General features: G+C 45.8%; 2 protein-coding genes across 2 annotated transcripts; both read left to right on the forward strand.

Annotated features, from left to right (window-relative positions):
- Positions 1-1,006: 1,006 nt before the first annotated feature.
- CFL1 (cofilin 1) lies at positions 1,007-17,765 on the forward strand. The gene is made up of 4 exons (XM_058160534.1): positions 1,007-1,171; positions 11,733-12,040; positions 13,926-14,002; positions 16,734-17,765. The coding sequence occupies exons 1-4, from the start codon at positions 1,169-1,171 to the stop codon at positions 16,844-16,846; spliced, it is 501 nt and encodes a 166-aa protein (XP_058016517.1). The 5' UTR covers positions 1,007-1,168; the 3' UTR covers positions 16,847-17,765.
- A 23,590-nt stretch (positions 17,766-41,355) lies between these two features.
- Positions 41,356-43,662, forward strand: CD248 (CD248 molecule). Its single transcript, XM_058160701.1, has one exon. It carries the CDS (start codon positions 41,521-41,523, stop codon positions 43,567-43,569), a length of 2,049 nt encoding a protein of 682 aa, XP_058016684.1. The 5' UTR covers positions 41,356-41,520; the 3' UTR covers positions 43,570-43,662.
- The last annotated feature ends 27,402 nt before the right edge of the window (positions 43,663-71,064 follow it).

A 71,064-nucleotide genomic window follows, 5' to 3' on the forward strand; every position in this document is an offset into this window, starting at 1 on the left:
GGAAATGATTTTCAGGTGAAAATAAAGAAAAGAATAAGCAACTTTCTTAGGTAAAAAAACCCTGCACTCTGCAGAAGCTCAACCCAGTTAGAAAATTGTTTTATGATTTTCGAAACTGCCTCTCCCCTTTTTGGTGTGTTCTTTTTCCTAAATAAAAGATCGTTCTTCCGTGATAAATGTTTTTCCCATGGCTTTTTTTAAATAAGGCATCAGATAATTTTGAAATAAAAGGTTGGACTGCAAAATCAAGTTGGGAGGAAAAGGTGAGCAAAGATCTGGGAGAAAAATAAAAGATTTCCCTCCTTCGTTTCTCCATTAAGATTCTGTAAGGTGGGATTTGCATCAGACCCAAGCATTATTGAGCAAGGAAAAAGCAGTTAAAATGTTCTGCACAGTCTTAGCTGTGCCTCTTGCATGAAGATTTGGGAATTAAACCAGCAGATAATCCGGAAAGCCTTTAATTTCAATAATAAGCCTGGAATGACATCTTTCCCCCCCCCTCAAAAAAATAAAATAAAAATAAATCTCATTAATTCACTTTTGCCCCCAGTTTCTCTTCTTCCTCCCTTTTCAGTGCCTTTTTAAAAAAAACTACATTTCCCATGTAACCCCGGGATTTCCCATGAGCCTTTTCCAGCGCCCACGAGGAGGCAGGCCCGGGACAAAAAAAAAAGACATTTAATTTTCAACTCATAAGAATTATTGATTTTTTAAAAAAAGAATAATAATAATAATTGGCCTTTTTTTAAAAAAATGGCTGGAATGAAGGAATGGAGAAGCCCCGGGGAAAATGGCTTCCCGTTCCTATGGCAACGAGGCCCACCACCATGCTCTGCCTTCTCGCCCCGCCCAAAACTTCATTCAAGAAGAAAGCGGCCGAAGAGAAGGAAGGAGGGGAGGAGGGAGGATGGTTGGACTTGCCTTCCCGACAGGCTTCGCGCCGCCGGACCGGAAGCGGCTCCTCCTCGGGCGGTGCCTTAAAGCGGAAGGGCCAAGGCGGGGCGGGGCTGTAGTTCCTTTCGGGCCTCGCCAGTCGCGCAGCGCCAGTCGAAGCCGCCGCGGAGCCTGACGAGGCCACCGAGCCGCGCCTCTGCCGCCTCAGCCCGGACCGCCGAAAAGCACCGCCGCCTCTTCTTCTTTCTCTTCGCCGCCTCAACCGCCCGGCGCCATGGTAAGACCCGCCGCTTCGCCGCCCCCCCACTCTCCTCACACATTCCCCCCCCCTCACGTTAGGCCGCCATCTTGTCTCCCGGCCGCCATTTTGTGGGGGCTTCCTCAGGGAGGCGGCGGGGGGGGGAGGCCGTCGTAACACCCCCTCTGAGGTGGCTTCTCTGAGGTATTTCAAACTCGGGTTTTTTTTTCCTTCAAGACCCCCCAATATTCCCTTTATCTTCCCTTTTTCTCTCCTTTTCCCCCAGAGCTGCTTCCCCCAATATTCCTTTATCTTCCTTTTTCTCTCCTTTCACCCCCCAGAGCTGCTTCTCCTCCCCAATATTCCCTTTATTTTCCCTTTTTCTCTTCTTTCACCCCTTCCGCCTTAGAACTATTTCTCCCAATTTCTGGGGGAGGGTTTCCTCCTTTCTCCCCCCCCCCTTGCAAATCAGGGGGCTGAAGGGTCTCTGCGCCCCCCCATCTTCTTCCCTCAGTGCCTTTTCTCTCCTGAAGGGGGCTGAAGGGTTTTCTGCCCCCAAATATGAGGAGATATGAAATATCCTCCTGTCGCCCCATTATCTTCCTCAGTGCCTTTTCACTCCCAGTTTTGCCCCCATATGAGGACATGAAGTATCCTCTCTGCCCCCCATTTTAGAAAGAAGGATTCATTCTTCCCTCCTCATTGATGACTCCTCCCAGTTTCTGGGAGGTTGCGGGGTCTCCTTTTCCCCTCTCTGCAGATCGGGGTGGGGTGTTATAGGAGTATCCCCATAGCCTTGCGCCCCCATCCTCTCTCCCACCTGTTTCTCCCAATTTGGGGTGGGGGTCTCCTTCCTCCCCCCAAATGCAAGGAGACGTGAAGCATGGCTTCCTCTGTGCCCCCACCTTAGAAGAAACGATTCCTTCTCCCCCCAAATGCCTGTCCTAGCAATGGGTGAGAAGCCAAAAATGCAACCCCATGGCCCCATCTTCCTTTCCTTATCCTCATCTTTCCTCTCCTCCCTTGGGGGGGGCGCTTCCCACTTAAATCTGAATGCCCCCCCATCATATTTCTTGGCCCAAAGTTGCTCTCTCTTTACCTCTTTTTTTTTTTTGCCTCTCCCCCAAATTAGGAACTCATTAATGGCTTCATTTCCCCCACTCCCCCTTGGTCTTTTCAAATGGGGAGGAAAGGGTCTACTACTCCCCCCCCTCCCAAATTTTTCTCCCTCTTTTTTTTTTTTTTGCCTGGTTTTGTCGCCTCAGCTAGTTACGCTAGTCAGCTTTTGGGTGATCTGGTGGCTTTTGGGGGGTGCATACACACACACACACACCAAAAAAAAATATCCTGTGCTCATTTCATCACTCCCATCCCTGGGATTCCTTGGCTTCCCCAAGATGGCTGGAAGACAATTATCCCCGGCCACACATGGCTGAGAAAGGATGGCCCTTGTGTGTCTTTTGGCACGCCTGCGTCGCTAAAGGGCCATGTGCGCGGCACAATGGAGGCCAGGAGAGGAACATGGGCCGCCACACAATTGGGGATGGGGCTCCTTTCTGGTCAGGGGATGATGGGAACTGTAGGCTGGGTCACCAATTGAGGGGGAGGACATTATCCCTCCCGCTGAGTGATGGCAGAGTTTTAACAGTGGGAGTCCCTCCCCAGTTCTCAAGTTCCAACGCCCATATATGGGAAGAGACAAGAAATACAGACTATTCCTCTGTTTGTAAGTGTATTTAGGAGAACAAAGGGTATGGAATTGCCATGTACCTGTACTATTGTTTCAGTAAATCCCCCTCCTCCTAAATTTTGTGCTGGCAGCCCGCATTCTCCTCGCCATCTCATTCTACACCTTCTCCCCTGCCTCAGCCTGCCAAAAGACCCTTTGCTCAACCTCCCCCCCATTTCCTCTGGCCTTTTCAATGCTGCTGTCACCTCCCTTTTGGGTTGAGTAAGGGGTTGGACTAGAAGACCTCCAAAGTCCCTTCCAACCCATATAATTCTACAGTCGAATTCCTTCCCCCAGGTTTCCAACTCTGCAATCCTGAATTCTTTTCCTCCATCTCGAACATTTCTCTTTGCAGCCTCCCCCCCTCCCCCCTCTCTGCGGCAGGGCGCCACTTCCCTTTCTGCAGCCCAAGCACCATCTGGCAGCTTCGGGCCACCTGCTCTTTTCGGCCTGTATTTTTTCCCCCCTCCCCAGTAAGCTATGATAGCAAGCTACCATTCCTCCCAGCAAAATCTGGAAGAGGGGATTGCCAAAGGCAGTCCTTGGTGTTCCCTTCTTTTCTCTCTCTCTCTCTCTCTCTCTGGGCTGGTGCCACGCCTAGCTCTCCTGCCTAGCTCTCCTGCCTTTCGGTGGGAACGGATGGCTCCTCTTGCGAGGGTGGGAGCTTCCTCTTCAGCCGGCGTCCTTCTGAAAGACTTGCTTTTAATGAAAAGCTTGATGCAGCCAGCTGGAGGAAGGTGTCTCTTTCATCCTGCTTGGTTTTTCCCAACAGACTCTTCAAACTTTCCTTGGCCTCTATAATCATGGTTTTATGGCCCTCAGGGGTGGAGAGCTGCCATGACATGCAATGCAATGCCCGAACACACAAACCCTATTCTGGCTTCTTGGTTGCCACAAGAAGGTTGCTCCTGCCCCGAACAATCCGATCCCACGTTAGCCCAGCCCTACCTAACATGTTGTGCGAACCCTGAAATGGGTTTTCTACAGAGTGGTCAGTCAATCAGTTCCCTTTTCCGCAGCCAGAGTTTGCACTCGGGTGGGAAGGAAGTTGCAGAGATGGGGCGGTGCAGTCTTTTGTGGCAATCCGTTCCTTGTCTTGGTATAACAGAATCGGAAGGGACCTTGGAGGTCTTCTAGTCCAACCCCTTGCTCTAGCAGGAGACCCTACACCATTCTGGACAAATGGCTTTCCAGTCTTTTGGTAAAAACCTCCAGCGATGGAGCACCTTCACAACTTCGGGAGACAAACCTGATTGTTCTCACTGTTAGGAAATTTCTTCTTAGTCTTAAATTGCTTCTCTGCCTTGGTTTCCATCCTTTGCTTCTTTTCCTGCCTTCAGGTGCTTTGGAGAATAGGTTGACCCCCCTCTTCTTTGTGGCAACACCCCAAATATTGGAATATTGTGCAAAAATAGGATAGAGCATTTGAAGAGCATCCCGGTTACTAGTTTGTTAGCTGTGCTTTCTAGTTTAGCATATGATGTGAATCTCGTGATGGATAAACCTGATTTAACAAACGGTGACTGATAAACTTAGCATGTGCCTGGAATTTCCCACGCCTGCCTTACCTGTTGTAATCTTGTACAGGGGGCATCGATTTGGGAACACAAGGCTAGAATTTTCATTGTTTTTTTTTTTTTTTTTTTTTTTTATTGAAAGAGTTTTAAAAAAAACAAAAACATTTTCCCCCTTTTTTCCCCCTCCCTCCCAAAAAAAAAAAAAAAACAAAACATCCCCCTCCCTCCCCCACCCCCGGCTTCCCGGGTCAATCACAAGGTAAAGTCCAATCCAAATAACCACATCCAAAGCTTTTCGTCTCCCAACCCCCTCCCCATTACATAAAATAACTTTCTAATTATTCAAAGGCAATCTGATATTTCTTAATCTGATATCTGTTTTGTAGATAATCAATCCATTTTTTCCATTCAATTAAATATCTTTCCTGCGTATTGTCTTTTAAAACGCTGAGATTTTAGCCATCTCAGCCAAGTTAATAACTTTCAATATCCATTCTTCTATTGTAGGTATCTCTTCTTCTTCCAGTATTGTCCAATCAACAGTCTTGCTGCTGTTATTAAGTTCAAAATCAGTTTAGTCTCAATCCCTGTACAATCCATTATAATTCCCAAAAGGAAAAATTGTGGCAGGAACTTTATCTTCTTCTTCAGTACATTTTGAATAATCCACCAAATTCTTATCCAAAAGACCTTAATTTTCTTGCAAGTCCACCAAATATGAAAATATGTAGCATCATCACAATCACACCTCCAACATTTCGCTTGGATATTAGGATACATACATGATAATTTTTTGGGATCTAAATGCCATCTATAAAACATCTTATAAAAATTTTCCTTAAATTCTGTGCTTGTGTAAACTTAACATTTCTAACCCAAATTTTCTCCCATGTTTCCAACATTATTGGTTCCTGAATATTCTGTGCCCATTTTATCATACAATCCTTTACCAAATCCTTTTCCGAATCTATTTCAAGCAACACATTATACAATCTCTTTATATGCTCCTGGGTCTGATTTCTAATTTGCTTTATTAAATTTTCCTCCCTTTGCATTATACCAATTTTCTGATCTTCTTTCCATCTAGCACTTATTTGCCCGTATTGAAACCAAGTAATTCCTCCCTTCTTCATTTAATACCTGTAATGATTTTAATTGCAATCTACCTCCTTCAGCATACAAAAGTTCTTTATAAGTAATCATTTCCTGTTTCTGTTCTATATTTATATTCTCTATTGCATGTCTGGGGCTCGCCCATATAGGAATCTTGTAATCTAATTTATAAGAATATTTTTTCCAGACCAAAAGAGCACTTCTCAACACATGATTCTTAAAAGCCCTATCCACTTTTTCCATAAAATAAGTACGCATGCCATCCATATAACAAGTCATAACCTTCTATATTCAAAATTCTTTCCTCTGTTAAGTTAAACCAGTCACTTATTACTGAAAGGGTTACTGCTTCATAATATAGTTTAAAGTTAGGCATTCTTAAACCACCTCTTTCCCGTGAATCCTGTATTATTTTCATTTTAACGCTCGCCTTTTTACCCTGCCATATAAATTTATTAATCCCACTCTGCCAATCTTCCAAATTTTTATCCTTTTTAATTATAGGTATCATCTGGAACAGAAACAAAAATCTAGGTAACACATTCATTTTAATAGCCGCAATCCTTCCCAATAGGGATAACTGCAATTTCTTCCAGCCATTCATATCATTCTGAACTTTTTGCCATAGCAAGTCATAATTATTCTTATAAAGTTTCTTGTTCGATGAGCTAATATAGACCCCTAAATATTTAACCTTTTTTACTACCTCAAATCCTGTCATTTCCTCTAGTTTTTGTTTCTGTTGTATAGACATATTTTTAATTATCACTTTTGTTTTTTTCTGATTTATTTTAAATCCTGATACCTTTCCATATTTATCAATTACTTCCAACAAAAATCTACTTGAATTTATAGGATTCATTAACGTAACCACTACATCATCTGCAAAAGCTCTAACTTTGTACTCATATTGTCTAATCTTAATTCCTCTATTTTCATTAATTCTCGTATTTTATCTAATAATGGTTCCAGAGTCAAAACAAACAATAATGGTGATAAGGGACATCCCTGTCTTGTTCCTTTCGCAATCTTAATAACTTCTGTCAAACTACCATTTACTATAATCTGTGCTGTTTGCTCTCCATAAATCGCTTTAATTATTCTAATAAAACAGTCTCCAAATTGCATTTTCTCTATTAATTTAAATAAAAAATCCCAATGCAATCGATCAAAGGCTTTCTCTGCATCCAAAAAAATAAGTGCCGCTGAAGTATTCTTCTTTTCCAAATATTCCAATATATTAATAATCTGTCTAACATTATTCCTCATCTGCCTCCCTTTTATAAAACCAGATTGATCAGTATGAATTCTTTGTTGTAAAACTAACATTAATCTATTTGCTATTATTTTTACAAAAATCTTATAATCATTATTTAAAAGTGAAATCGGCCTATAGTTACCAGGTTTAGAGCAGTCTTGCTCCTCTTCGGTATCAGTGAAATAAAAGATGTTTTCCATGACGGGGTATTCCCACCCTAATTGTATCTGATTAAATAATTCTTTAAGTGGGCCTAATATTTCATCCTGTGTTTTTTATAATAAGTTGCTGTAAGACCATCTGTACCAGGGTTTTCCCATTTTAATTGTTTAATTGCCTCCACTATTTCTCCAGTAGCTATCGGCCGGTTCAGCTCCTCCTCTGTTCTAATGTTAGAATATTCACCTTATAATCTTTCAAATAATCATAAATGTCCCTATCCAATATTTTGTCTTTTTGCATATAGTGCAGTATAAAATTCTGAGAATGCCTTTTAATTTTATCCTGTTGATATGTCTCTTTACCTTTATATTCTATTTTTGTATGACACGTGCTTTCTGTTTCTTCCTTAAATTATATGCCAACCATCTCCCAGGTTTATTTGCATTACAAAAGGTATTATGTTTAGCATATTGTATATTCGTTGCCACCTGGTCTGCCATTAACATATTAAATTGACTCTGTAATATTTTTATAGCCTCTTTAAGTTTATGATCTTGTGGGTTTTGAATTAATAACTGTTGCTTCCTTTGAATTTCTTCTTCCAAATATCTACGCTGCCTTTGTTTATTATTCCTTTGCCTGTTGTCCAAATAAATCAATATCACTCTAATAAACGCTTTGCTCGCTTCCCACACAGTTCCTATAGGTGTCCCTTTGTACATATTAAAATCAAAAAATTCTTTTAACTGTTTCTTACAATAAGTTACATTATCCTCATATCTAAACAGATTTTCATTCAACCTCCATGTTCTACCACCTTTTTTCCCTTGTAATAATTCCATCCATACTGGGCTATGGTCAGTTAAACACCTCGAAAATATCTTCGTTTTCTTCACCCTAGAAAGCAAGTCATTAGAAATTAAAATAAAATCAATGCGTGAAAAAGATTGATGCCTATCAGAAAAAAAAGTAAAATCTCTCTCATCTGGATTCCGTAACCTCCATATATCTCTAAACTCAAAGTCTTCCATCATTTCAAAAAAAGATTTTGGTAATTTTGCATGTATAGGTATCTTCTTGGAGGAAGTTCTCTTATCCTTCTTGTATCAATTACTCCATTCCAGTCTCCTAATAAAATAAACGAACTATAATCCCAGAGGGTCAACCTCTCATGTAACATTTTGTAAAACTTTTCTTGTTGCTGATTAGGTGCATAAATACCTATCAACAAAGTCTTTTTTGCATCTATCACCAGTTCAATAGCAATAAATCTTCCTTGAATATCTGCCTCAATTAGCTTAGCTGGTATATCCTTCCTGATATATACAACAATTCCATGCTTCTTTTCCAAAGCTGATGCAACAAAATGGTTACCCAATTTTGAATTAACTAAATATTTTTGGTCTGATAATTTTATATGTGTCTCTTGCAAACAAATCACATCATTTTTAAATTGTTTCAAGTAGTGAAATATTTTCCTTCTTTTCTGAGCTGAATTCAAGCCATTAACATTCCATGACAAGATTCTATTTGCCATTACTGGCCTCCTGAAGCTTTGAAGCAGACAACGGAAGCTCCTCCTCCGGTATCTTCCGTCTAGCTCCTCCCACAGCTTCCATAATGGGATCCTGACTTTTACTTTGAGACTGTTGCTCTTCTTTACGCTTAAGGGCTCCTCTTGTCACCCTTTGCTCTTGTGGTTCCTCTAATACTGGCAGCAATAAAGGCTCTTGGGTCACCACGCCTTCTTGAGTCTCTTGAAGTTTTTCTATCACTTCTATTTCGACTTTCAAAACTGTAGAAAGAAAATCCTTTGCCTTTAAAACCGTGTCAATTCTATATCTCCTTCCTTGATAGAATAGTGTCAGTCCAACTGGCACCTCCCATCTGAATTGAATCTGATGTTTTTTAAGTTCTTGTGTAAAAAAAGCAAATTGCTTCCTGTCTCTTAACATCTTTGAAGGAATCTCTTTCAACACCTTCAACTCCTGTTCTCCAATTTTTAAAGTTGTCTGATATGAAACTTGCAGAATTTGATTTCTCATAGTCCTTTTCACAAAATAAACCACAATGTCCCGAGGAAGCTTTCTCTGTCTTGCAATCCAAGAATTAACTCTATATATTTTATCAATTTGGTAAGCTACCTCTTGGGGGTCCGCTTCAATAAATTCAGCCAATGCTTCTGATATAATTTTTCTTAAGTCTTCTCCACGCTCTTCTCGCATACCACGAATTCTAAGAGCTCCTTCCATAAGTTTATATTGTAATATCACAACCTGATCTTCATTTTGATCCACTTTTTTCTGAACACCTTTCATTTCATCTTCTAAATACTTATTTGACTGAGAGATCTGTTGCATTTCCACTTCCAATCCTTCAATTTTTTTACTCAGTCCTTGAACTGCCATAAGAATATCTTCTCTTATTTTTGCATTAAAATTCTCCATCATCTCTTTTTGCCTATCTTCAGAAAGTTTTAATTGTTCTTTCAATATTTCCTCAAGACTTGGTTCAGATCCTTCTTCCAGAAGGCTTTAAAGGTTTAGCTGCCATTCTGTCTTCAAAAGAATCAGGAATTCAAACTTAATAACTCTCCTTCCTCCTTTCAGTATAAAAACTCCGTTTGTAACAATCCACAAGTAACGCTGCTTCATCGTACTAAAAATTTTACTTTCACTTTTAGACGCCATTTTAAAAGTCAATTAATCAAAGACAAAGAAAGGTTTCAAATTTCAAAAGGGAGTCGGTACTTGCCGTGCTGATTCTACATCAAAGTTCGAACGCTTGTGAAATTCCGTCTGCTTGGAATATCAATCAATTTAATAAGTTCTCTAGAGCAGAAGCAACATTCCTCTCCTTTTCCCTGATAAAAACAGGGGCGTGCTGAAGTTGGAAGGAGTGGAATTCGGTGGGGTCATAAATCCAGGAAAATTCGCTCTTAAGAGCAAACCCCCTGTCAGACCTGCCACTCTTCCACAATTCTGATAATCTCTTTCACCCAGAGATTATGCTAAGCTCAGTGAACAGTGATTTATTTTCTGTTTCACTGACTTTTACAATCTTCTAACACGGAGTGCTCTGTTTGAGCACCCAGCAGGAGGGTGACGTCACTGGAGCCTCTCCTAGAATTTTCATTGTTAAACACCTGCAGTGATTCACTTAACAGATGTGGCGAGGAAAGTTGTAAATGGGGCAAAGCTCACTTAATGACCATGTTTAAGAATTTTCATTGTTAAACATGGTCATTAAGCGGGTCACGTCTGATTTTATAACCTTTTTCTGCTGTGGTGGTTAAGTGAATCACTGCAGGTGTTTAAGGGGACGCGGCTTCCCCTATTGCTTGTCAGAAACCGCCTGGGAAGGGCACAAATGGTGATCAGGTGACACCACACCACCCCCGGGATGGCGCAGCCATCATAAGTACACTTCGGTTGCCAATGGCCTGAGTTTTGATCCCATGGCTGTGGGGATGCTGCTGCGGTCAGCAGAAAACCAATCATAAGTCACTTTTCAGTACCGTTGTAACTTAAAACGGTCACTAAATACTTATAAGTCAAGGGCTACCTAGCTGAGGAATTCTGGGAGTTGAAGTCCCCCATTGCCCAGGTTGAGAAGCAGCACTGGTACATTCAGTACAGGTTGTCCTCGACTTACAACAGTTTGTTTAGTGACTGTAGTTAGAACGGCACTGGAAAAGTGACTTCAGACCGTTTTTTCACACTAATGACATGTGATTAGTGATCAGGGTCATGTGATTTACATTGGGATGCTTGACACCTGATTCACATTTATTGGTTGCAGTGTCTTCGGGATCACGTGATCCCCTTTTTCCAACCTTCTGACAAACAAAGTGGGAGGGAGCAGAAGCTGGATTCACTAATTTAACACATGCAGTGATTCACTTAACAGATGTGGCGAGGAAAGTTGTAAATGGGGCAAAGCTCACTTAATGACCATGTTTAAGAATTTTCATTGTTAAACATGGTCATTAAGCGGGTCACGTCTGATTTTATAACCTTTTTCTGCTGTGGTGGTTAAGTGAATCACTGCAGGTGTTTAAGGGGACGCGGCTTCCCCTATTGCTTGTCAGAAACCGCCTGGGAAGGGCACAAATGGTGATCAGGTGACACCACACCACCCCCGGGATGGCGCAGCCATCATAAGTACACTTCGGTTGCCAATGGCCTGAGTTTTGATCCCATGGCTGTGGGGATGCTGCTGCGGTCAGCAGAAAACCAATCATAAGTCACTTTTCAGTACCGTTGTAACTTAAAACGGTCACTAAATACTTATAAGTCAAGGGCTACCTAGCTGAGGAATTCTGGGAGTTGAAGTCCCCCATTGCCCAGGTTGAGAAGCAGCACTGGTACATTCAGTACAGGTTGTCCTCGACTTACAACAGTTTGTTTAGTGACTGTAGTTAGAACGGCACTGGAAAAAGTGACTTCAGACCGTTTTTTCACACTAATGACATGTGATTAGTGATCAGGGTCATGTGATTTACATTGGGATGCTTGACACCTGATTCACATTTATTGGTTGCAGTGTCTTCGGGATCACGTGATCCCCTTTTTCCAACCTTCTGACAAACAAAGTGGGAGGGAGCAGAAGCTGGATTCACTAATTTAACACATGCAGTGATTCACTTAACAGATGTGGCGAGGAAAGTTGTAAATGGGGCAAAGCTCACTTAATAGACGCATCCCTTAACAGCATACATTTTGGGTTCAGTTGTGGTCGCAAGTCGAGGACTTCCAGTATTGTGACAACCTCATTGGGGGGCCGTTGCTGAGCATTTCTCCCCTTGGTCCCCCTGCCCAGGCCTCTGGGGTCACCGTCTGTGACAAAGTCATCCAGGTGTTCAACGACATGAAGGTGCGCAAACACGCCTCCCAGGAGGAGCAGAAGAAGCGCAAGAAGGCCGTCATCTTCTGCCTGAGCGAGGACAAGAAGAAGATCATCCTGGAGGCCGGCAAGGAGATCCTGGTGGGCGACCTGGGAGACACCGTTGATGACCCCTACCTGCACTTTGTCGCCATGCTGCCCCCCGGCGACTGCCGCTACGCCCTCTATGACGCCACCTACGAAACCAAGGAGAGCAAAAAGGAAGATCTGGTCTTCCTCTTCTGGTGAGGCTTCCTTCCTTCCTCCTTCCTTGTCTCTCCCTTCCTCCTCTTCTTTCTCACTCTCTTCCTCCTCCCTCCCTCCTTCCTGTCTCCTTTGCTTTCCCCTCCCTCCCTCGCTCTTTGTCCTCTTTTCCTCCCTCTTTCTCCTTCCTTCTCCCTTCCTTGCTCTCTTCCTCCCTCCCTCCTTCTCTTTCCTTGTCTCTTCCTCCTCCCTTCCTCTTTCTTCTTCCTTCCTTGCTCTCTCTCCTCCTTCCCTCCCTTGCTCTTTGTCCTCCTTCCCTCCCTCTTTCTCTTTCCTTCCTTGCTCTCTTTGTCCTTCCTTCCTTCCTTCCTACCTATGTAGTCATACCCCCCCCCTCTTCAAAGACCCTTTTCCCAGTGACTAAAGGCTGAATACTCTGAGCAGGCAAGCTTCTTTCTGCCCTATTCTGGGAGCTTTTCCGATGGCCATTAAACCAAGTCTGCTTTCAGAGGCATGAGTTGGACTAGACGACCTCCAAGGTCCCTTCCAACTCTGTTGCTCTTGTTATTCTGAGTTGCCTAGGTTGCCCCCTTGCTGGGTATGTATGTGAGTGTGAAGACTGGCACCTTATCACCAGCCTCTTGTCTGAATTTGGCGGCTTCTTCCTTAACCAAAGCTGCTTGGCTGTGTGCCATTAAGGAGGTGATTTTCCTCCATCAGCATGTGAGGTGGGATACCATGACTGACCCCTCCCAGATTGGTGCAAAGAGCTGTGTGTGAGAGCTCTCCTCCACACCTTTAAAATTAAAGCACTGTAGGAAGACTGCCACTTATCCTGCCTGGTCTCCTCTCCCTCCCAGCCTCCGTACCAGGGGAATAGGCTTCTAGACGGCTGCTTCACTCCCAGTGTGTTAAGCTGGGGCGAGAAAACAATAATTAACTTGGGATGATCTGTATAATTGAGGACCTGGAGACAGGAGGTGTCTGGGGCTGGCCTGGCTTGCAGCTTCCCGGCCATCCACAGTTGGGGCCTCCCTGAAAAAGAGTGCACAGGGGAGGGTCTCAACCACATCCTGCTGTCCTCCAGTCTTCCCATAAGCGATTTAATTTTAAAGGTGCACCTCCCATCACCTCTTGACGGGCAGGTATGAGGCCCAGTCTGAAGGTGGGAAAGCTTCTTGGCTCCCCCCGCGTTAACATCTCCCAAGCAGCAAGGCTTATGCTGGGCTAGGTAGTGGGTGATGTAGGGTTCCCGTGAAGTGCTCCTCCTGAGAATGCCCCCATTTGAGCCATGGTGGCACAGTGGTTAGAGTGCAGCATTGATCCTCTAATGGATCCTCAGCGGCTTGAAGTTGAGCTTTCCATCCTTCCAAGGTCTGTCAAATGAGGACCCAGATTGCTGGGGGCAAGAGGCTGACACGTAAAACATTGTGAAGCGGTATATTAAATCTACGTGCTTATTGCCTTTCCTTCCTTCCCTCCCTCCCAGTAGTTAGAATGCAGTATTGGCAAGCAAACTCTGCCCACTGCCAGGAGTTCGATCCTGATCGGTTCAAGGTTGACTCAGCCTTCTGTCCTTCCGAGGTCTGTCAAATGAGGACCCAGATTGCTGGGGGCAAGAGGCTGACTCTTTAAACCGCTTAGAGAAGGCCGCAAAGCACTGTGAAGTGGCATAATAAGTCTTGATTGCTGTTGCTATTTGGGGGGTTTGTTAATGAATGACCTCTTCCACATTTGCTTCCTTTTGGAAACCCTGCTCCTTCCATAGCATCAACGCAGGAACTAGAGTCGCCTCGTAGGGAGATACGGGTAGCATAAAACACTTAATAAATGAAAACAAAATGGCAAGACTGGCAGGCAAAAACAGTGGTGGGAAGGAGGCCAGTAACATACCCGGTGTGTGAAAGCTTTTGTCTCTCCCTGCAGGGCGCCAGAGTGTGCTACTATGAAGAGCAAGATGATCTACGCCAGCTCCAAGGATGCCCTCAAGAAGAAATTTCCAGGTGAGAGCCAGCAGGTGTGAGCATAGGTAGAGAGGCAGGGCTTGTACCACCGGGGTTCTGGCTGGCTGCCCATTGGAGCTCAGGGATGATAGGTGACCCAGCTGAATGCCCGTAGCCGTGGCTCGCCCTCAAATTGATCTCTTCCCTGGACATGTTGGCATCTTACTTGATGGATGCCCAGCGTGAGAGAGTTCTCGGCGGCTCCCCATTGGCTGGAGGGAGGCCCAACGCCTGCGGTTAGAAACAGGAAGTGAGTTGAATTGAAATACAGGCAGTCCCTGACTTCGAAGTTGCAACAGCACTGACGCTGTCTGGACTGTTTTTCACACTTAACGTTTGCAGCCGCCTCTTGGTCACCTGATCAGAATTCGGACCTTTGCCAACGGAGTCATATTTTATCCCAGGGTCGCGTGATCCCCATTTGTGACCTTTGGGGGAAGCCAGGTTCACTTAACAACCGGTGGTTAGTCACAAATGCAACGATTCCCCTAACAATGAAATAAAACGGGGCAGAGCTCGCTTAAACGTTTCACGTCAGTGATGTAAATTTGGGGGGGTGGGTCTGTCGTCATAAGTCAAGGACTACCTGTAATATCCCAATTTGGGCTGATTCCTCTGGACTTTTTAAATCCTCTAATTTTAGAAAAGGCTTTGGGATGTTGTGACTTGATTCTGAATCGGGTGTCTTCCCAAAACTTCAGGGATCTTTTAGCATCCCAAGTCATCCCAGTCTTCTTACTTTCCTCCCCCCATGTTGAACTGCTACTGCAAGTAGTCCTCGACTTATAACCATTCACTTAGTGACGGTCCGAAATGACACCGGCCCTTGAAAGGAAGTCACTTAAGTGCTAGTCCTCTCGTCTCACCCCCCCCGCGGTCGTGCGATCGCCCAATTCGAGTGCTTGGCACAACCGGCGTGTATTTATTGACAATCGTCAATGAGGGTTCCAAGGCTATGGTGATCGCCGTCTGCGGCTTCCGACAAAAGTCAGTGGGTGGAAGCCGGGTCCGCTTAACGACCCCGCGATTCACTTTTGCAATCGCAGGGGTTCACCACCGTGGCAAGCATCATAAAATGGGGGCACAGCTCGCTTAGCAGCGGCCTTGCTTAATGATGGAAATTCCTGGTCCCAATTGTCATAAGTGGAGGACTAGCTGTACAGCCAATTTGGGTCTTTCCGACACACGCACCTCTTTTCAGCTGTCTCAAAGGAGGACTTCCCCTTTTTCCAGCATCAAGGAAGTGCTGGGGATTTCAAAAGTTGGAAATGAGTTATGATTGGCTCCTCCACTTCTGGTTGGGGATTCTTTCCCCCAGCAGTTTAATCTCCCAGTGCAAGTATCGGGGTGTGTGACTTGAAGGGGGCGCTTCAAAATATTTTGTTTTTCCAGCATTAAAATTACTTTTCTGCAGCCAGGATTCTGTTCTCTGGGCTCTGCTATTGGGGGGGGGGGGCGCAGAGGGAAGGGGTCAACAGCCAGTGAGGGAGATAATGATACAAGGTGGATCTGGGTATTTCCCCCCCCCCCCCCCGGGGTTCAAATCCAGCCCTTTGGCTTGTCTCCATCCGGCCCTGACTGACTTGTGTGGTTCACAGGTAGTCCTCGACTTAAATGACCACAATCGAGTCCAAAGTTTCTGTTGCTAAGTGGGACATTTGTTAAATGAATTTGGCCCCCTTTCCCCGACCTCTTCTTGCTCCAGGTGTTAAGTGAAATCACTGCCATTGTTCAGTTAGCAACTCGGTTGTTAAATGAATCGGGCTTCCTCATTGACTCTGCTTTGTCAGAAGGTTGCAAAAGGGGATCGCGTGACCCCAGGACACTGCAGCTGTCATAAGTACAAGTCGGATGCCAAGCGTCTGCATTTTGATCATGGGGATGCTACAAAAATGGTCCCTGCTCACTTTTTTTAACTCCCGTTCTAACTTTGAAACGGTCACTCGATGAACTATTGTAAGTTTGGCTACCTGTACTTTTAGCTTTTAATAAAAGTACTTTTAGGTGGGTTTTTTTTTAAAGGCATTTTTATGGCCCCAGGCTACCTGTTGCCCTATGGCTGTCCCTATCTGTTCTGCATGGGTTACTTTTATTATGAAGGACACTGCAAATTGTTTTTTTTTTATAATTTAATATACGTGCATGCCTACATATCTTCTAAGCCCTATCGGTGTGGCGCTTTGCCACAGTCCCAGTTTCCCATGCAGCCCCTTGGGGAAAATAAATTGCCTGTCCCTGATATCCTGCCTTGAGCGGGAGGGTTGGACTAGAACAGGGGTCCCCAACCTTGGCAACTTTAAGCCTGGAGGACTTCAACTCCCAGAATACCCCAGCCAGCTTTGCTGGCTGGGGTATTCTGGGAGTTGAAGTCCACCAGGCTTAAAGTTGCCAAGGTTGGGGACCCCTGGACTAGAAGACCACCGAGGTCCCTTTCAGCTGTATCATCATCTAACAACCCCTTGTGGGGTGGAGTCTGGGCAACTGAATGGAACTGAGTGTTTTACTGGCCGGATGCCCTTCCTGTCGCTGATGAGGAGTTTTGTTCGGCAGATCTGTTCTCATTGTGCCCAGAGGGAGAAATAACTTGCCTCTACCTAGGATCGAACTCCCTTTCCGGCTGTATGAGTCCCAACAAATCTGAAGAACCCAGCCTTAGGTGCCAGAGTGGGGACAACCCCCATACACTCCCCACCCTCAAATCTCACCCCTCCTTCCTCTTTCCCCCCCACAGGGATCAAGCACGAATGGCAAGCAAACGGCCTAGAAGACATTAAAGACCGCCAGAGTCTAGCGGAAAAGCTGGGAGGCAGCTGCGTCATCAGCTTGGAGGGCAAGCCCGTGTGAGACCCCATCCTCCTTTTTCCCGGGTCCCCTGTCGTGCCAGTGACTCTGGAGCTTCCATGTTAATGGCCCCATGCTACTGGTGGGGGTGGGGTTGGGGGGGGGGGTTCCTTCCTTTTCTCAGTTCCATTCCAATTATTATTATTTTTTTTCTGCCTTCTCATCTTCCCTGGCCTGGTGCTTTCTCTCTCTCTCTCTCTCCTCCTGTCTCAGCAGCTGGCTTGCAGCCTGCTGTTCAAATTTGCCAAACGTGCTACAGCTTATTTCTTTTTTTTTTCCCTCCTCCACTCCTCTCCAGCTCCTTTCCCTCCTTCCTTCCTTCCTTCCTTCCTTCTCTTTCTCTCTCTTTCCCCCCCCCCCCCTTCAAACTCTAGAGGTGACATTCCTAAAGGAGGGGCGGCGGGAGGGGGTGTTTCTCCATTCCTCAGCCTCTTCCTTGGTTTTCTTTGGTCCACCTGCTTCCTCCAGTTCTCCTCCTCTTCCTCTCGAGGGTTGTGGGGAGGGCGGCGGTAAGCAGCCAATGGTTAGGATCGATGGGGACCTGAATTTCCAGAATTAAGTCCGTTTTCCAGTGTGTACAAAAAAGAAAAAGGGTGTTTTTTTTAAAAAACAAAACGAAATGGGTCTCTGTATGTGTGTGTGTTCTTTTTTTTTTTTTCTTTTTCACCAGAAAGTGTGGAATGGCAACTGCGTTCCCCGGGCCCCCTTCCCTGTGATCAACTTCCTCTCCCCTTCCTCTTAACTCTCCCTCCCCTTAACTACTGCCATAGTAGCTCTGTGCTTGTCTGTAGTACCGTGTACAAATAAAATATTGTGGAAAAAAACAGTTGCGCCCATCTCTACGTTGGGGGTGGAATTAACAAACTATGGAAGCAGCACCACCAAGAACCTGAATTCAGTAATAAAAAAATAATAATTCTAACTTTGGCGCTTCGCCTGGTTTTATTTGCTCGGGCTTTGGGGTGGGGGAAGAGGCTGACCTCACAATCCAGGGTGGGTTAATCTCTTTGCCGACGGAGAGAAATAACTTGGCAGCTTGGTTTGAACGGTGGCGTAGTTTGGGCTCTCTGAGCTTGGTTGGCTTCCTTGCAGACGTTTCGTGACCCGTCTAGGTAATGTCATCAATGCTAGAAGAGAGAGTTGTGCAGGGAGGAGGAGGAGAATGAGGAAGAATATTGGTTTCTTGATGGTCTCTGAATTCAGTTTTCTTGCAGACATTTCAGGACCCAACTAGGGAACATCATCAGCGCTGGAAGGGAGTTGGGTTTGCTGCAAATGCCCCATTTTTTGCACTGATGATGTTACCTAGTTGGGTCATGAAACGTCTGCAAGGGAACCAAGCTCAGAGCACTGAGGATCTCATAGTCTTCCTCTTCCTCCTCCATTCTGGAAACCACTCCCTTCTAGCACTGATTATTTTACTTAGTTGTGTCATGAAACAACTGCAACAAAACCACCCAAGTTTTCAGAAAGCATCAAAGGCCCCACAGTTAATCTCTTGCATTGAGTTGGTAGGATTGGTCAAATCCTACTTTTGGGTGTGAGCAGGGACCTACGCAAAATTTCCTTTTTCCTCCCCAATCTCTCTAGGGTTTTATCTCCCAGCTCTGGATTCCTCCAGAAACTAAACAATTCAATTTTGAAATTTTGTGCATTTTAAGGTTAGAGTTACACACCCACCCACACATAAACACCCACACCAATGGGTTCTTCTTTCTCCTCTTTAAATTCTACATTTGGTGAACCATGTGTTTGATGAAGTGAGCAAACGATGTCACCTTCTAATAAAATTTGAAAAAAAGCGCCCCACCTGTTTTTAGAGCGGATTTTTCCTCTTAAATCTTAAATTCTCAACTCTGCATGTATGGACCCCCTGGGAGTTTGAAGTCCACCCATCTTCACGGTTGAGAAACACCGCTCTTTAAGTTTCAGGCATGCAGGGGCAAATTCAATTTACAAGCTTCTTTGAACATAGTTAATATCTAACCAGGTTGCCTTCAGGGTTGGGAGCAAATCTCCAGCAATAGCTAATCTAGGTTTCTCTCGTCCAATTTCACCGAAACTGATTTTCCATGCAGGCTGAATACAAGTCTCACATCCTTCTCTCAAACCATCCAGGTTCTAAATCTCAGGAAAAAGTTGTGTGTTTTTTAAAAATAATCTATTGTGAGGAAACTCCGATTGGGTGCAGTTTTACAGAAGGCAAAATGGCTTTTTAAGCCAGTTTGTGAGATGATCATGGTTCCCCCAAGGCTTGACACAGATAGTCTTAACAATGATTAATTTAGCGACTCTTGAAAGTTACAAAAAAAAACAAACACCAACCCTGAAAAAAGTCCACTTACAATCCTTTTTCGCACAACCATTGCAGCATCCCGCAAGGTCATGTGATCGAAATTGGCCACCGACTCCTATTTATGACCCCTTTTGTGACAAGTCAATGTGGGAAGCCCGATTCGCTTAACCAACCGCGTTAACTAACTAAACACGGTTTAAGGGGCGCGAAATGGCGCCAAACTCAAACCTGTCTCGCTTAAGCCACAGAAACGTCGGGCTCCCCTTTTGTGGTCGTTAAGTCGAGGCCTGTAAAACGGGACGGCCGCGAGTCGAGGACTGCAAAGGAGACCAAATGTTGCAAAGAAGTCATGGTCGGTCAAGAGTCGCCCTTCCGATTTGCCAAAGGTGGGTTCCGTTAGCCTGGCGTCGTGACTCACACGGCACAGTCTCCCAGGGACGGGCCCTCATTAGAACTCCGGTTCTAATGAAATAATCTTCACGTTTTATTTCTGGGAATGCCGTCAAAAGCTCAGCCCTATCTGCTTTTCGGCTCCTTGGGTGCGGCTAATCCGGTTCCTGCAGCCCCACCAAAGGTGAGACCAAAGTCCTATCTGGGTGGAGTCCTGAAATCTGGGATCATTCACGCTGCCTCGGGCACCCTGGAGGTGAATCACCTTGGCGCAGCCCGGCTGTTCCACCTGGCTGGTACGGCAAGGGAGGCACCAGGCGGAAGAGGAGAAGCCGGGTCTGGTTGTCATCATGATGATGATGATGATGGTGATGCCCTTGGTATAAAACACCCCCCCCCCGCCGGCTAATCCTTGGAGGAAGAAATCCCACCTCTTGAGGCACATGCTTCAGTTAGTCCAGAATGCAGCTGCGCGGGTGATAGAGGGAGCTTCGCGTAGCTCTCCCACGTAACACCGCTCCTGCGCAGCTTGCACTGGCTTCCTGTGGTCTTTCGGGTGCGCTTCAAGATTTTGGTTACCACCTTTAAAGCGCTCCATGGCTTAGGACCCGGGTACTTACGGGACCGCCTGTTGTTACCTTATGCCTCCCACCGACCCGTACGCTCTCACAGAGAGGGACTTCTCAGGGTGCCGTCCGCCAAGCAATGTCGGCTGGCGGCCCCCAGGGGAAGGTCCTTCTCTGTGGGGGCTCCTACACTTTGGAACGAACTTCCCCCGGGCTTACGCCAAATACCTGACCTTCGGACCTTCCGCCGCGAACTGAAGACACATCTTTTCATTCGCGCGGGGCTGGCTTAAATTTTAAATTTTAAATTACATAAATTTTATCGATTTTAAATTTTTTACTAATTTTAAATGGGGTTTTGGTTTTTATAAATTTTTAAAGTTCTAGGCTAATTATAATAAGTTTTTTAACTTGCATTTTAAATTATATACTGTAGTGTCTGTATTTTATTGTTGCCTGTACACCGCCCTGAGTCCTTCGGGAGAAGGCGTATAAAATCATATAAATAATAATAATAATAATAATAATAATAATAATAATAATAATAATAATAATAATAATAATAATAATAATAATAATAATCTGGACATTTGTCTCTTCAGAAGGAAATATGTTTTAGCAGCTCAAGGTTGTACTGGGAGGTTCTTGGTGCTCTCCTGCAGACGTTTCATGACCAAACTAGGTAACATCATCAGTGCTCGAATATGCAAACTCATACTCTTTTTTTTTTTTAGCAGTGATGATGTTACCTAGTTTGGTCATGAAATGTCTGCAAGAAAACCCCGGAGCTCAGAGGCCATTAAGGATCCTGTAGTCCTTGTCTTTGTCCTTTTCCTCCTCTTCTTCCTCCTCTTCCAGAACCCCTCCCCAAATATCTCTGGGCCTGCCCCGTTCACGCTCGTACCCTAAACTATTCCAAAACGTTCTCGTTTGCCTCCGCTCTGTCTTCCCAACCAATCGTGCGAGGGGTAGGTCTTAGAAGTTCACCGGTCCTTTGGCATAGTCCTGAAGGATAGTTGCATTTAAACGAGGTGGAATAATTCCTACGGGAAAATAATCCCATTTAAATAATGACTCTTGGACCGTTTGGAAGCGCTTAGCAATTATAGCTCGGCTATTTCATTATAGGCTTTTACAAATTGCAAAAGCCCGTGTGTGTTTGATGGGAAGAAGTTAGAAGAATTATTCAAATTCAACTGAAAACAAGCGAATTCTATTAGTTTGGACAGCACAAAACTTGACTTTAAAGGGAAGATAAGAATATTTATTCTCCAACCTATTCTCCAACCTATGAAGGCAGGACAAGAAACAATGGATGGAAACTAACCAAGGAGAGAAACAACCTGGAACGAAGGAGAAATTTCCTGACAGTGAGAACAATTAACCCGTGGAACTGCTTGCCACCAGAAGTTGTGGGTGCTCCAACACTGGTGGTTTTTAAGAAGAGTCCGGATAGCCGTTTTATCTGGAATAGAATAAGGTGCCCTGCTTGAGCAAGGGGTTAAACTAGAAGACCTCCAAGCTCCCTTCCAACACTTTATTATTCTGCATTCTATTATTCTGTCCCTTCAATATATCGACCAACTCTTACCCCACAACCCTGCAGGGTAGGCTACATGACCTCACTGTTTCCTCTTTAGTTGAATCAATTTGCTCAAGGGGCTCTAGCAAACCTCCAGGACAGGGCTTAGTTAGCTTAGTCTCATTCGTCATCTTCAGGCTTCAGCTTCGTGCTTCTGGGAGCAATATATATATATATATATATATGTATGTATGTATGTATGTATGTATATGTATATGTATATGAAGATGACGAATGAGACTTTGTCGGAAATGACGCCAAGACACTTCCAATTTTACGCGGGAGAAAACCCGAATAACCAAAGACAGACAGATATAAGGTTATTTTCCCGCCGCTCCGTTGCCAGCCAGGAAATTCCTGCTGGAATTTAGGTTTGCAAATATATATATATCATATATATATATATATATCATATATCCTAACTGCCGGAATTCCTATAAGTCCTTCATGTGATGGCTTGCTCAGGAAACCAGGGTTAAGCAGACCCTGGTGCAGTAGAGGGGATCAGCAACCTATTCTCCAAAGCACCTGAAGGCAGGTCAAGAAGCAATGGATGGAAACTAATCAAGGAGAGAAGCAACTTAGAACGAAAGAGAAACTTCCTGAAAGTGAGAACTACTAACCGGTGGAACTGCTTGCCACTGGAAGTTGTGGGTGCTTCGTCACTGGATGTTTTTTAAGAAGAGACTGGACAGCCACTTGTCTGAGATGGTATCGGCCGGTCTCCTGCTTGAGCAGAGGGGTTGGACTACATGACCTCCAAGGTCCCTTCCAGCTCTATTTTGACTGATCTGATTGATTGATTGATTTAGAGTGAAAACAATTAACCAGTGGAACAGCTTGCCACCAGAAGTTGTGGGTGTTTTGTTGCGGGAGATTTTTAAAAAGAGACTGAACAGCCATTTGTCTGAGATGGTATAGGCCAGTCTCTTGCTTGAGCAGGGGGTTGGACTAGATGACCTTCAAGGTCCCTTCCAGCTCTATTCTGATTGATCTGATTGATTGATTGATTGATTGATTGATTGAGAGTGAGAACAATTAACCAATGGAACAGCTTGCCACCAAAAGTTGTGGGGTGCTTCATCACTGGCTGACAGGCGGTTTTTTAAGAAGTGATTGGGCAGCCATTTTTCTGGCATGGCGCAGGGTCTCCTGCTTGAGCAGGGAGTTGGACTAGATGACCTCCCAGACCCCTTCCAAGTCTTTTTTTTATTCTGTTATAACGGACAGGCATCGTGTGTCCTTCCCATGCTAAATCCTTCGCTAAACTCACGAGAAAACGGGTGTATCGGCTTTCGCCTAAACCAAATCTCCATTTTAGGGCATCTCGCCCCGCTCAAGGGTAAACTCGTTTCCTGAGCATGTGCTTCTTGTCCGGAGCTCGTGGTCAAAAGCCTCCACAGTCTAAATTGGTTTCTCTCTTGATGATGCATGCCAGATTCTATTCTCCTGAGTTTCTCAAATGAGTCATGCGCTGCATTGGGCCCACGGAAAAAACCCAGGGGTGTACCTTAAAAAAAGGAAAAAAAAAATTAGAAGGTGCACCAGAGCATGCACAGAGTTTTCACACCCACACCCACACACACACCCCGAAGGGAGACCCGAGATATCTGTAGCTTTTGGATGCAAAATATATTTATAGAAGAGACGACTAGCAGGAGCGTGCAAGCATGCTGGAGGTCTCCGGTTTGAAAAATGTTAGGAATTATGTGCAATTTCCTTAAGAGGAAGGAAGTGAGGTCATCCATTGCCCCAAAAATTGTGTTCTGCTGCCCTCTGCGGGATATGCAAAATAGCAGCAGAAACCAAATTCAACCACTAAATTTGCTTTTTTTTAATCGACTCAAATCACGACTCCTTTGTCGTCCAATCGCGGAGGACAGCAGACTAACTACCAGCTAGCAGTATCTGAACACGCTTGTAAGTGGATCATATGCTTCCTAACAGACAGGAAGCAGCAGGTGAAGCTAAGCAGAATCACATCAGACACCTGTACAATTAGCACTGGGGCCCCCCAAGGCTGTGTGCTCTCCCCACTTCCCTCTGTATACCAACGACTGCATCTCCAACGATCCATCTGTTAAACTACTGACGTTCGCAGATGACACAACAATGATCGGTCTCGTTTGAGACAATGATGAATCCGCATACAGACGGGAGGTCGAACGATTAGCCTCGTGGTGCGACTGGAACAATCTGGAACTGAACACACTCAAAACCGTAGAAATGGTGGTAGACTTTAGGAGAAACCCTCCCATAATACCACCTCTTACAATACTAGACTACACAGTACCAACAGTAGAGACCTTCAAACTTCTAGGTTCTACCATATCTCACGACCTAAAATGGACACCCAACATCAAAAACGTCATCAAAAAAGCACAACAAAGAATGTTCTTTCTGCGCCAACTCAGAAAGCTCAACCTGCCCAAGGAGCTGCTGATCCAGTTCTACAGAGGAATTATGGAGTCTGTCATCTACACCTCTAGAATTGTCCGGTTCTGCAACCCAACAAGACAGACACAGACTTCAGAGGATCATTAGAATTGCAGAAAAAACAATTGCTACCAACCTGCCTTCCATGGAGGACCTGTATACTGCAGGAGTCAAAAAGGGCTGGGAAAATATTTACAGACCCCTCGCATCCTGGACATAAACTGTTTCAACTCCTACCCTCAAAAATGACGCTATAGAGCACTGCACACCAGAACAACTAGACACAAGAACAGTTTTTTCCCGAACGCCATCACTCTGCTAAACAAATAATTCCCTCAACACTGTCAAACTATTTACTAAATCTGCACTACTATTAATCTTCTCATTGTTCCCATCACCCATCTCCTCCCACTTTTGATTGTATGACTGTAACCTTATTGCTTGCATCCTTACGATTTATATTGACTGTTTCCTAATATGATTTGATTGCTTATTTGTTCCCTATGACTATCATTAAGTGTTGTACCTTATGATTCTTGACAAATGTATTTATGTACACTGAGAGTATCTGCACCAAGACAAATTCCTTGTGTATCCAATCACACTTGGCCAATAAAAAATTCTATTCTATTCTATTCTATTCTATTCTATTCTATTCTATTCTATTCTATTCTATTCTATTCTATTCTATGACTGGCAGGCTTATAAATCAGATCGGGCGGTGTATGTCAAGTTCATCCTATATCTGCTGAACAAAACTCCATATTGGCGACATTAAGGGCATCCGGCCAGTAAACACTCTGCTCCATTCATTTGCCCAGACTCCACTCCGCAAGGGATTATGGGGTCGTTAAAAGATGATGATGATTTATTCCATTTTTAAGTTGTCCATCTTCCTTACAAGGTGACCCTGGGCAGCTTAACATGTTATCAATTAATTTTTAAAAACCCAACAATAAATGGGGAGAAAATTAAGTGGGCAGTTTTCGTGTTGGTTGTTTGGTTGTTGTTTTTTTAAAAAAAGTCCATTTTTCTAGAGGTACCTTTTTTTGCAAAACTGGACAATTGGATCACCCCCAGATGTTTCTGCTGCAAATAGGGGCAACGCCTAGCTGATGAAGGAAGGTTGTGCGATTGCAGACCGAACAAGTGTGACACCGTTTGTCAAGGATATCCAGCCGGCTTGGCAAAGCCGAGAAAACGGAATTATTTTTGTTTTTCTACCCGTACAAAGCTGATCGAGCAGTTCTCGTTATCAGCAGGAAAGAGATGGGATCGCACAATTCCCCCGAGCTCCTTCTGTTCTTCACCGCCTCCGGCTGTTTCTAAGGGAAAAGTTTGCATGGTGTGCTTAACCAGGTTAAGACAAACCATGGCAGTTCTGCTCAACCACAATCCATTGCTTGGTTAGGCTAGCCGGGTTCTGTAAATCCTGTAGGTTTGGTTAGTATAGGGCGGTTTCCAAACCTTTGGGGCTTGGAGATGGGTGGACTTCAACTCCCAGAATTCCCCAGCCCAGCATGGGTACCTGGGGAATTCTGGGAGTTGAAGTCCACCTGTCTTAAAGCATGCTGGCTAGGGAATTCTGGGAGTTGAAGTTCACCCATCTTAAATCAAGCTGGCTGGGGGATTCTGGGAGCTGAAGTCCATTCATCTTAAAGCATGCTGGCTAGGGAATTCTGGGAGTTGAAGTCTGCCCATCTTAAATCAAGCTGGCTAGGGAATTCTGGGAGTTGAAGTCTGCCCATCTTAAAGCATGCTGGCTGCGGGATTCTGGGAATTGAAGTCCATCCACCTTAAAGCATGCTGGCTAGGTAATTCTGGGAGTTGAAGTTCGCCCATCTTAAATCAAGCTGGCTGGGGAATTCTGGGAGTTGAAGTCCATCCATCTTAAAGCATGCTGGATGGGGAATTCTGGGAGTTGAAGCCAGAGGTGGGTTTCAGCAGGTTCTGACCAGTTCTGGAGAACCGGTAGCGGAAATTTTGAGTAGTTCAGAGAAAATTCCAGTAAAAATTCTGACCGGCCCTGCCCCTCATCTATTCTCTGCCTCCCAAGTCCCAGCTGATTGGGAGGAAATGGGGATTTTGCAGTAACCTTTCCCTGGATTGGGGTGGGAATGGAGATTTTACAGTATCCTTCCCCTGCTATGCCCACCAAGCCACACCCATAGAACTGGTAGTAAAAAAATTTTGAAACCCATCATTGGTTGAAGTCCCACGTTAGAATTGCCAAGACAGAGAAACACATGTGGGCTTCAACTCCCAGAATTCCCCAGCCAGCTTGATTTAAGATGGGTGGACTTCAACTCCCAGAATTCCCCAACCAGCATGTTTTAAGATGGCTGGAATTTTGATCACGTGACTATGGGAATGCTGCAATCAACGGTCGTGTGAAAAATGGCTAAGTCCCCTTTTTTTCAGTGCTGCTGTTATCTCTGAATGGTCACTAAATGAACCGTTGTAAGTCGAGGACTACCTCTATTTACGATGGTGACAACGTCCCGGTGTGTGTGTGTGTGTGTGTGTGTGTCATGTGATCGTCATTTGCCACCTTCCCAGCCAATGGGGGAAGCTGAATTTGCTTAACGACCATGCGATTCACTTAACAGACTTCAGCGGTTCACTTAAAAACCCCTGGCAAAAAGAGTAGCAAATGGGCTGCGAGTTACTGAACGACCGGCTTGCTTAGTAACGGAAATTCTGGTCCCGACTGTCGTCACAAGTCGAGGACTATCTGTATAAGGATTTAATAAGTTATTAGTTATAAGTTATAGAGGTCATTTGCACCTCTATAACTGTCTGGTTCGGTTCTGCAACCCAACAAGAAAAACACAGACTTCAGAGGATAATTAGAACTGGAGAAAAAATAATTGCTACCAACCTGCCTTCCATTGAGGACCTGTATACTGCACGAATCAAGAAGAGGGCCGTGAAAATATTTGCAGATCCCTCGCATCCTGGACATAAACTGTTTCAACTCCTACCCTCAAAACGACGCTATAGAGCACTGCACACCAGAACAACTAGACACAAGAACAGTTTTTCCCCCAAGGCCATCATTCTGCTAAACAAATAATTCCCTCAACACTGTCAGACTATTTACTGAATCTGCACTACTATTAATCTTCTCATAGTTCCCATCACCCATCTCCTCCCCACTTATGACTGTATGACTGTAACTTTGTTGCTGGCAATCCTTATGATTTATATTGATATATTGATCATCAATTGTGTTGTAAATGTTGTACCTTGATGAACGTATCTTTTCTTTTATGTACATTGAGAGCATATGCACCAAGACAAATTCCTTGTGTGTCCAATCACACTTGGCCAATAAAAATTCTATTCTATTCTATTCTATTCTAATGGCAGCTGAAAGCGAATAGCTTAGTTGTCCCCGTCATGAACTGACCCAGGAAAAGAAGGCGGAATTGTATTTTGTGTGGGATGAGCTCACTTCGTTACAGGTCACATAGCTGAGATAAGGATCAGTTCCTACAAAAGTTATCATTATTTATTGCCATTTGAAACAATAAATTTCATGATAAAACTCAGCTGCCCACCCACCCACATAGATATTGCTTTGATTATTCTTGTATTTCTTCTAGGCATACAGTTGTGGCCGAAATTGTGGCAACCTTTTGGGAAAAGTGTATTTTCTAAAACTTAGCTAATGACACCACTTTTTTTGGGGGGTGGGGGTGGGAGTAGTTCCATAAAATGATATATTGATGGAAAGATAATTGAGAATGTAATGCGATAATTTTTATGAAGGATTTGCTATTAGAATAGCAGTTACAGTATAAAGAAGAAAAGGGGAAGAGGTAGAAAAAAACGAGATAGGCAAAAATGATCACCATAGGAAAAAAAAAGAGATATATAAAAATGATCCCCATGTCTGTTAATCCTTAGCTGGGTAACCTTTAGCATGAATTACAACCTTACAACGTCTTCCCATGGAGGGAACCAAGTCTTTGAGTTCTGCAGCTGTTATCATGTGAAACCAAGATTGAATGATGGCTTCTATTAACTGGGTTTGATTGCTGGGTCGCTTCTGACTAACAAGTTTCTTGAGTCGGCTCCATAGATTTTTCAATTGGGTGAAGGTCTGGGCTATTCCCAGGCCATTCCAGCAGTGGAATAGAATTATTTTGAAATTCCCCAAAAAAGTGGTGCTGTTAGCCATCAAACCTCAAAAATACACTTTTCCCAAAAGGTTTCCACAATTTTAGCCACAACTGTACAGCGACACTCTCTTTCTTTCTTTCTTTCTTTCTTTCTTTCTTTCTTTCTTTCTTTCTTTCTTTCTTTCTTTCTTTCTTTCTTTCTCCTTCCTTCCTTCCTTCCTTCCTTCCTTCCTTCCTTCCTTCCTTCCTTCCTTCCTTCCTTCCTTTCTTGTGGAGTTATTATTCTCAAATCTGGTTGTGCTGTTAATCCCCTTTTCCGGTTACCCAAAATTTACAGTCCCCTTTTTGCGACCTTCTGACAAGCAAAGTCAGTGAGGGAAGCCAGATTCCCTTAACAACCGGGTTATCCGCTTCTCCACCGCAGTGATTCACTTAGCAACGGTGGGCAAGAAAGGACGCAAAACGGGAGAAAGCTCCCTTAACAAATGTCTCACTGAGCCAACAGGCTCACTTGTGGTCGTAAGTCGAGGACTGCCTGTTCTTGTTCGGTTTGCCAAACACCCAAATTTGAGGCGGCGATGGTCATAAGTGTGAGGGCCGGTTGTAAATCCTTTTTTTTTTCCCCAGTGGCCCTATAAGTTCGAACAGTGGCTAAACACATGATTTTAAGTTAAGGAACATCTGTATTTATTATGCCGATGATCGGTTGCCAAGTCAGCCAGATGTTTAGATGAGATTTGGCAATTTTGGCTACCTATTGAGTCCTTCCCAACCGTCTGGGATAGACAGATGTTGTTTGAGGGTGTCAAAGCTCAAACCGCAACATCTGCCTTATTATTTTTATGCTTAGTGATGATTATTGATTTATTGTCTGCATGTATCAGATTAGAGTAGATTAGATTAACAGAGTTGGGAAGGACTTTGTAGGTCATCTAATCCAACCCCCCGCCCAAGCAGGAGACCCTACACCATTTCTGGCAGATGGCAGTCCAGTCTCTACTTGAAAGCCTCCAGTGATGAAATAACAGGATAACAGAGTTGGGAAGGACTTTGTAGGTCATCTAATCCAACCCCCCGCCCAAGCAGGAGACCCTACACCATTTCTGGCAGATGGCAGTCCAGTCTCTACTTGAAAGCCTCCAGTGATGAAATAACAGGATAACAGAGTTGGAAGGGACCTTGTAGGTCATCTAGTCCAACCCCTTGCTCAAGCAGACCTTATACCATTTCTGACCGATGGCAGTCCAGTCTCTTCTTGAAAGCTTCCAAGGATGAAGCTCCCACAAGTTTTTGAAGGCAACTTCTGTTCCGTTGGTTGATTGTTCTCACTGTCAGAAAATTTCTCCTTATTTCCAGGTTGAATCTTTCTCTTGATCAGTTTCCATCCCTAATTCCTTGTCTGGCCTTGGAGAATAGCTTGACCCCCTTCCTCCCCTCTGTGGCAGCCCCTCAAATATTGGAAAATGCTCTCCTGTCTCCCCTGGTCCTTCTCTTCACTAGACTAGCCAGGCCCAGTTCCTGCAACCACTCATCATATGTTTTAGCCTCCAGTCCACTAACCATCTTGGTTGCTCTTAACTTGACTTAATCACAGTTCCATTTCACGCAGAATGCAGAATCACAGAGTTGGAAGGGACCTTGGAGGTCTTCTAGTCCAACCCCTTGCTCCGGATTGCAGCTTGTATTTTACCGGTGGCAGGCTGGCATTGTGTGGTGCTGCGAACCCATCCTTTGCCGCTCACAAGCCAAGATCGATGGCTTAACATAGAATAGAATAGAATAGAATTTTTTATTGGCCAAGTGTGATTGGACACACAAGGAATTTGTCTTGGTGCAGATGCTCTCAGTGTACATAAAAGAAAAGATACGTTCATCAAGGTACAACATTTACAGCACAATTGATGGTCAATATATCAATATAAATCATAAGGATTGCCAGCAACAAGTTATAGTCATACAGTCATAAATGGAAAAAGATTGGTGATGGGAACTATGAGAAGATTAATAGTAGTGCAGATTCAGTAAATAGTCTGACAGTGTTGAGGGAATTATTTGTTTAGCAGAGTGATGGCCTTCGGGAAAAAACTGTTCTTGTGTCTAGTTGTTCTGGTGTGCAGTGCTCTATAGCGTCGTTTTGAGGGTAGGAGTTGAAACAGTTTATGTCCAGAATGCGAGGGATCTGTAAATATTTTCACGGCCCTCTTCTTGATTCGTGCAGTATACAGGTCCTCAATGGAAGGCAGGTTGGTAGCAATTATTTTTTTAACATGGGATAGTAGACCACACACACCCCCGACGATGCTTCCATGTAATCCATGATTAAAACTCAGAGCTTAACACAAAGCGTGCCCACGTGAGTTACATTTTACTTAACCCAGAAGAGAAAAGAAATGCCATTGTGGGGCCCAGACTTTTGGCATCCAGTATCTCTCTGAGGGCTACAGAATACGAGCAAAGAATTTGAATTTTTCTCTATCGCATTGCAGCCATTTAATTGTCCCTGGGAGTTTTGAATGCCTTATCTGACGACCTTCTCCTTGGTGCCGAATTTAACGGCAGGCCCCCTTCGTGCGCCTCGCGATTGTATTTGCAGGTAGACTTCTCCTGCAGGTGGAAGTTCTATTACCGTGGCTAAAACAAAAACAACAGCGAAAGCCTTCTTTTTGCTTCTGCCTTTTGCCTCCAACCGGATCCCTCTGGGTACCTCTTTGCCACAAAATAAAGTGACTTAGGACCATTTTTCACACTTACGACCGTTGCCAGCATTCCCCACGGTTGCGTCATCAAAATTCAAACGCCTGTCAACTGACTCGTATTTATGACCGTTGCTGCGTCCCAGGGTCACGTGAGCGAATCAATAATTAAGAAAAAAAAAAAAACCCTCAAGGTTTTCCCTTTTTATTTTTTTATTTTTTTATTGAAAAAGTTTTAAAAAACAAAAACATTTTCCCCCCTTTTCCCCCCCCTCCCTCCCAGAAAACCCCCTTCCCCCCTCCCTCCCCCCTCCCGGCTTCCCGGGTCAATCACAAGGTATTGTTATACATAAACCAAACATAGAGTAAAATTTTCCCTTCTAATCCAATTAACCTCATCCAAAGCTTTTCATCTCCCAACCCCCTCCCCATTACATAAAATAATACTTCCTAATTATTCAAAGGCAATCTGATATTTCTTAATCTGATATCTGTTTTGTAGATAAACAATCCATTTTTTCCATTCAATTAAATATCTTTCCTGCGTATTGTCTTTTAAAAAAACTGAGATTTTAGCCATCTCAGCCAAATTAATGACTTTCAATATCCATTCTTCTATTGTAGGTACCTCTTCTTTCTTCCAGTATTGTCCAATCAACAGTCTTGCTGCTGTTATTAAATTCAGAATCAGTTTAGTCTCAATCCCTGTACAATCCGTTATAATTCCCAAAAGGAAAAAAAAAGGAAAAAAAGGTTTTCCCTTGATTTCCTATCCTATTTTTAAGCCCCCTAATTTAAAAATACCCCAAAAAACCCACAATAAAATAGGTCAAAAATAGGGGAGTTGTCATTTGCTTTCTGGGCCACCAGGGGGCGCGTTAATCCCCACCCCCCCACCCCCTTTTAAAAATAAATAAATCCAGCAATAAAATTCTGTAATTTCCAACGATAACCCTTGAACGACGGGGAAGAAATGGGGGTTTGGGAAAAAACGGGGGCGTTTTCTCAAAATCCCTCTGGGAATTTCAGCAGGCTCGTTCGGCGCATCCTGTAACCTTCTGGCTTGCCGCAGAAGGGTTTTTTTTTTCTTTTTTCCAAGGGGTGGAACTGAGAAAGGTCCAAATGTTTGAGCGTGCAACTTCGGCCCTGACACTCCCAATGGAATGAAGTGTGTTTATTTTTCTAAGAGGAAGAATCAGGCTTCCACTTTAGACTGGAACAGTGTGTAGAAGTCTCACTTCTCCCGGAAGTTGCAAAAAAATTAAAAAAAAAATTGGAGAGGTGAAAAATTCAGCATTAACTTTTCACTACCGTGCAGGCGTGCGAAGCTCGCCGTGCTAGCTTGCACGGATGCGTGAGGCCTTCTCCCAGAGCATCTCAGATTCCAGACGATGCCGTAGTCATTTTACAGGGTTTTTTTTTTTCCCCTGCTCTCCAAGGCCGGGCTGAGAATTTACTTATTTGTATCCCGCCTTTTATTATTATTTTTTACAAATCATTCAAATCATTCTAGATCAGGGATGGCGAACCAAGTGCCAAAAAGGTCGCATGAAAAGGTTGCCTGCGTACGCTCACTGGTGCGCATGTGCATACTGGTTTTTGGGCACTCCTGCATGCGCACAAAGGACAGCTGATTATCCCGTGCACATGCGCGCCAGAAACCTGCAAGACACACAGGCAAGGCTGCGCGTACCGGGTGACATGGTGTTGTGGTCCGCCAGCAGCCTGCGGAGCTGGCAACGGAGTCGAACAGCGATGAAGCTGAGGAAGATCATGGGCCAGACCTGGAAGCTGGAGAAGGCCCGGATATGGGCTCTGCGTCGGAGGCAGGGGTGAGGCTAGGGCCATTGGAGAGTGATGTGCGGACTCCGGAGCCTCCAGAGGCTGACAGTAGTGAGGCAGAGGAACAGGAGGAGCCTGTTCCTAATGCACGCATGAGAAGAGCTGCCAGAGAGGACAACTCGGGAGTAGGGCCAAGAGATGATTGGCCCCTCCCATAAGGCTTAAAAGACCAGCAACGGCGTTTGGGCTTTGCCGGAAAACAACGTTGATACCTTCTTCTTGTTGCATTTGTTTCGTATCGGTGTCTTCTGAACGTTTGCCAGGAAAGGCCTTTGCCAGTTTGTCTAATTGGACCAAGGTTGGCGACAGGACTGAGGGATTTGTGTTGGGAGGAATTTGCTTTCATTTAGTTGAACTACGCTGAGAATGAAGTCATTCTCCGCTGTTCGAATAAGGTTTGTTTGTTTTTACACTGACTGTAAACCTAGGCATGCCGTAGGTTCGCCATCATGGTTCTAGATCATTGAAAAGGAAGTTGAGGGACCAGCCAGGCAAAAAAACACAAACCCTTATCTTGATCCATTTGGCTTCCTTGCCTTCTCCCTTTTTTTACAGGATGAATCTTTTCGAAGAGCCAAAACCTTCCTTTCTCCCTCCTGTACATTCTGGGCAGATGGGAAAACTCCCAACTTTGTGAAACTTTAAACCTGATTTCGGGATGCTGGAAACCAGCGGGAGGGGGGGGGAAAGGGGGCAGGAAGGTCCCAGCCTCCTCCATTCCTGCGTTCTGTGAAATCCGAAGCTCCAAAGACGAAAAAAGAAAAAGAGACAAACTTCATGCATTTCTCCGTTCCAGGACTTCTTCTTTTTTATTAAAAAAAAAAAAAATAATATTTGATATAACCTCATCGGTTTGGCTTGCCGCTAAGGGACTTGTGCGATGCTTTTCTGCTTATTCATGGATGTTCCCGCACACGCTACATACGCCGAGGTGAACTTTCTGCCGGATCTTTGCCCCGACTTGAAGCCACAAATCTGAAAGGACAAACTGTTTCTTCCCATCTCCATCCCGCCCTGTCCCAAAGGTGCAGGAGGCTGCCTTATTAGGATGATATTATGATAATTTTTTTTTTTCTCTAAATAGGAGCTGTTCAAAATATGCCCCTGGGATGCCAGCGGCAAAACCTGACTAGCCACGTCAGAAGGGAAGGAGAGAAACCTGGTGCTGCAGCTTTTGAGGTCAGACCCCCAAAATGGAGCAGAAAAAAAACACACACACACACGCAAACACACACACAGACCTTCCCCCGGTTGAAATGAATGGGCTGCGATTTTGGTGCGTTTCCCGCAACTGGTCGGAAAATGATCAGCCATCGTTCCAAGCGGCCTGGCTGTTGCTGAAGCTTTGTTTTGGACTGGGTTTTTGGACTACCGCGCCTATCGCTCTCTAGCTGCGGGATGTGGGGATGAGGGGATCGCCGAAGCAGAAAAGTTTGGAGCATGGGTTGGGAGATCCATCGGTGCTTCTTTGGCTTTGGACACCAGCCCCAAGTTAAAAACAAACGAAAAAAAACAACCCAGCAAAATATCATTGCTATGTAAATCAAAGTTAGCGCTGTGGGAATCTTTGGGGGTCTACAAGCTTTATTTATTTATTTTATTAATCATATTTATATACCGCCCTATCTCCCGAAGGACTCAGGGCGGTTTGGTGGGTTTTAATTGCTGATGTTTCATAACCCAGCTAGGGAATGTCATCAGTGCTAGAAGGGAGTAGGGCTTGTGGAGTAGAGGAGGAGGAGGAGGAGGAGGAGCCAGGCAATATTTTTGACTTCCAAATCCCATCCCTCATGAGAGGCTTATGGGCTTTGTGATCCAAAGCATCCGGAAGCCCCTCTGCATACCTACTTCTCAGTCAATTCTAGGACTGCCGGATGCGCCACTCAAGAAACCAAGCCGAGAGAGTCTTCCAACCAAAAGCGCATTTTAAAAGTCCCTGAAACTTTCATTCTTGTTTAACTCCGTCAAAAGAATTGATTCGCACTTTGCTGATTTCACAGCCAACCGCTTGTTTAGTTTTAAGATAGGCGCAGCCTAAAAATGGCAGGCTGTCAAAACACGCTCCAGATGTAGCAATGAACGAAATAGCAGGCTGATTAAATCTGTCTGCTTTGGAAGTAAGAGGGTGGGATGGGGGAGGTGAGCAGGAGACGGCGAGTTCAAATCCTGCCTTAGGTATGAAAACCGGCTGGGTGACTTTGAGCCAATCGCCAGGAGAATCCCCAGCTGAGTGACCCTCGGCAAGTCTGCCTAGTCCACCTCACAGAGCTGTTGTTATGGGGAAAATAGGATATGTTTGCTTACCTAGAGTTATCTGTCAAAATAATAAAGGTGGGATATGAATGAATGAATGAGTGAGTGAATGAATGAATGAACAGGAAGGAAGGAAGGAAAAGGGAGAAAGAAAGAAAGAAAGGAAGGAAGGAAGGGAAGAAAGGAGGAAGAGGAAGCAGAAAGGAAGAAAGACAAAAGAGAAAGAAAAGAAAGAAAAAGAAAAAAAGGGAGAGAAAGAGACAGACAGAGAAAGAAAAAAGAGAAAGAGAAAGAGAGGAAGGAAGGAAGGAAGGAGGATGGCTAGATAGATAGATAGATAGAAAAATAGATAGATAGATAGATTTATTGATTAGCCTATAGACCATACCAAAACACAAGGCTCAAACACATAGGAAAGAAAGAAAGAAAAAAAGAAAGAAAGAAAGAAAGAAAGAAAGAAGAAAATGAAAGAGAGAGAAAGAAAAAAGGAGAGAGAGAGAGAGAGAAAGAAAGAAGAGAGAAAGAAAGGAGAGAGAGAAAGAAAGAAAGGAGAGAGAAAGAAAGAAGAGAAAGAGAGAGAGAGAGAAAGAGAGAAAACCAAAGAGGAAAGAAAGAAAGGAAGGAAGGAAGGAAGGAAGGAAGAAAGAAAGAAAGAAAGAAAGACAAAGAAAGAGAGAGAGAAAGAGACAGCCAGAGAAAGAAAGAGAAAGAGAAATGAAGGAAGGAAGGAAGGAAGGAAGGAAGGAAGGAAGGAAGGACAGAAGGAGGATGGCTGGATAGATAGATGATAGATAGATAGATAGATAGATAGATAGATAGATAGATAGATAGATAGATAGATAGATAGATAGATTGAATAGCCTATAGGCCACACCAAAGCACAAGGCTCAAACACATAAGAAAGAAAGAAAGAAAGAGAGAGAGAGAGAGAGAGAGAAAGAAAAAAGGAGAGAGAGAGAAAGAAAGAAGAGAGAAAGAAAGAAGAGAGAGAGAGAAAACCAAAGAGGAAAGAAAGAAAGGAAGGAAGGAAGGAAGGGAAGGAAGAAAGGCAAAAGAGAAAGAAAGAAAAGAAAGAAAGACAAAGAAAGAGAGAGAGAAAAAGAGACAGCCAGAGAAAGAAAGAGAAAGAGAAATGAAGGAAGGAAGGAAGGAAGGAAGGAAGGAAGGAAGGAAGGACAGAAGGAGGATGGCTGGATAGATAGATGATAGATAGATAGATAGATAGATAGATAGATAGATAGATAGATAGATAGATAGATAGATAGATAGATTGAATAGCCTATAGGCCACACCAAAGCACAAGGCTCAAACACATAAGAAAGAAAGAAAGAAAGAGAGAGAGAGAGAGAGAGAGAAAGAAAGAAGAGAGAAAGAAAGAAGAGAGAGAGAGAAAGAGAGAAAACAAAAGAAAGAAAGAAAGAAAGAAAGAAAGATAGATAGATAGATAGATAGATAGATAGATAGATAGATAATTTGGCTTCCCACTGACTGAATCCAGGAGCTGTGCCCTATTACGATGCCAACATCTGCCATGATCCCTAAGATTTGAATGGGCCCCTACCCTGCTCATATCTCAGAGGAGGCGGGGGTGTGTGTGTGCAGCTTTTCCAGAAGACTGTCCCTTGGAGACCTGGCACTTCCCCCCTCATCCACCCGACCCCAAGGTGGGGGAGGAAGGCGAGTGCGCTCCCTTGGGAAATAAATAGGAGGGCGTCGAGAGTACATATTTATTGTTCTCTCAAAGCTATCCAGCCTCTGGAGCTGCTTCATTGTTTGAAAGATGGTACGCGGCCCAGCATCACTGCTGGAAAACTTGGACGGACTTTTTGAAGTCTGACAAAGAAATAAAATAGGAATAAACCAGACCCAGCTGGAGGGAGCAGCACTCGCTCTGGGGCGTGTGTAAAATATAAGCACAGCCGCAAAAGCCACTGGAACAACGAAAAATGCCTGGGTGGAGATAGAACGAAGTTCTTCTTCGTGAAACTGGCAAAGCCGAGGTTTTTTTTTTCTTTCCACGAATTGGTTCGAACCCAGCCGTGCTTTCTCAAACAGCACATTTGAACGCCACCCAGACGGGCAGGGAGCAGCAGGTCTTCCCACGCCAAAGGAATTCCATTTATTTCCTCCATGAGTCGACAAAGCCCCCTTCCCTAAAATCTGCCCTACAAATTTCCAACCTCCACCCACCTTTTAAAGTCGGCTCATACGACGGGAAAAAGTCGGCTTGGTTCGCAAAGCAGGCGCCGCCGTGAAAAACCGAGGGGTTAGTTTCGGCTAGCGGGCACCGCAGTTTAAATGAACGGTGTAAACGGAGTTGGAAGGGACCTTGAAGGTCTTCTAGTCCAACCCCCCACCCCCCCACCCCCCGCTCAAGCAGGAAACCATGCTGGACAAATGGCTGTCTAAAAAACCCTCCAGTAATGGATCGTCGGAGAAACAACGCTTAAAACACAAAATTTAAGATTAGGAAACTAATCCAGCAACCTAGAACTGAGGAGAAATTTCCTGACGGCGAGAACAATTCACCAGTGGAACTACTTGCCACCAGAGGTTGTAGGTGCTCCATCACTGGAGGTTTTTAAGAAGAGATGGGACAGCCATTTGTCTGACTTGATAGGAGGTCTCCTGCTTAAGCAGGGGGTTGGACTAGAAGACCTCCAAGGTCCCTTCCCATAACTCTGTTATTCTGTTATTTCCTGACGGTGAGAACAATCAATCAATGGAACGGTTCAGAAGTCTTAAAAACACTAGAGCTATTTAAGAAGAGATTGGACAACCATTTGTCTGAAATGGTATAGGGTTTCTTGCCTGAGCAGGGGGTTGGACTAGAAGACCTCCAAGGTCCCTTCCATCTCTGATTTCTTGAATGCTCAAAAGGCACTAAGGAACTATGTGGCCAAGTGCAAAGTCGCAGAGCAAGGAGACTGGATTTGTACAATACGCTGAACTTCCAATTCTGTTCTTCTGTTATCCTAGGGCTGGAAAGGGACCTTGGAGGTCTTCTAGTCCAACCCCCACCCCCACCCCGCTCAAGCAGGACACCTCATACCAATTCAGACAAATGGTCGTCCCATCTTTTCTGAAAAGCGTCCAGTGATGGAGCACCTACAACTTCGGGTGGCAAGTAGTTCCACTGGTTAATTGTTCTCACTGTCAGGAAATTTTTCTCCCGGTTTCTAGTTGCTTCTCTCCTTGATTAGTTTCCATCCGTTGCTTCTTTTTTCTGCCCTCAGATGCTTTGGAAAATAGGTTGACCCCATCTTCTTTGGGGCAGCCCCTCAAATATTGGAAGGCAGCTATCAAGTCACTCCTAATCCTTCACTTCAAAAAAACAATTAACTAAACGAGCACTGTTGAGTTCATTTAAACCTTGGTTTCTCCGCTTTGCAATTTAGGGCCTCTGCTTCCAACCTGATCGTATTCAACTGATTTTTACAGACTGTGATTAAATTCAGTAGCCGAGCTGCATCTGGTCAGCAAGCGGTCACGCTGTGCAAAACCCCCCCAACTTTACAAGGATGTAAAAAAATAAATAAAATAAAATCGTTTTCCTGCAAAAGGGGTTTCTGTTTTTCGACTTCATCTCCAATAAGCTTGAAAAGCCCCTTCCAATTTCTTAAGCATCCATGTTTTTCTCTGCCCTTCCTTCTCCTGCCTGGCACTTGTCTGTGCCATTAAAACAAAATAATAGAATAGAATAGAACAGAATTTTTTATTGGCCAAGTGATTGGACACACAAGGAATTTTTCTTGGAGCATATGCTCTCAGTGTACATAAAAGATACCTTCATCAAGGTACAACATTTACAACACAAATGATGGTCAATATATCAATATAAATCATAAGGATTACCAGCAACAAAGTTACAGTCATACAGTCATAAGTGGAAAGAGATTGGTGATGGGAACTATGAGAAGATTAATAGTAGTGCAGATTTAGTAAATAGTTTGACAGTGTTGAGGGAATTATTTGTTTAGCAGAGTGATGGCCTTCGGGAAAAAAACTGTTCTTGTGTCTAGTTGTTCTGGTGTGCAGTGCTCTATAGCGTCGTTTTGAGGGTAGGAGTTGAAACAGTTTATGTCCAGGATGTGAGGGATCTGTAAATATTTTCACGGCCCTCTTCTTGATTCGTGCAGTATACAGGTCCTCAATGGAAGGCAGGTTGGTAGCAATTATTTTTAATTAATAATTAAGCAGGATGGTTCAGGGAAAGGCACAATCTTGTCATGACAAGAAAAGTTTAGGAAAACTTGGCGATCAAACACAACGGACATTCCGACGAGATTTGCTCCAGGAGATCAAGACGGTTTCCCAGCCCAGCTTAATCCTGGATTAATTACCCTGAAATTAGACGTTTTAGTATTTTAGAATGGACGAAGCCTTGTTGCTTAATTCTGCGCTCTCTTTGGGCTGGCCCACCCATCCTGCTTGCAGGCCCCGGTGACTGTGTGGTGCGGTTTAAATCCAAGCCAAAATCTAGTCTGTTTGGCAGAGACCCAAACCAATTCTCCCCCCACCCACCCACCCCCGGCCAAAAAAATAAAATAAAAATTCGGATACGTGTCTCCGAATTTGAGAAACGCTTCGTCCTTTACCTAAGCGGATTAGGGTTGGATGCGCAAGGACTGAGCCAAATGGGGTTGCTGGCTTCAGAGCTTGCCAAAGCAAATTGCAAAGCATAGCCTGTGTGTACGTGTGGGGTTTGTGTGTGTGTGTTTGTGTGTTAAAAGAATCGGTCCCTCTTCAGACTTGATTGCATGCGTTTTCTTTCTCCGCTGTTTTTGGTCATTGTGTGAGCCACCAGCCCGATGCCCAGGTTATGTTAGACACGGTACAAACGCAATGTATTAAGGCCCCAATGTATTAAGGCCCCGAGCGCAGCTGATGGAATTTGGGAAGTAGAATTGTTGGCAGAGGTTGGCAGCTTGTAGCCGAGGAATTCTGGCGGGGACGAAATAAATGCAACCACAGCTTTGTGCCAAGTCAGGTTTGCAAGAATTTCCTTTTAGTGTTGCGCGAACCTTGACAACTTTTCAGATGTGTGGACTTCAACTCCCAGAATTCCCCAGCTAGTGTGCTTTAAAGTGGATGGACTTCAACTCCCAGAATTCCCCATACAGCAGGTTTTAAGATGGGTGGACTTCAACTCCCAGAATTCCCCAGCTAGTGTACTTTGAAGTTCATGGACTTCAACTCCCAGAATTCCCCAGCCAGTGTGCTTTGAAGTGGATGGACTTCAACTCCCAGAATTCCCCATACAGCAGGTTTTAAGATGGGTGGACTTCAACTCCCAGAATTCCCCAGCTAGTGTACTTTGAAGTGCATGGACTTCAACTCCCAGAATTCCCCAGCCAGTGTGCTTTGAAGTGGATGGACTTCAACTCCCAGAATTCCCCAGCCGGCATGCTTTAAGATACATGGACTATAACTCCCAGAATTCCCCAGCTAGCGATGGGTGGACTTCAACTCCCAGAATTCCCTAGCCAGCATCCTTTAAAGTGGGTGGACAGTAAAATTCACACAGAACACAGAATATTGGAGATGGAAGGGAGCCTTGGAGGTCTTCTAGTTTAACCCCTTGCTCAGAATTGAGAATAACGGGAGCTGAAAGGGATCTTGGAGGTCTTCTAGTCCAACCCACTGCTCAGGCAGGAAACCCTATAACATTCCAGACAAACAGCTGTCCTATCTCTTCTTAAAAGCCTCCATTAACAAGCACCCACAATTTCTGGTGGCAAGCTGTTCCGCTGGTGAATTGTTTTCATTGTCAGGAAAGTTCTCCTTAATTCCAGGTTGCTTCTCTCCTGGATTAGTTTCCATCCGTTGCTTTCTTGTCCTGCCTTCTGAAGCTTTGGAAAATAAATTGACACACACACATCAGGGCAGCCCCTCAACATCACTTTCAGAAACTCAGCTAAGACACTGAGCTTGTCGATCAGCAAGGTCGGCATTTCGGTGGTTTCGAATCCCTAGCACATTGTCTCCTGCGTGAGCAGGGGGTTGGACTAGATGACCTCCAAGGTCCCTTTCCAACTCTGTTACTGTGAAAACTGACTCGCTCTCTTGGCATCCCGTGGCAGGGACTGAAATTAGAGGCTGGAAGAGGCCCCCGCTCCCCCCAGCTCCCAGGGACAGTGAGGTCTCGTGGTTAGAGCAGAAAAGGTCAGATCCTTCCACCCCCCCACTCCCACCCCCCTGCGCAAGCTCCCAGACCCTCTCCGCCTGCCTGCCTGCTTTGCCTTTCCCTTCCCCTCCCTCCACCGCCGGCTGGCTGCCCCCTTCCTCCCCCCTCCCCCCTTCCCTCCCTGCGTGGCAGGAGTTCAAATCCTCGCCCTAGAAGGTCTGAAGGCGGGGATCCGAGAAGCCCAGCGCCTCCTCCCCCGGACGGGGAGGGGAAAGAAGGCCGGGAACGGGAGATTGGGGGGTGGGGGAGGGCCCGGTGGGTCTGTTCTCAGAGCGCCGGAGGCCCACCGCAGCAGCAACACAACCATGCTAGCCCCTCGGCTGACGCTCGGCTTGGTGGGGTTGATGCTCCTCCAGCTGCCGCTGCCCGCCTGGCCGGATCCTGAAGCCAGTTGCGATCCCGACGGATGCTACGCGCTTTACACCCATCCGCGCAGCTTCTTAGAAGCCTGGCGGGCTTGCCGGGAGCTCGGCGGTAACCTGGCCACGTTGAAACGAGCCGAAGAGGCGGCCCAGGTCAGCCAGTTGCTGGCCGGCAGCCGCCAGCCCGGCCCGCCCCGTCTCTTCTGGATCGGGCTGCAGCGCCAGCCCCGCCAGTGTTTCCCGCAGCGGCCCTTGCGCGGTTTCAGCTGGGTGACCGGCGAGCAAGAGACGGCTTACAGCAACTGGGCCAGAGCCGGGCCGACCGTCGGGGGAGCCGGCTGCGCTGCGCCCCGCTGCGTGGGCTTGGACGACCGGGATTTCCAGTGGCTGGAAGGCTCCTGCGCGGGTCCCGTGGACGGCTACCTCTGCCGCTTCGCCTACCGAGGGATGTGCGGCGGGTTGGAGGAGGAAGGCGAAGGGGCCAGCATCAGCTACGCCGCACCCTTCGGGCAGCTGGCCGCCCCTGCCGTCGGGGCTCCCCCGCGTTTCCTCCCCTTCGGGACCGTGGCCTCCGTGGGCTGCCCCGGCGGGCCGTCGCTGTCTCTGCTGTGCCTGCAGAAGGAGGACGGGCGCGTGGGTTGGTCCAAGGGCCCGCCGCTGTGTCGGGAGCGAGGCTCGGGGCCGTCGGGTGGTGCCGCGGCGGCGGTCTCGTCTTCCGCGGCGGCCGCGAGTTGGTGCGAGGGAGACAACGGTGGGTGCCAGCAACTCTGCCTGGACGAGGGCTCGGGCTACGCCTGCGAGTGCCACGCGGGCTACGTCCTGCTCCCCGATGGCCACTCCTGCGCTGCCAACGACCCCTGCCGACGCCGGCCCTGCCAGTTCGACTGCGTGGCCGAGGAGGAGAGCTCCCACGGCTACTCCTGCCGGTGCCCTGCCGGCTACGAGTTGGCTTCCGACGGACACCAGTGCGAGGACTTAGACGAGTGCCTGGACGCCCCCTGCGAGCACCAGTGCGAGAACACCGAGGGCTCCTACCTCTGCCGGTGCCACCTGGGCTTCAGCCCCGCCGAGGACGAGCCCGGCCAGTGCGTGGACACCGACGAGTGCCAGATCCCCGGGGTTTGCCAGCAGATGTGCGTGAACTACGTGGGCGGCTTCGAGTGCTACTGCACCGAGGGCTTCGACCTGGAAGCCGACGGCATCAGCTGCAGCCCGGTGGATGGGTTGGACGGCCCCGGCGCCACCCCGCCCGAGGTCTGGCCGGATCCTTTCCACGTGCGCTTCACCACCAGGGAGGCCGACGATCTCAGCGGGCCGCCGGTCCGCTTCTCGCTCTTTCGCGACGGGGAGGCCGGCTCGTCGTCCGATTCGGCCGCTTCTTTCTTGTCGGTGCCCGACCGGCTGGTCTTCCCCCCGCCGGTGCCCGCCACGGAGGCCCCCGAGTTGGAGGACGCCTGGGACTCGCGCGTTTCTCCCTTGGAGCACGGTTTCTTCTTCTCCTCCTCCTCCTCGACGGGGCACCCCGAGGTCCTCCATCCCACCCCCGCGGCTTCCGATCCTCCGACGCCCGTCGCTGGGTCCCGGCCTCTCGGCGTCACGGGGACCTTTCCTCCCACCCCGGAGGACCCTCTCACGACCCCCCCTCCGTCTCCCTCCGGAAGGTCCGGCGGTCCCACGGATGACAAAGTGGACCCCGTCGTTGGGGGAGTCAGGGCGCCCCTGCCCACCTCTGCCATCCCCAGCCCGGCCTCTGGGGAGGAATGGCAGAGGAAGGACGGGCGCTGGCTCATGGTGGCTTTACTGGTGCCCCTTTCGGTCTTTCTGGTTATCATGTTGGCTCTGGGCATCGTTTACTGTACCCGCTGCGGAGCTCAGGCTAAAAGCAGGAGCGTCACCCAATGTTACCGGTGGGTGATCAACACATCCGAAAAATCCGCCCCGCCTTGCCAACCGGCCCCTTGCCAACCGGCCACTTGCCGGACCAGTGTCTGAACAACGAGCCACAGCACCGGGGAAGGGGAGCGAGGGGTGGTCGGATGACCCTGTTCCGGTGCCAGGTTGGCACAAGGACCTAAAAAAAAAGAACCCCTCCGCTCACCCGTGGGGGCAAATGCCACAGAAGGGCCCCCCTCCCTTTTTTTTTTTTGGCCACATCTGGGATGCCAGCCTGCCAGGATGCAGGATGCAGCAGAGACCCAGTTTGGAGGGGCGCCCGAGGCTGGTGGTCCCCCCCCCATTTTCTCCTCCGTCCCAGGCTCGGGGAGAGCCCCAACCAACTCAGAACTTGACTGCTGGAGTAAAGAGACTTTTTTTGGGGGGGGGGCGCAGAAGCCCCTTCCCATTGCAACTTGGAAGCCCCCAGGCTTGCGACCCGGTGGCGGCTGGAGATCTGGGGGTGCCTTTTATCCAAAGAGGGGGAGCGGGAAAACAAAAGGAAACCAAAAAACCCAAAAAAAAGGAATTGGATTTGTGTGCCACGACAAGGGCGGGGTGTCCTTCTGCCCCCTCCCCACCCAGCGCTGCTTGCTTCGCCAACCAGGGGAGTTTAAGTTTCTAGTCCTCATGACTTCGGACGAAACCGGATTCCCTTCCTCCTTCCTTCCCCGCCCCGCCCCCCCCCCAGCTTCTTTTGCATCTGGAGTCTCACACCACGGAGCCACACCGCTCAGGATGATTTCTCCCACTACGAACTTGTTAAAAACTTTTTTTTTTTAAAAAAAACCTTTTCTCGTGGGAAACAGCCCCGTAAATACACTTTCTTTGATACCTTCCGTCGGCTGGCTAAGAGGATGATGGTGTGTGTGTGGGGGGGTGTTCTTGCGATATTGGGGTGGGAGGGCTAAAGCTGGAAGGCTTTTTCACCCAACACCGCCCCCCGGGTTCAATTTGTGAAAGAAATAGAGCGGGGGGGGGGGCTCCCTGGGGACATCGCAGGCATCTGGCGCAGTCCCGGGGGTTGGGTGGGGCAGCGCCGAAGGCAGGGTGGGCTGCCCCGTTGCAAAAGCGGAGTGGGGTGGGGTCGTCATTGACTGTGACCTCTGATGTGGTCTCCTTGGTGGGGCGGAAGGTCGAAGCAACAATAACAACAACAAAAAAACCCCAAACAAACCCGAATATTGTGTGCCTGCGTTTTGCGTGTCAAATAAAAGGACTTAATTTTCTAACGGGCTGGAAGTAAAAAACAAAACAAAACCAGAATTGTCTGGGGGAAGAAATATGCCAAATGCGGGTGGCCTGGGTTGGGTGGGAGAGACGGAGGAGGGGACGACGACAAAGGGGCTAGGAACACAACAGTTAACAGAGTTGGAAGGGACCTTGGAGGTCATCTAGTCCAACCCCCTGCTCACGTACTATTAAATTCACAATGAAGTGAATTTTCACCGCTGCCTTATTTTTTTTTTTGAGCTTGAAATGGTTAAACGGTGCCCCCCCCCCCGCCGCCCTCATCATCCTTTCCAAGGCATTACGACCCCCTTTAAAGAGGGTAGTGCCGATTGGATTAAAAAGGGGATGTTGCTTCAATTCCCACCGGGCGGGGTTGGGAAAGAAAGAAAGAAAAAAAAAATAGACAGGGTTTTTTTTAAATCTGAGAATCATGAGGACTAGCCACCTAGAGGAACGCTGAAAATCAGCAGTTAAAGTTTTAGAAGAAAGCCTCTGGTTTTGCACAGAAACGAGTACAACAGTGAAATTGGAAGGGACCTTGGAGGTCTTCTAGTCCAGCCCCCTGCTCCGGCAGGAGACCCTGTATCATTTCACACAAATGGTTGTCCAGTCTCTTCTTAGAAACCTTCAGTGGTGGAGCACCCATAACCTCCGGAGGCAAGTTGTTCCATGGGTTAATTCTTCTAATTATCAGAAAATCTCTCGGTTTTTTTTCTGAGTTGCTTCTCCCCTTGCTTAGTTTCCATTGCTTCTTGTCCTGCCTTCAGGTGCTTGACTGCCTCTTCTTTGGGGCAGCCCCTGAGATATTGGAAGACTGCTATCATGTCCCCCCCCTCGTCCTTCTTCTCTCTAGATTAGCCCTACCAGGGGTGAAATCCAGCAGGTTCTAACAGGTTCTGGAGAATCGGTAGCGGAAATTTTGAGTCGTTCGGAGAACCCGCAAATACCAGCTCTGGCTGGTCCCAGAGTGGGGTGGGAATGGGAATTTTGCAGTATCCTTCCCCCAGGAGTAGGGATTTTGCAGTAACCTTCCCCTGGAGTGGGGTGGGAATGGGGATTTTGCAATATCCTTCCCCCAGGAGTGGGGTGGGAATGGGGATTTTGCAGTATCCTTCCCCCAGGAGTAGGGATTTTGCAGTAACCTTCCCCTGGAGTGGGATGGGAATGGGGATTTTGCAATATCCTTCCCCCTGGAGTGGGGAGGGAATGGGGATTTTGCAGTATCCTTCCCCTAGAGTGGGGAGAGAATGGGGATTTTGCAGTATCCTTCCCCTAGAGTGGGGAGGGAATGGGGATTTTGCAATATCCTTCCCCTGCCATGCCCACAGAACCAGTAGGGAAAAAATTTGGATTTCACCCCTGAGCCCTACCCAAATCCTACGAACTGTTCTTTGTATGTTTTAGCTTCCAGCTCCTTCAGCATCTTTATTCTTCTCTGCACGCTTTCCAGAGTTTCAATATCTTTTTTGTAATACGGTGTGACCAAGACTGGATGCCATATTCCAGGTGTGGCCTTAACCATGGCATTATAAAATGGAATGAACGCTTCATGGGATCTTGATTCTTTCCCTTGCCCACCCCCAGGATTGCATTGCAAAGGGCTTAACAGAGTTGGAAGGGACCTTGGAGGTCATCTAGTCCAACCCCCACCTCCGCCCAAGCAGGAGACCCTACACCATTTCTGACCAATGGCAGTCCAGTCTCTTCTTGAAAGCCTCCAGGGACGAAGCTCCCACAACTTCTGAAGGCAACTTCTGTTCCACAGGTTGATGGTTCTCACTGCCAAAAAATTCCTCCTTATTTCCAGGTTGAATCTCTCCTTGGTCAGTTTCCATCCATTATTCCTTGTCTGGCCTTGGAAAACAGCTTGACCCCCTTCCTCTCTGTGGCAGCCCCTCAAATATTGGAAGATTCTCTCATGTCTCCCCTGGTCCTTCTCTTCACTAGACTAGCCATGCCCAGTTCCTGCAACCGTTCTTTGTATGTTTTAGTCTCCAGGCCTTTGATCATCTTAGATAGATTCAGATTAACAGAGTTGGAAGGGACCTTGTAGGTCATCTAGTCCAACCCCCACCCCCGCCCAAGCAGGAGACCCTACACCATTTCTGACAAGACAGTCCAGACTCTTCTTGAAAGCCTTCAGTGATGAAGCTCCCACAACTTCCGAAGGCAACTTCTGTTCCACGGGTTGATGGTTCTCACTGTCAGAAAATTTCTCCTTATTTCCAGGTTGAATCTCTCCCTTGATCAGTTTCCATTCCTAATTCCTTGTCTGGCCTTGGAGAATAGCTTGACCCCCTTCCTCCCCTCTGTGGCAGCCCCTCAAATATTGGAAGATGCTCTCCTGTCTCCCCTGGTCCTTCTCTTCACTAGTCTAGCCAGGCCCGGTTCCTGCAACCCTTCATCTGTATGTTTTAGCCTCCAGTTTACAGCATGGAGACTAATAACAGGTTAATGGAACAAGAGCTTGAAAAAGGGCAGATATAGAAAGATATCGTATAAAGTTTGTGGTTTGAGCAATAAAGGAATAGGGGCCCAGAGGGGATTGGAAAAAGCACAGCGAAAATGCTCGGGTCTCTCTTCGCCAAGCCTTTAATTTTAAGATAATTAGAAGATTCCTGATGTTTCCAGAACCTTCCAGGCTGCTGACCTACCTAACGTCCACATCTTGCCTTCCTCTGGTTGGGACGGCAGTCAAGGAGGACCCTTCAATTGCCATTCGGCTTGGTTTTGGTGTGGTCTTTATAGGGCCGCCTGCCTCCCTTCAGAATCAGGGCTGGGGAGCGGGGGTGGGTGGGTAGTGGGGTGGGGTACAAACCCTCCCACCCCACAACCCGCTTCCCCATAACTTGTGAGTAGGGAGAGTTTCAGAAGTTTCCCCAGAAGGCTTTTTTTTTTGCTGGTGTGATTGATTGCGTGCAACAGTGTGCAAAAGTTGAAACCTTTGAGAGTACCAGGAGAATTTGCAAAAGACAAACACCCAGATATACAGACACAGACTCTCTCTCTCTCTCTTTCTCTCTCTCTCTCTTTCTCTCTCTCTCTCTCTTTCTCTCTTTCTATCTATTTCTCTCTTGCACTCTCTTTCTCTTTCTCTCTGTCTGTCTCATTCTCTCTCTCTCTATCTCTCTCTCTTTCTCTTTCTATCTCTCTCTTTCTTTCTCTCTATCTCTCTCTCTTTCTCTCTTGCACCCTCTTTCTCTTTCTCTCTGTCTCTCGCATTCTGTCTCTCTCTCTCTCTTTCTGTCTCTCTCTCTCTCTTTCTATCTCTCTCTCTCTCTTTCTCTCTTGCACCCTCTTTCTCTCTGTCTCTCGCATTCTGTCTGTCTGTCTGTCTGTCTTTCTTTGTCTCTGCCTTCTCTTTCTCTTTTTTCTCCCTCTCCCTCTCTCTTTCTCTCTCTTTCTCTCTTGCACTCTCATTCTCTGTCTCTCTCTTTCTCTCTCTCTCTCTGTCCTTCTATTTCTCTCTTTTTTCTCCCTCTCCCTCTTTTTCTCTCACACTTTCTCTGTCTCTCTCTTTCTCTGTCTCTCTGTCTTTCTTTGTCTCTGTCCTTCTCTTTCTCTCTTTTCTCCCTCTCCCTCTCTCTTTCTCTTTCTCTCCCTCTCTCTTTCTATCTCTCTATTTCTCTCTCACACTCTCATTCTCTCTCTCTCTGTCCTTCTCTTTCTCTCTCTTTTTCCTCCCTCCCTCCCTCCCTCTCTTTCTTTCTCTCTCTCTCTGTATATTTCTCTCTCGCACTCTCATTCTCTCTCTTTCTATCTCACTGTCACTCTCTCTCTCTCTTTCTGTCTCTTTTCCCCCCCTCTCCCTCTCCCTCCCTCCCTCCTCCTCTTTCTCACACACACACATGAGGCTTGTGTCCAATTATAGCTGCTTTCTAGAGCTGGATACTCAGGAATTCTTGATTTACAACCGTTCATTTAGTGACCGTTCGAAATTACAACAGCATTGAAAACTGTGACTTACGACCGTTTTTCAGACTTACGACCATTGACAGCATCCCCGTGATCAGAATCCAGCGGCTTGGCAAACCGACTCACATTTATGACGGTCATAGCATCGCGGGATTCCCCTTTTGCGACCTCCTCTCCAGCAAAATCAACGGGGAAGCCAGATGGCCTCACAACCGCGTCAGTAACTTCCCAAGCGCAGGGATTCACTTAACAACGGTGGGCGAGGAAGGCGGGGGAGTGGGGGGCAAAACCCGCTTAACAAATGTCTCGCTTAGCAACAGCAATCGTGGGCTCCCTCGCGGTCGTAAGTCGAGGGCTACCTGGGGCATCCAATTTTATGCATCCCGCACAGCCCAAATGTGTGGATTTTTTGGACTTTTCCTGCCCCGAATCCACAAATTTTCCTACTTTTTTTCAGCCAGGATGCCTGCTGTTTTCAGCTTGCAGGAGTCTCTGATCCTGGTTAGCAAAGTAACCCCTTTTCTGAGTACTCCCCGCTCACCATCTGGCCTGGGTTTGCACCTCTCTATAAGGGGAAAAAAAATAATTGAAAAAAAAAAGTCACAATTGTCTTAAATTTCGGTGTTTCCTGACTCTGCCGGGCTCAATCCAGCCCCCTCCGGCTGGCGGGTTGTGGAGCAGGGAAACCTCTACATTAATGCTGGGGGCAGGGGGGGCTTCTAACTCCCACCCACCCCCATTAAATCCCAAAATTGTTAACCCTTAGCAGGAAGAACCCAGCTTTATTTGGGGGTGCCCTGAGAGTTTGGAAGGCAGGTTTGGGGGGTTCTTTTCCAGATCCTTCTGATCCCGTTCCCCCTCCCCCCCAGTTTCAAAAGAGAAGATAATTTTAAGAAGTTGGGGGGGGGCGTATCATTCTCTCCCCTCCCCCACCCCATCTATTGCTTCCATTCATCACCCTTCCCTCCCTCCCTTTAAAAAAAAACCCCACCCCGTTTTGATCCCAAATGTTGCCTTCCCCCCTATTTTTAAAATTTTAATTTATTTTTGACTCCTTCCAGGTTTGAGTGGGGAAGCACAGATCTGTGGGGGTGGGGAGGAGGGCTAGAGGAGAGGACGGCAAAGGAGGGGTTTTATTCCTGGATTATTATTTTTTTAAAAAGGGGGAGGGGGACATTTTTATTAAAGAGGGGGAACACGGAGAGGGAAATGGGCGCTGAGCACGGCAAGGGTTAAAGGCAGGAATGTGCATTTTGCAGAGACTTTTAATCAAGACCAGATGGAGGAGACCATATGCTGGATGAGAGAAGACGACAGCCCCCTCCCCACCCTGGCTCTGCCCCCTCCCCTCCCCACTCCACCCCACCGCTCACATTAGATCAGGCAGTCCTTGGCCTCCCTCCCTGGTTCAGCGGGAAGGCTGATCTTCAACAGGTAGAGAGCTTCTCCATCTCCCTATGACTCCCTAAGGCAGGGCTCTCCAAACTTGGGCCTCTTGTGGCTCAGACTGTTAAGACAGTCTGTTATTAACAACAGCTGCTTGCAATTACCGCAGGTTCAAGTCCCACCAGGCCCAAGGTTGACTCAGCCTTCCATCCTTTATAAGGTAGGTAAAATGAGGACCCAGATTGTTGGGGGGGCAATAAAAGTTGACTTTGTATATAAATATACAAATAGGATGAAGACTATTGCTAACATAGTGTAAGCCGCCCTGAGTCTTCGGAGAAGGGCGGGATATTTATTTATTTATTTATTTATTTATTTATTCGTATTTCTATACCGCCCTATCTCCCTAAGGACTCAGGGTGGTGTACAGCCATATAAAAACACACAAATATACAAAATAAAACATTCATCTAAAAAACTTATTATAAAGGCCAAATATTTAAAATAAGATATAAATAATAAAACCCAATTTAAAACCAAAGCTAAAATTTAGTCATTTAAAAATTTAAAACCCTAGTCCAGTCCTGCGCAAATGAATAGATGTGTCTTAAGCTCGCGGCGGAAGGTCCGAATAAATGTAAATTAAAAAAAAAAAACTTGGCCTCTTGAAGAATGGTGGACTTCATCTCCCAGAATTCCCGAGCCAGCAACTTGCTCATATTTATAGCTCGGGTGTCGGCAACCTGTGGCTCCCGAGCCGCATGTGCCTCTTTTGGCCCTCTGCTGTGGCTGCCTGTCGGGTGAGCCCACCACTGGCTCGCCCCATCCCTCACACTCTCCTCCCAATCACTCCTCCCCTGGCCTGAGAAGGTAAGGGCGACAATGGGGGATGGAGAGAGGGGGGTAGAGAGAGGGGAGGGGAGGGAGGAAGGGCGAGAGATAGAGATAGATAGATAGATAGATAGATAGAGAGAGAGAGAGAGATGTCAAAAGGGTTTTATGGTTCCTGGTGTTTTTTACCAACCGGTTCTCTGACCAGCTGGGTAGGCGTGGCTAGGGGGGAATCATGTGACTGGTGGAAGTGAGTGACATCGAGCTGGCCACGCCCACCCAAGTTTTGTGGTTCCCCGTGTTTTCTTTTCTGTGCTCCAAATGGCTCTTTGAGTATTTTATTATTATTATTATTTATTGAATTTCTAGACCGCCCTTCTCCTGAAAGACTCAGGGCGGTGTACAGCCAGGCTAAAAACATACACAATATACAATATTAAAAAACTAAATTAAAAAAACTTATTACACAATTGGCCGAGAAATTAAAATATTTAAAATCTAAAAACCCCAATTTAAAATATAAATAGAATTTAAAATTTAGAAACGAAACAGTTTAAAAAAGTTTAAGCTAGCCCCGCGCGAATAAACAAATATGTTTTCAATTCGCGGCGGAAGGTCCGAAGGTCAGGTATTTGGCGTAAACCAGGGGGAAGTTCATTCCAAAGAGTAGGAGCCCGCACAGAGAAGAACCTTCCCCTGGGGGCCGCCAGCTGACATTGTTTGGCGGACGGCACCCTGAGAAGTCCCTCTCTGTGAGAGTGTACGGGACGGTGGGAGGCATGAGGTAACAGCAGGCGGTCCCATAAGTACCCAGGTCCCAAGCCATGGAGCGCTTTAAAGGTGGTAACCAGGTATTTAAGGTATTTAAGGTTGCAGAACCCTGTTATAGCTCATGCTGACTGCGAAATTCTGGGAGTCGACGTCCACCACTCTTCAAGGGGCCAAGTTTGGACACCCCTGCCCTTAAGGGGTCAGTCGGGGTGCTGCCGAACCTGTTGAGTGGCTACCTCCTGCTGCTCCGTGTTCGAGTTCTGCAGGGGGTTTCTGATCCAAAGGGGGTTCAAAGCAATTTTGGAAAGAAAACAAGGTTTGGGGGGGAGGTATTTCTGGGCTGACGACACCCCACTGTCTTCGGAGTGGGAAGTTTGTTTTGGGGGTTCAAGGAAGGCAACCGATAAGAGGAATTGGATTCTTGCCATCGCCTAAGCCGGCTCGACAAGTGGGGTGCAAATTGGCTTCTGCGTTGATTTTGCATTTCAGAATAACGGAATAACAAGAGTCGAAAGGGACCTTGGAGGTCTTCTAGTCCAACTCCCTTGCTCAAGCAGGAGAACCTATACTATTTCAGATAAGTGACTGTCTAGACCAAGTGTCAGCAACCCGGGGCTCCGGAGCCGGATGCAGCTCTTTCGGCCCTCTGCTGTGGCTCCCTGTCCCATCACTTGTCGTGTCCCACTCCTCCGCTGACGGCCGGGTCAGGGAAATCCGAATCAGGTGTGCCTCTGCAGCTCTGCCAAAGTCCTAGCAAAGTCCTCAGGGCAGGCAGGAGACCAGAAAGTGACTTCAGCAAGATATGTTTAGACTTTGCCTGACTCAGAGAATGCCAGAAAGCAGGTCCTTTATATAGGCCATGGGGTGTGGCTCCATGACTCAGCACTTATCCAGGCCTGCCCCTCCCTTCCTTCTGTTGCCTCCGCCTATCAAGTCTTCTGACGCGAGGGTCACTCCAGTCTGCAGCTGTTGGCAATTGACCTCCCTCAGGCTCACATGCTGTGGAGGAGGGGGAGAGGTCTAGTTGCTCCGTTTGCCTGGGCATGGAGCCAGAGCTGGGGGCTGGAGATACTTCCTCCTCTTCAGCCTGTCTGGGCATGGAGCCAGGGCTGGGGCCGGGAGGCATACTAGGACATTCCTCCGTGTTCGGAAGCAGATAAGAAGGCCCCGGCTGTGGTGAGATCGGACGAGACACAACATCACTGGCTGGCACCGCTTCTCGCCCTCCCCTCCCAGTCACTCCTCATCTGGCCTTGGAAATCCAAGATACAAAGGGGGGGGGGAGAGAGAGAGACATAAATACAGAGAGAGAGAGAGACACAGAGAGAGGGGGAGAGAGAGGGACAGAGAGAGGGTGGGAGAAAGAGAGAGAAAGAAAGAGAGAAAAGGGTTTTGTGGTTCCCGGTGTTTTTTTAACCACTGGTTTCCTGCCCTAATGATCAGCTGGGTAGGCGTGGCTAAGGGGATCATATGACTGGGTGGGAGTGAGTGATGTGGAGTTGGCCACACCCACCTGGTTGTTTTTTTGGGGTGTTGTTTTTTTTTTACATTTATATCCCGCCCTTCTCCGAAGACTCAGGGCGGCTTACACTGTATAAGGCAATAGTTTCATCCTATTTGTATATTTATATACAAAGTCAACTTGTGGCTCCCGGTAGTTTTTTTTTTTTTTCTGTGGGAAACCGGTCCAAATGGCTCTTTGAGCGTTTAAGGTTGCAGACCTCTGGTCTAGACTCTTCTTAAAAACATCCAGTGATGGAGCGGGCGGCATGACACTTGTCCGAGCAGCGAGCAAGCACCATTTAAGATGCACATGCGCACACCGCTCGTGCAAATGGAGTTGGGCGTGCAAGCACTTGCCAGCTGCTTCTGTGGAACCATCTCCTCTCCCCTCCCTCCGTCAGTCCGCTAAGTCGGAAACATTGGGGAACTCTGACCTAGAACAGTCAATTGGAAGAATAAATGATAACGGCCAGCTAAGATCTTCATCTTCTTTGGCAATATTCCTTTCTTTTGGACATTTTTTATAATGACCTAATTTCCACTGGGTTCACATCACCGAGTGGCCTCCCATCTAATATTCCACCCCACGAAACCTTATCTAGCCAGTTCTTTTTTTGCCTCCAGAAATGCACCCCAGATAGTAGCTCCCCTATAATCCTAATGTTGTGGTCCGCCAGCAGCCTGCGGAGCTGGCAACAGAGTCGGAGAGTGATGAGGCTGAGGAACAGCGTGGGCCAGTCCTGGAGGCTGGGGAAGGCCCGGATGTGGGCTCTGCGTCGGAGGCAGAGGTGGGGCCAGGGCCATCGGGGAGTGAGGTGCAGACTCTGGAGCCTCCAGAGGCTGATAGTAGTGAGGCAGAGGAACAGGCTCCTCCTGTTCCTAATGCACACATGAGAAGAGCTGCCAGAAGGCAAGAGCAGCTCAAGCAAAGAGGACGACTCAGGAGTAGCGACAAGAGATGATTGGCCCCTCCCATAAGGCTTAAAAGACCAGCAACGAGGTTTGGGCTCTTTGCTGGAAAACAACGTTGATAGCTTCGTCTTGCTGTATTTGTTTCTTATCGGCGTCTTCTGAACTTTTGCCAAGAAAGGCCTTTGGCAGTTTTGCCTAATTAAGACCAAGGTTGGTGATAAGACTGAGGAATTTGTGTTGGGAGGAATTTGTTTTGATTTAGTTTGGACTAAGCTGAGAATGAGTTAATTCTCAGTTGTTCTAATAAAGTTTGTTTGTTTTTACACTGACTGAGTTTCCTACTACCTACTCGGGCCTGGGTCACAACACCTAGCTACAGGTTTCTCCTATGCTGCTAACAGTCTACTTGTCATGAGCTTTAATTCAGTGCATTGTGGGGCAACTGCTTTTGAACCTAGGAACCTCAACTGGGCTAATGTACAGAATAGCATCCAAAATCCGGAACCCATTATTCTCAAAGGAATACAATTTGGGGAAGTTGTGGCTGCTTTGGAGCTGCTGAGGTCACACGGTCTTCGGGTTCAACTTCCTGTGACAGTTTCCCAGCCAGTCACGCAATCCCTTCCTCTCTTCCTCACCCGGCAGCACCACTTACCTGTTTGCTAAACAGGGAAGGGAAAGAGAAAGAAGGAAGGAAAGAAGGAAAGAAAAGAGAAAGAGGAAAGGGGAAGGAAAGAAGGAAGGGAGGAAGGAAGGAAGAAAAAGAGGGAAGGGAAAGGAGGAAGGAAGGAAAAAAGGGAAGGAAAGAAGGAAGGAAAGAAAGAAAGAAAGAAAAGAGAAAAAGGGAAGGGAAGAAGGAAGGAAGGAAGGAAGGAGGAAAGGAGGGAAGGAGGGAGGGAGGGAGGGAGGGAAGGAAGGAAGGAAAGAAGGAAAGAAAAGAGAAAGAGGAAAGGGGAAGGAAAGATGGAAGGAAGGAAGGAAAGAAAGAAAGAAAGAAAAGAGAAAGAGGAAAGGGGAAGGAAAGAAGGAATGGAGGAAGGAAGGAAGGAAGAAAAAGAGGGAAGGGAAAGGAGGAAGGAAGGAAAAAAGGGAAGGAAAGAAGGAAGGAAAGAAAGAAAGAAAGAAAGGAAAGGGAAAGGAAGGAAGGAAGGAAGGAAGGAAGGAAGGAAGGAAGGAAGGAAGGAGGGAGAGAGGGAGGAAGGAAGGAAAGAAGGAAAGAAAGAGAAAGAGGAAGGAAAGAGAAAGAAGGAAGGAGGAAGGAAGGAAAGAGGAAGGAAGGAAAGAGAAAGGAAGGAAGGAAGGAAGGAAGGAAGGAAGGAAGGAAGGAAGGAGGGAAGGAAGGAAGGAAAGAAAGAGAAAGAGAAAAGGGGAAGGAAAGAAGGAAGGGAGGAAGGAAGGAAAAGAGGGAAGGGAAAGGAAGGGAAGGGAAAGGAGGAAGGAAAGAAAAAAGGGCAGGAAAGATGGAAGGAAGGAAGGAAAGAAAGAAAGAAAAGAGAAAGAGGAAAGGGAAGGGAAGGGAAGAAGGAAGGAAGGAAGGAAGAAGTGAGGGAGGGAGGGAAGGAAGGAAAGAAGGAAAGAAGGAAGGGGAAGGGAAGACAGAAGAAAGGCGTAGAAGGGAGATAGGGAAGGAGGGAAGAACATCCAACACGGGGTGCGAATCCAACCACCCTCTGATGCCTGCACGTTCTAGATTTCCTCGGCCAAAATATCTCCCGCGTTTCCCAAGCTCTTCTATTTTGTTCACTAATCCTTGGCTGCAGTCCTGCTTTTGTGAACACCACCGAGCTTGACAAAATCCCACCCTGGAAACCCCCCCACCCCCGAAAAAGGGATGCTAGGACCTTGGTATCAAAGGTGGTCTTTCTTCTCCACCCTTCTTCTGGATGGAGGGTCTTTTTTTTTTTTTTTTTGGTGAAAGGAAAAGTTGGAAGTTGCTGAGAGCTCTTGGCTTTCGCCCCCCCCCCCCCCGGGGGTCTCGCTGACACCCCCCTCCTCTGAATTGGGCCCTGGAAAGCCGACCCTCCCCAGCTCTCTGAAGCAATTAAGCGGGTGCAACCGAGCCAAGAAAGCGGTGAGAGGGGGGGAAGAGAATTAAACACAGTTGTCCTAAGACTTCCTTCATTGAGGGGTTTTGGTTAACCGTTGAATATCATTAGGAGGAGGGGGGGCTCTTTCCTTCTCTCCTCCTGCAACGCTGCGGCTGTTTCTCACGACCTGCGTAACCTGGGTTAACCAGGCCATTGGGGCAGACCTCAATGAACCAGGGAAACTGGGTGGGCTCTGCTCCTGAGGCTCGGCTGCCCTGAGATCATAGCAACAGGGAAAGGTTTGGGAAGAATCCGATACAGGTTGCACTTTATATACCTACATCCAAATCTATAGCTATATAGCCATCCCTCCCTCCCTCCCTCCCTCCATCATCTATCTATCTATCTATCTATCTATCTATCTATCTATCTATCTATCTATCTATCTATCTATCTATCTATCTATCTATCTATCTATCTCTATTATCTCTCTATCATCTATCTATATCTACGTCTCTTATATTATATCTATCTATCTAGCTCTAGCTCTATGTCTATATCATATCTCATATATATATGTGTGTGTGTGTGTGTGTGTGTGTGTAGGTTTTGGCATATCACACTTTGCTCCCATAAGCACGAAGCCAAAAACTCCAGCCTGAAGATGACGAGTGAGACCTTATTTATTTATTTATTTATTTATTTATTCGTATTTTTATACCGCCCTATCTCCCTAAGGACTCAGGGCGGTGACCTTGTCGAAACGTCACCTAGATACTTTCACCCTTACACAGGAAAAGACCCGAATATGCCAAAACCTACATACCTTTACCCATGAAAACCTATGAAAACAAATCAATCAATCAATCTATCTATCTATCTGTCTGTCGGTCGGTCGGTCGGTCTGTCTGTCTGTCTGTCTGTCTGTCTGTCTGTCTGTCTGTCTGTCTGTCTGTCTGTCTGTCTGTCTGTCTGTCTGTCTGTCTGTCTATCTATCTATCTATCTATCTATCTATCTATCTATCTATCTATCTATCTATCTATCCCTATTATCTATAATCTATCTATATCTATGTATTTTATGTTATATCTATCTATCTCTATCTCTATGTCTCTATCTATCTCATATATATATATATATATATGTAGGTCTTTGGTTATTCGGGTTTTCTCCCACGTAAAATTGGAAGTATCTTGGCGATGTTTCGACGAAGTCTCATTCGTCATCTTCAGGCTTCAGCTTCGTGCTTCTGGGAGCAATGTGTGACTGCAGCTGTTTCTTCCTTTTTAACTGCTAGTGGGGGTTTGAACTGATTGGGTGGGAGCTTGGCTGTGCTCTGATTGGATGGGGTTTTTTTTGTGCTCTGATTGGCTGGGGGGTGTCCTGTTTGGGTGGGGGTTTGGTTGTGCTCAGATTAGTCTGAGTTGCAGGGGGATTTGAGCTGGTGAGCTGCACTGCTGCTGTTTGGCTTCGTGTTCGTGGTTGTGCTACATCTTCATAGTCTGCTGCATGTATGGATTGGAGGGGTTTGAAATGGCTAATGTTGCAGCTGTGGTCTGGCTTCTGGTCCTTAATCGTGCTTCATGATCAGTGTGGGTTTGGGTCTGCTTTCTGGGTGGATATGTGGTGGTGATATCCTGTGTGGACCTCATGAGTGTGGGTCTGGTGTCATTCCTTGTGTTAGAGACTCGTTTGTCAATAAGGGCGGGTTTCCAAATGGCTGGTAGGCGGGAGGTATCATCTCGTTTGTTCATGCTGTGTGGGCGTTTTTCTATCTCGATGGCTTCTCTGATTATTCTGTTGTTAAAGTGTTCAGTTTTGGCGATAGTTCTGGTCTTTTTAAAGTCAATATCGTGTCCTGTGGCTTTAAGGTGTTGGACCAGGGAAGAAGTTGGTTCCTCTTTTTTGACTGAGTTCTTGTGTTCTTCAATGCGTGCACTTAGTCGTCAAGACACTTCCAATTTTACGCGGGAGAAAACCCGAATAACCAAAGACCTACATACAAACACCCGCGAAAACCTCAGAAAACAAATATAAATAAATAAATAAATAAATCTATCTATCTATCTATCTATCTATCTATCTATCTATCTATCTATCTATCTATCTATCTATCTATCTATTTAACCTCTATTATCTCTCTATCTCTCTATCTTCTATCTACCTGTAATTTCCTGACAGCGAGAACAATCAATCAGTGGAACAGCTTGCCACTAGAAGTTGTGGGTGCTCCATCACTGGAGGTTTTCAAGAAGAGACTGGAAAATCATTTGTCTGAAATAGTATAGGGTTTCCTGCTTGAGCAGAAGGGCTGGACTAGAAGATCTCCAAGGTCCCTTGCAGTTTATGGTTCTCTGTTCTACGGTAGAGAAAACCTGGAATACAGTAGTGGCCAAAATTGTGGAAACCTTTTGGGGAAAGTGTATTTTTGAGGTTGGATGGATAATAACACCACTTTTTGGGGGAGTTTCAAAAGATAATCCTATTCCACTGCTGGAATGGCCTGGGAATAGCCCAGACCTTCACCCAATTGAAAAATCTAGGGAGCCGATTCAAGAAACTTGTTAGTCAGAAGCGACCCAGCAATAAAACCCAGTTAATAGAAGCCATCATTCGATCTTGATTTCACATGATAACAGCTGCAGAAGTCAAAGACTTGGTTCACTCCATGGGAAGACGTTGTAAGGCCGTCATTCATGCTAAAAGTTACCCAACAAAGTATTAACTGACATGGGGATCATTTTTGCATATCCCGTTTTTTCTATGGTGATCATTTTTGTCTATCATTTTTTTTCTACGTGTTTCACTTTTCTTCTTTATACTGTAACTGCTCTTCTAATAGCAAATCCTTCATCGAAGTCATTGCATTACATTCCGGATTAAATTATCTTTCCATTCATATATAGTTTTATGGTACTACTCCCCCCCACAAAAAAAAGTGGTGTTATTAGCTAGTTTTATTTTTATTAGCTAGAACTGCAGAAAAAATAATTGCTACCAACCTGCCTTCCATGGAGGACCTGTATACTGCACGAATCAAGAAGAGGGCCATGAAAATATTTACAGATTCCTCACATCCAGGACATAAACTGTTTCAACTCCTACCCTCAAAACGACGCTATAGAGCACTGCACACCAGAACAACTAGACACAAGAACAGTTTTTTCTCGAAGGCCATCACTCTGCTAAACAAATAATTCCCTCAGCACTGTCAAACTATTTACTGAATCTGCACTACTATTAATCTTCTCATAGTTCCCATCACCAATCTCTTTCCACTTATGGCTGTATGACTGTAACTTTGTTGCTGGCAATCCTTATGATTTCTACTGATATATTGACCATCAATTGTGTTGTAAATGTTGTACCTTGATGAACGTATCTTTTCTTTTATGTAAACTGAGAGCATCTGTACCAAGACAAATTCCTTGTGTGTCCAATCACACTTGGCCAATAAAAATTCTATTCTATCTATTTAGAAAATACACTTTTCCCAAAAGGTTTCCACAATTCTGACCGCTACTGTAAGCAACAGTAACCAAACATTGCATATGGTGTGATTGGGTTCAGAAGAAATCTCCTAGATCTGCTTACCTGTGTTTGGTGAGCACATCCGTCGAACTATAAACTAACCACATTGTCTGGTTTGCAAGCACTGTGGTTTGTACCTATTTGCACGGCTCATTTAACCAGACCAGATTAACCACAGCTGATGCTTTATACAAACAACTTAATTCAGGAACCAGGTAAGATTTGTTTGTCCTACCAGATAGGTTTGGTAGGACAAACACAAAGATAAAAGTTTGGTGATGCCAGCTTGAACATTGAAGATTTTGATGCAAGCACCTGGTACCTTGTACATGTTCAGGAGCATATCGGACATAAATACAATCGAGAGAGTCCAGAGATATTTTACGAGAAGTTTTCCTCCACTCCTCTACGCAATAAAATACCTTATGCCACCAGACTCCAAATGTCGGGCTTAGACAACTTAGAACTACGCAGATTTCAATCTGACCTAAGCATAGTACATAAAATTATCTACCACAATGTCCTACCTGTCAATGACTACTTCAGCTTCAACCACAACAATACACGAGCAAATAATAGATACAAACTCAAGGTAAACTGCTCCAAACTCGATGGCAGAAAATACGACTTCAGCAACAGAGTGGTCAATGCCTGGAATGCGCTACCTGACTCTGTGGTTTCTTCCCCAAACCCCCAAAACTTTAAGCTTAAACTGTCTACTGTTGACCTCACCCCATTCCTAAGAGGTCTGTAAGGGCACCTGCGTGCCTACCGTCCCTGTCCTAATATTCTTTTTTTACTTACTCTTTTCATGTATTCAAATTGTGTTTATACTTTTACCTGTTATCTTATATATGATTGACAAATAAATACATAATAAATAAATAAATAACACTTCACAGGAAAGGTGGGAGGGAAGAAGGCAAAAGAGAAAGGAAAGGAACTTGACTTGTACCCTATGACTATCATTAAGTGTTGTAAGTGTTGTACCTTAATGAATGTATCTTTGCTTTTTATGTACACTGAGAGCATATGCACCAAGACAAATTCCTTGTGAGTCCAATCACACTTGGCCAATAAAAATTCTATTCTATTCTATTCGATTCGATTCGATTCGATTCGATTCTTTCCTTATTCTATTCTATTCTATTCTATTCTAGTCTAGTCTAGTCTAGTCTAGTCTAGTCTAGTCTAGTCTAGTCTAGTCTAGTCTAGTCCAGTCCAGTCCAGTCCATTCCATTCCATTCCATTCCATTCCATTCCATTCCATTCCATTCCATATTTTCTATTCTATTCTATTCTATTCTATTCTATTCCATATTTTGTATTCTATTCTATTCTATTCTATTCTATTCTATTCTATTCTATATTTTCTATTCTATTCTATTCTGTTCTATTCTATTCTAATCCATATTTTCTATTCTATTCTATTCTATTCCATTCCATATTTTCTATTCTATTCTATTCTATTCTATTTCTATTTCTATTTCTATTTCTATTTCTAATTCTAATTCTAATTCTAATTCTAATTCTAATTCTAATTCTATTCTATTCTAAACTGAATTTACCCCTTTCCTGGGTAGGCTGATAAACCACAAGAACATTTGACTTTCTGCCTGCCTTCATCCGGCATATATCTGTACATTTTATTTTACAGCAGGGATTGGAGGGCGGAGGAAAATCTGCAGAAAAACTCTCACCCTCCCTGTGTCCCCGTATAAATGCAAACAGGAACCAGATGTTTGCCCTTCCTTAGGGAAAGCCTTATTGCTTTTTCGCCTCTCCGGGCCTCAGTTTCCCACCTCCAAACCTGCTCTCCCCACACACACACAAACACACACACATACACAAACACAAATTTGCTCCCCCCCCTTTATTGTTGTCTTTTGCAAGGGGTTTTTATGCCAACGAAGCCCACCCGATCCAAATTGGCTTTCCCCCCAAAAACCTCCAGCCCAGAAAAAGGGGGGGCAAAAAAAATCCCACCCTTCTCCAAGTCTCCAGCGAGGGCCCCCCGAAGGGTGGGGCGCTTTTCATGACACATCCTCCTTTGCATCACAGCTACCCCGAGCCAAAAAAAAAAAAACACTGCGGGAGAACATGGACAGAAAAAGGAAAGAAGGGGGGAAAAAAGGAAGAAAGAAACAGCAGAAGCGAACGATGTTCTGTCTTCCCGTCGTTTCACACCCAACGACGTGCGAAGCAACGTTGCGAAAGGGCCAGTGTGTGTTTCCATGGTTAAAAAAACAGGGATAGATAGATAGATAGATAGATAGATAGATAGATAGATAGATAGATAGGTCGGTCTTTGGTTATTCGGGTTTTCTCCCGCGTAAAATTGGAAGTGTCTTGGCGACGTTTCGACGAAGTCTCATTCGTCATCTTCAGGCTTCAGCTTTGTGCTTCTGGGAGCAATTTTATGTGGGAGAAAACCCGAATAACCAAAGACCTACATACAAACACCCGCGAAAACCTCAGAAAACAAATATATATATGTATGTATGTATATATGTCTTGGCATTTTCGGGTCTTTTCCCGTGTAAGGTTGAGAGTATCTTGGCGACGTTTCGACGAGGTCTCACTCATCATCTTCAGGCTGGTGTCTTCGGCTTCGTGCTTCTCGAGCAAAGAGCCTTTTGGGAAAAAAAAGACTGTTTTTCAGGCCTTTTCCAGCAGGTTTTTTGGCTGTTTTTCTAGCCACTTTCAGGCTTGTTTCAGGCCATTTTTCAGGCCAAAAATAGCCCCCCAAAAAGCCCCAAAAACAAATAGCCTGAAAACAGCCCGAAAAAACAGCCTGAAAATGGCCAAAAATGGCCCCAAAAGGCATGCGCGTGCCAGCAGCTGGTTTTCGGATTTCCGGCACTTCGGCGCATTCACCTGCACGCACGTTCTAGTTTGGGAAACTCGGTACCGTAAAGATTCGCCATCCCTGGCCGCTAAACTCTCAGATCGAGACCAAAGGAAGCTACAGAAACAAGATTTGTCTGAATCCTGGCAAGAAACGGGATTTGTCTGAATCCAAGCAGAATTCAGCTGACCTACAAGTTGAGGATAAACTTGAATGGAAGGCAAGCCAAATGTAACTTGGGTTGCATAACACGCTGGCCATTGAACGCCATTTAAGCGCCAGAAATTCAGACTGGAAAAGGGAAGGAGGAAGGAAAGAAAAGAAGAAAAAAAAGCCTGCAGAATGACCAAGCCGTGAGCAAAATTTTCCTTATCTGCAAAGTACAGCCAAATGTTTAGAATAGAATAGAATATAATTTTTATTGGCCAAGTGTGATTGGACACACAAGGAATTTGTCTTTGGTGCATACGATCTCAGTGGGCATAAAAGAAAAGATACGTTCATCAAGGTACAACATTTACAACACAAATGATGGTCAATATATCAATATAAATCATAAGGATTGCCAGCAACAAAGTTACAGTCATACAGTCATAAGTGGGAAGAGATGGGTGATGGGAACTATGAGAAGATTAATAGTAGTGCAGATTTAGTAAATAGTTTGACAGTGTTGAGGGAATTATTTGTTTAGCATTGGTACCTCTGTTTGAATGCAAGAATAACCGAGTAAGAGAGTTATTCTAGAAGGGATCTGGGACGTCCCCTGCTCCAGAAGGAGATCCCATACAATCTCAGACAAGGGAATGTCCTGCCTCTTCTGAAAAAACCTCCAGTAATGGAGTGTCCACAACTTCTGGTGGCAAGCAGTTCCACTGGTTAATTGTCCTCACTGTTAGGGAAGTTTCTCCTTAGTTCTAGGTTGCTTCTTCTCCGGGGTTCGTTTCCATCCGTTGTTTCTTGTCTTGCTTCCTGGTGCTTTGGAAAATAGGTTGGCACACACACACCCAGGCTGTTATCGTATCACCCCTCGTCCGTCTTTTCTCTAGGCTAGCCATATCCGGTTCCTGCAACCATTCTTCCTATTCAGAAGTTGTGGGAGCTTCATCCCTGGAGGCTTTCAAGAAGAGACTGGACTGCCACCTGTCAGAAATGGCGTAGGGTCTCCTGTTTGGGCGGGGGGTTGGACTAGATGACCTACAAGGTCCCTTTCCGACTCTGTTATTCTATTCTACACGGTTTTAGCCTCCAGCCCCCTAATCGTCATCATTGCTCTTCTCTGCACTCCTTCTAGAGAAGTCTCAACATCTACATTTTGTATCCTGGTGACCAAAACTGGACGCAGCGTTCCAAATATGGAGTCATTTCTTGAGTTACGACCGTAATGGAGTCATTTCCCCATCTGTTCCAGGAGCATCGCAGATAGTCCTCAGGTTACGACCATGAAAGAGCCTTTCCCCATCTGTTCTAAAGAGTATTATGTTAGTGCTTCTAGAATGAATGGAGAAGGCTTCCATTATGGTCATAACTTGAGGATGCTCCTAGAACAGATGGGGAAAGGCTCCATTACGGTCGTAACTCAAGGACTCCCTGCAAAGTTCCTAAAATAGATGAGGCAAGATCAAGACAAAAAACAAATCAAAACCCAAACCCCAGGCAAAGCTCCTCTTTTTAGAAGCATTCCCATCAGTCCTCGAGTTACAGCCGTCACGCAGTTTGGCCATCCACGGTCGTAACCTGAGGACTCCCCGTAGAGCTCCCTGGAAAAGAAGCTAGCTTGGCCCGTGGTTTTGCCTTGATCTTTTTGCCCCATCTGTTCCAGCAGCACCACAGGAGGGTCCTCAAATTACGACCGTCCTGGCCAAACTCCACGACGGTCGTAACTCGAGGACCTGCCGGGAATGCTCCTAGAGGGGAAAAATAAAATAAAATAAAATAAAGCTAGATTTGCCGGGTTTTTATTTTATTTTATTTTGCTTCGCTTTGACCTTTCTCCATCTGTTTTGCTTACTGGCGTTCTGGTGCCGAGTTTTGATGAAGTCATACATTCCACACCCAATTCTGCTTCTCATCCATCCATCCAGCCTCTGCCCTGCTGACTCAAACAAAATCTCTTTTTTTTTTCTTCCCCATCCCGGATTGAGAAACTGCCGGCTTTTGATTCATGGCTTCCAGCTTTCCGAAGAAGAAGAAGGCCCCGTTGTGGCTATCCTGGACCCGTCATGTGCGAAACGGGACTCATTTTCGCGGACCTGGGTTAAAAACGGGCCTATGGGGCGACTCTCGCTGAGATCCGAACTTGGGGGGGTCTTCTCGGAAAGCCCCAAATTTTTTTTCCAAAAGAAAAAAGAGAGAATAAAAGAATAATAAAGAGTTCGAAGGGAACGTTTTGGTATCTCTGAATGCGAGAATACAGAATAAGAGAGTTGTTCTGAATAGAAGAGAATTTTATTGGCCAAGTGTGATTGGACACACAAGGAATTTGTTTTGGTGCATATGCTCTCAGTGTACATAAAAGAAAAGAAAAAAAAATACCTTCGTCAAAGGTAAAACATTTACAACACAAGTGATGGTCATAGGTTGCAATTTAACCCTTAATGGTAGCAACAAAAAGTTACAGTCATACAGTCATAAGTGGAAAGAGATTGGTGATGAAAACGATGAGAAGATTAATAGTAGTGCAGATTCAGTAAATAGTTTGACATTGTTGAGGGAATTATTTGTTCCAGTCTCTTCGAAAAACCTCCAGTGATGGAGCATCCACAACTTCTGAAGGCAAGCTGTTCCACTGATTAATTGTTCTCACTCTCAATCAATCAGAATAGAGCTGGAAGGGACCTTAGAGGTCTTCTAGTCCAACCCCCTGCTCAGGCAGGAGAACCTATTCCGTTCCAGACAAAAATGGCTGTCCAGTCTCTTCGTAAAAACCTCCAGCGATGGAGCACCCAGAACTTCTGGTGGCAAGCTGTTCCACTGGTTAATTGTTTTCACTGTTTATTTTATTTATTTATTTATTTATTTATTTATTTATTTATTTATTTATTTATTTATTTTGTCACAACAATATATGTAGGAATCATACAAAAGATTATATAGTATATAAACATATATGAGTAAATATAAAGAGGTATAAGCATATATATAGAAAGAAGAGAAGAAAAACAATAGGACAGGAACGGTAGGCACGTTTGTGCGCTTCTGCACGCCCCTTATGGTCCTTATGGCCTTATGGCCCTTATGATTGCTGTCAAGCAATCAAAGATCAATCGATCCGAATAGAGCTGGAAGGGACCTTAGAGGTCTTCCAGACCAACCCCTTGCTCAAGCAGGAGACCCTATTCCGTTCCAGACAAATAGTTGTCCAATCTCTTCTTGAAAGCCTCCAATGATGAAGCACTCACAACTTCTGAAGGCAAGCTGTTCCACTGATTAATTGTTCTCACTCTCAATCAATCAATCAGATCAATCAATCAGAATAGAGCTGGAAGGGACCTTGGAAGTCTTGTAGTCCAACCCCCTGCTCAAACATGAAACCCAATTCAATTTGAGACTGTTCTTAAAAACCTCCAGTGATGGAGCATCCACAACTTCTGGTGGCAGGTTGTTCCACTGGTTAATTGTCCTCACTGTTAGGAAGTTTCTCCTTAATTCCAGGCAGCTTGATTAGTTTCCATCCGTTGCTTCTTGTCCTGCCTTCAGGTGCTTTGGAGAATAGCTTGACTGCCTCTTCTTTGTGGCAGCCCCTTAGGTACTGGAAGACTTCATATGTTTTAATCTCCAGGCCTTTAATCATCTTAGTTGCTCTTCTCTGCACTATTTTCCCCCCCCAAAACCTCAAAAGTTTTTTTTTTGTTTGTAACATGGTGACCAAAACTGGATGCCGAATATTCCAGGTGTGGCAGGAAATTTCTCTTTAGTTTCAGGTTGCTTCTCTCCTTTGATTTGTTTCCATCCATTGTTTCTTGTCCTGCCTTCTGGGGCTTTGGAAAATAAGTCGACCCCCCCTCTTCTTGGTGGCAGAGAAGTTGAATACTTCTCATTTTTAAGATATTATTATTATTATTATTATTTATTAAATTTTTATACCGCCCTTCTCCCAAAGGACTCAGGGCGGTGTACAGCCAAAAGATAAAAAACACAAAAATATACAATTAAAACAACAATTTAAAACCGAGCATATTAGAAAAAATGGCCAACATTTAAAAATTTAAAATTTTTAAAAAGATATATAGGTCGTCCCAGCAATTGCAAAAAGCAGTTTTACCTTTTAAAGTTAGCCTTTTAATACCATCGAAAAAAACCGCATCTGCTATCCCAGATGCTTGGGAAAGGACTCATAGGTGGGCAAAAAATCCAATTTGAACATCTGGCTGAATGTGCAAGCAACCATCACAACGGGGAGAAAATTCCCCGTGAGAAAAACCTGCAAATAGAAGTAGAACGACGGGGGCAAAAGAAAGCAAGGATAGAACCAATATCTTTAGCCCTCGTCTTACGACCACAATTGTGCCCCAAAATTTCCCTCGCTAAGCAAGACAGTGAAGTTTTGCCCCATTTTACGGCTTTCCTTGCCACTGTTGTTAAGTGAATCCGGCTTCCCCATTGAGTTTTGGTCACAAAAGGGGACCACGTGACACCGTGCCCCCCCCACGGGCCGCTGCAACCGTCATAAATACGAGTCAGTCCCCAAAGTTGTCTGCATTTTGATCATGTGACCAGGGGGATGCGCCAAGAGTCGTAAGTGTGAAACAACGGTCGCAAGTCGCTTTTTTTCAGGGCCGTCGTCACTTGGAATGGTCACTAAATGAATTGTTGTAAATATGGAGGATTATCCTTGTAACTAAATGATGATTTATTGACTAAGCTACCAAAGACCGGTCTGGTACGACACGTTAAGCCCCAATTAACCCCAATTAATTAAGGAGTCCTTGAGTGGCACAGACTGCTAAGACAGTCTGTTATTAACAGCAGCTGCTTGCAATTACTGCAGGTTCAAGTCCCACCAGGCCCAAGGTTGACTCAGCCTTCCATCCTTTATAAGGTAGGTAAAATGAGGACCCAGATTGTTGGGGGCAATAAGTTGACTTTGTATATAATATACAAATGGATGAAGACTATTGCTTGACATAGTGTAAGCCGCCCTGAGTCTTCGGAGAAGGGCGAGATATAAATGCAAATAAAAAAAAAAATTGGCTTCATTATGTCTCGGTCTGCTGCACCAACCGAGTCATTTATTATCTTAGTATGTTTTGCTACAGTTCATTTCACAATAAGTTTATTAAACAAACCACAGTTGGCCCGGCTTACATGACACTCCAAACCGATCAACTCAAGATTTACAAGCAGGGTTTGGGCCTGTTTTAATAAGACCGAAATTAAACAAAACCCCAAATTTCTGTACCCACATTCCCAGACAAGGATGGGATTCCCTTCGAGTTTTTCAAAAAGAGAATTAGATCCACGTGTCTCAAGGAAGCAGATTCCCTCCTGGCTCGGTGCTGCCTCCTCGGGGGTGGGGGTGGGTCTTCCCCGAGCCTCCACATTCAGTGGCAGTCTACCTTGGTGGCAGAAAGCAGAGGCTTTTTCAGCATTTGAGCGGTCCTGTTTTTTTCTGACAAGGGGAAGCCAGCGAGTTTTATTGCGCTGGTAAGACCACGCTTGGAAGGTTGTGTCCGTTTTTTTATCACCACAATGACACAAAAGAGGTTAAGATGCTAGAAAGAGTGCAGAGAAGAGCAACAAAGATGGATTAGGAAAGCTGGTGGCTGAAACGTATGTCTAGACTAGGGAAGGGAAGGACCAGGGGTGACATGATAGCAGGGTTCCAATATTTGAGGGGCTGCCCCAAAGAAGAGGGGATCAATTTATTCTCCAAAGCACCAGAAGGCAAGACAAGAAACAACAGATGGAAACTAATCAAGGAGAGAAGCAACCTGGAATTGAGGAGAAGCTTCCTAACAGTGAGGTCAATTAACCAGTGGGACTGCTTGCCACCAGAAGTTGCGGGTGCTCCATCACTGGAGGTTTTAAAGAAGAGACTGGACAGCCACTTGTCTGAAATGGTATAGGGTCTCCTTCTTGAGCAGGGGGCGGTTGGACTAGAAGACCTCTAAGATCCCTTCCAATTCTGTCCTTCCTTCCTTCCTTCCTTCCTTCCTTCCTTGCTTCTTTCCTTCCTTCCAAAAAAGAAGGATTTTAAGAAGAAACTGGAAAGCCATTTGTCTGAAATGGTACAGGGTCTCCCGCTTGAGCAGTGGGGGGTGGGTTGGACTAGAAGACCTCAAGGTCTCTTCCAGTTCAACTCTGATGGATTGATTGATCTGATGGATTGATTGACAGCGAGAACAATTAACCAGTAGAACAGCTTGCCACCAGAAGTCATGGGTGTCTCCATCACTGGAGGTTTTTAAGAAGAGATTGGACAACCATTTGCCTGGAACAATAAGTGTTCTCCTGCTTGAGCAGGGGGTTGGACTAGAAGACCTCCAAGGTCCCTTCCAACTATGTCCTTCCTCCCTCCCTTCCTTCCTTCCTTCCTTGAACGTTCTTGCAATTGACATACTTCTTAGAGATTTCCTTCCTTCCCTCCTTCCTTCCTTCCTTCCTTCCTTCCTTCCTTCCTTCCTTCTTTCCTTCCTTCCTTCCTTCTTTCCTTCCTTCCTTCTTTCCTTCCTTCCTTGAATGTTCTTGCAATTGATATACTTCTTAGAAATTTCCTTCCTTCCTTCCTTCCTTCCTTCCTTCCTTCCTTCCTTCCTTCCTTCTTTCCTTTCTTCCTTCCTTCTTTCCTTCCTTCCTTCTTTCCTTCCTTCCTTGAATGTTCTTGCAATTGATATACTTCTTAGAGATTTCCTTCCTTCCTTCCTTCTTTCCTTCCTTCTTTCCTTCCTTCCTTCCTTCCTTCCTTCCTTCCTTCCTTCCTTCCTTCCTTCCTTCCTTCCTTCCTTCCTTCTTTCCTTCCTTCCTTGAATGTTCTTGCAATTGACATACTTCTTAGAAATTTCCTTCCTTCCTTCCTTCTTTCCTTCCTTCCTTGAATGTTCTTGCAATTGACATACTTCTTAGAGATTTCCTTCCTTCCTTCCTTCCTTCCTTCCTTCCTTGAATGTTCTTGCAATTGACATACTTCTTAGAGATTTCCTTCCTTCCTTCCTTCCTTCCTTCCTTCCTTCCTTCCTTCCTTCCTTCCTTCCTTCCTTCCTTCCTAAAGGATTTTAAGAAGAAACTGGACATCCACTTGCCTTGGAACGGCGTAGGGTGTCCTGCTTGAGCAGAGGGTTGGACTAGAAGACCTCCGAGGTCCCTTTCCAACTCTGTTATTCCTCAGTCTACTGGGAACGATCGGTTTTCCTGATCATTTTTTTTTTGTTTTTCCGCGAGCCCCACAGTGTATTCACCATGTAGGAACAGCCGCCACCCCCTCCCCTAATTCATTGCCACCGAGGTGGGTGAGCAGCCAAGGGGGCCCCTGTGTTCGGAGCCACGTAGAAACAGGGCAGGCATCGTTTTCTCCCCTCCGCCCAGCCCCTGGGAAGTGAGTCAGCCCGGCGAACATCTGGCGAGCGGGTTCGTTCACATCTTATGCAGGCACCCCACCCCGCCCCACACCCAACGCCAAGCGGACCGGCTGAGCTTCTTCACTCCAAACCTCAAAAGAGGGACGGAGTTTACAAGCGGCCCCTGACCTTTTTCGGAATGTCCATCCCGAGGCCTCTCTTCTAACCACTAGGTGACCACTGCCTTCTCCAAAACTCTGCACATGATCTTTGGAGCTTTGGAGGGTTTGCCTGGGCTGCTGCCCACCCACCCGGCTCGTCGTCCTCTTCCTTCCAGGCCTAGTTTGCGACCGAGCCAGGAATGGCAGCTGTGTCCCCCAATCTGGGCAGCCCAGATGTTTTTTTTCCACATCACTAGGGATTCTGGGAAATCCAAGTCCAACAGGTGTGAAGGGAAAGGAGGCATCCAAGTTCCAGGTTTTGGTTCCAAGCAGCCAGAGGTTTGGCCTGTGAACCGCAGGGGGCGGCAGCCTGAAAAGAGATGAGTGTCTGCTCATGGGCAGAGGGCAAAATCGGCTGGTTCCATGCAACAGGGGCATTGTTACTGCAATGGTCTTTTTTAAAAAAAAATTCTTCCTAACCTAGTGTTTCTCCATCGTAGCAATTTGTAAGATTTGGGGACTTCTCGTTCCAGAATCCCCCATCCAATATGCTTGGGCGTCTGTGCTTGGAAACATGCTGGCTGGGGAATTCTGGGAGTTGAAGTCCATCCATTATAAGGCATGCTGGTTGGGGGATTCTGGGAGTTGAAGTCCAACCATCTTAAAGCATGCTGGCTAGGGAATTCTGGGAGTTGATGTCTGCCCATCTTAAATCAAGCTGGCTGAGGAATTCTGGGAGTGGAAGTCCACCCATCTTAAATCAAGTTTGCTAGGGAATTCTGGGAGTTGAAGTCCGCCCATCTTAAATCAAGCTGGCTGGGGAATTCTGGGAGCTGAAGTCCGCCCATCTAAAATCAAGCTGGCTGGGGAATTCTGGGAGTGGAAGTCCGCCCATCTTAAATCAAGCTGGCTGGGGAATTCTGGGAGTTGAAGTCCGCCCATC

The sequence above is a fragment of the Ahaetulla prasina genome, chromosome 17 (genome assembly GCF_028640845.1).
Source record: "Ahaetulla prasina isolate Xishuangbanna chromosome 17, ASM2864084v1, whole genome shotgun sequence".
NCBI lineage: Eukaryota > Metazoa > Chordata > Lepidosauria > Squamata > Colubridae > Ahaetulla > Ahaetulla prasina.

Coding starts and splice junctions, on each gene's coding strand:
- CFL1 (XM_058160534.1), top strand. Junction 12,041..13,925: donor GATCTGGTCTTCCTCTTCTG/GTGAGGCTTCCT, acceptor CTCTCCCTGCAG/GGCGCCAGAGTGTGCTACTA. Junction 14,003..16,733: donor CCTCAAGAAGAAATTTCCAG/GTGAGAGCCAGC, acceptor TCCCCCCCACAG/GGATCAAGCACGAATGGCAA.
- CD248 (XM_058160701.1), top strand. CDS start 41,521: ATGCTAGCCCCTCGGCTGACGCTCGGCTTGGTGGGGTTGATGCTCCTC.